The following is a 72,089-nucleotide window of genomic DNA, read 5'->3' on the forward strand; positions in this document are numbered from 1 at the left end:
ATGCTCTATCATTCCTTTAAGATATTTTTTAGAGCATTCTACATTTTTTGCATATTTTTTATATTTTACTTGCCTTAGTAATATTTATATTATTCATGTATCTAGTTTGATTATGTATGAAATCTTAATTTTGTAAATTCTAAATATTATTTTTTAGCTTCGATGCGAAGCTGAGAAGGTATTGGTTTTACTAAGATGTGTTTTTTTTTGTGTCTGTTACCACTTTTTCTCAGCTCTCACCGAACCGATTTCTTTCAATGATACGTCAAAAGATCACAAATCGTATCTAGTCGAAGACATTACCCTCAAAAATTGAAAAAAATTCCCTCGTTCCCCGTAAATGGGGGAAACCTCCGAAAAAATTACAAATTTAAAAATGGCTAATTTTCGAAATTTTTGAAATTTTTTTTACTAAAAACTGCCGTAACTTTTTTAAAAATAAACATATCAATATAATTCTTTTTTTTATAGATGCATGATGTCATTACCTATCATTTGGTATATTTTTTTTATAAATCTGACTTTTTACCTGCCTACAGGGGGGGATTCAAAATGACAACTTTTTCACAAAAAATTGACTTTTTCAACTTAAATTTTGAAAGTGTTCCGGAAAGTCTGACACTTTTATATATATCTTAAATTAAAGCTAATGTAATGTTCTTTATTATGCAAAAAAAAAATTTCGTACTTTATTTTGTCTTCAGGGTGAAATTGGCTACCAAATGCTATTATTGTGTGAAAATTCTCAATTTTATTTTTTACATTTTTAACTTTATAATGCTATAACATATTGAAAAGTGTATGGATCAACATAATTTTTTTAATAATCCCTCTTTCATTCGATATACTTTATCTGAATCAGGATATTAATAACGAACTAGCAGATCATGTTGCTTTTGGAATAATCCACCTATTTTTTAAAATTAAACACTATCTAAAGATTTGCATCGAAGCGTTTTTTATGATAGTGATTTTAATCACTGTCAGTTATCGTTATACTTGATCCATCTATGCCACGTCACCACTGTGCCGCGACCCCCCTGTGCTGGGTTTTTTTTTTATTTTTATTTGAATATTACCAGTGATGGAGACTATTAAGTATATCGCACTAACTTAAGTTTATCGTTTACAATAGGGACATATTTTCAAAAATTTGACATTTTGGAAGAGTTGAATATAGTGTATTATTCTTTACCTAATAATGAAACAGCTATTAAAAGTGTTCATAAATATTATTTTAAGTAAAAAAATAATAATACAATATAATTTTTAAGAGGTATATCGTGAGTTCATTAACCATTATTTAGTTCTTCTTCTTCTTCCTCGCCTTAATCTCAACTACTTGGGATCGGCCACCCTTATCCTAAATTTCCACGTGACACGATCTCCCACATCCTCTACACTCACATCAGCTGTCTTCATATCGCATTAAATAGCATCTCTCCATCTCTTTTTTGGTCTTCCTCTACCTCTTCTTCCTCCAACATTCATTGCTACAATTGTTCTTACGGCTTCCGATTCTTCTCTCCTCATAACATGACCAAACCATCTAAGTCTAATTAACCATTATTTAGTTACTTTTAAAAATGTACTAAACATTTTATTTTTATACAGGTTATATACTTAATACCTTCAAAAACGAAATCATTTTAAAAATGTTTTTCTGATGGTTCGAATTAAAAACTAGTTAAATTATTCTAATTTGATTTTTTTTCTTAATTACGAGGTGGGTTTTTAAATAACTGGACTAACGTTTCTATCACCATACTATAGTATGCCACGACATATTTAAACATCAGTATGTCTGGTGATGTTTTCCTCACCATGTCTTCGTAGAAAAATTCAATGAGTTGCTTAATTTATTTTTTTAAATCTTTCAAATTAGTCTATGGTCCAGTGGAGACTTGAAATAATGCTAATGAATGTGTAGTAACGGGTTTACCTCAAAGTTAATATTAAACTGGATAAAATCGCCATAGAATTCCATGTAATGTTAAAATAAGTATACAGGAATGAATACTTACCCACACACTAGCTTATAAGTAGTTTAAACAGTTTAAAAAGGGAATTAAAACGATCCCAGGATGATTATTAACATAAATAACAGAAAAAACATTTAAAAAATTATAAAATAATTCACGAAGATCATCGTTTAATTTCCGAAGACTTACTTAAATAACAAAAATCAACAAAAAGAGTTTGGAAAATGTTACATGAATAATTAAAATTCTGCAGAAAAGGTGCCAAGAATTCTAATTCCTGGTTCAATGCACTAGATCTGCTTTGTCTGTATGTGCGTTCCTAACAAAACATGGTATTGCTGTATTAAATCATATTCTATACATACCCGACCAGTGACATTTTTTCATTACCGAAGGTCAAATTAAAACTAAAGGGGACAAGATTTAAAAGGTTGGAAGCAGTTAAGGCAAAAGTGATGAAGGTTGTAAATCTACTGATGGAAACGGTCTTCCAGTATTAATTTCAACATAGAAAGTTGTATAGAGTGGTATAAGGAAAACTTAAGGTTGTATGGTAAAGACGATAAAGTTTCTGGTGCGATTAATTACTGGTTATATGACATTATATGACGATTAATAGCCTCATCTCATTTACTGACTCTATTATTAGTATTTAATTTAAAAAACGAATATAATTATTTGTAAATTTAGTTAATATTCGAATTGAAATAGTTTAAGTTTACGTATAGCTTAAAGTATATACACTTAAAAATAATTTTTTTTTAAAATACATATGCAACATCACTAATCATGACAGGTTAGTAAAATTTTGGGCGTTCATCGTTTCCGCCAAATATGATTAAAATAGATTTTTCGTTTCCGCCAAACCGATAGTTTAAATCTGTCTATAAATAGAAGCTTGAGAATCACTGGTTAAAATATTTGCCAAAATAACCCGATAATAATTATGTACTATTCGTTTAATCGAACTTTTTACTTTTTTTTTATTGTTATTAGATAGCAGTGCATTGATAATTGTGAATGATTTTATTAACACTTTAATTAACAATTTTTTAAGGCGCATCCTTTTACTATTAGAATTTTTAAAAATTTTAATATAAAATATTTAGTCTTATAATTACATTAAAATATACAGTTTTGATAATGCAGTCTCAAAAAGCGTACGGAATAAAATTGATATCCGTTTCAGAAAAACAGAAGAGACAATTGATAAATTTAATAACAATGAAATTAGCCGATTTGAATTTGTGAAATTAGTTTTTAACAACTATCGAAAAATTTATAGATCATAGGTCTATTTTTTATTATATTATCACGCGTATTAGATATTTTTTAAGCTTATTATTAATATTTGAATTTTATTCCAATGTTTTGATGACTTTTTATTTTTTTATAAACTATATTTTTATTATTTATTATAAATATATATACATACTTAAGATAGTTATCTATTATAATTTATTTAGCTTAGGTAATACGTTATATTTTCTTTATATAGTTATGTCTATGTGATAAAATAAGTAATTATTCAAAACGACGTGACCATATATAGGGGTGGTAGGGGTGGGGGAGGCAAAAATTCTTGGGAGCGAATGTCATTTGATAGTGATGGGGCAAAAAATTACTTTATTTTGCTCAATTATATTAATACCCCACGCAAAAATCTTAAATACAGGCATGAACGTAACATTCAATAAAAGCCAAACAATTTGTTACTGGCAGCTACCTTAAACCGATACTGGTTCGTTGTGGTAACCCATGGATAAAACTAAATGGTTTTCAAACTTTTTAGTAAATATACAGGTAGAGGATTAGTTTGGCGGAAACGAAAAACCGACCTTATTCAGGTTTGGCGGAAACGATAACCTCCCAAAATTTTTATGGATCTTTTAAACTCATCGTTGTGTCATCGCCTCCCTTCTTAATCCTAATATAAGAGCATAGATTCACTATCAATTTATAGCGTTCACGCCTTGTATAAATAAATGTTTATTTTTTTATCTTCCTTAAACTTAAAAAAATTGTAACTTACAATGATTTGAATAAAATAAAATAATAATAATATTCCTACGAAACAAATTTTTTTTATTCCATAAACCGGATATTAAAAAAATATAGTTATCATTTGGAAAACAATAGTGGATGACTGTTTAAGGAATAAGAATAATAAAATAAAAAAATTTTAAAGTATTTCATGAGACGTAGTTAAGGGAAACATCTTCTATTATTTAATTTAACAAAGCAATAGTAGGCAAGGTAGTTCTAAAACTACAAAAACAATAAAATGGGTAAAAAATAACTCTGATCACTAAATATTTTCTAAAAATCGTGTGATTATTATTTTAGATTATGTTTTAGAAGAAAACTTAAACATCAATAAATTATCGACTAAAACTGTAATATATTGATATTATAAGAGTTGACGGGTGATGATAATCGTTCCCTCAAAGAATGGATTTTTGCAAGTCAACTTTAATATTGCAACTCTACTGTAACTAAAAACTTAACTATAATTTTATTTAAAAATTGTGTAGTAATCTTAATTTTGAACCTAATATTATATAATGTATAAATGAATGTTTTTATTAAAAATATTAAATAGAGTTATTAAGTAAAATAAATAAATAAGTTTCAGTTTTGAAAAATATTATGATTTTTTTTTTTATAGTGGAATCAAGAATATAAAAATTAAAATATGAAATATTATAATAACAGTTCTATAAAATCAGACAAGGATGTTACAGAATATTACACAATTTATATTATTTCTCAGGTAATAAGCAACTATATTTGAATAAATATTTCATAGATATATTACTAATGTTATTGTGTCTATGGAACATCATGTGCTTGATTAGGTATATTAAAATTAATGAATTTTAGTTAAACATAGTTTGTAAACATTTTTTTATGTCATCATAGGTTTTTGGATTAGTATTTTTATTAGCACTAATCAGCTGGGTTTTATTATATCAAGGAGGATATGGATTTAGTTTAGACACAACATTTAGTTGGCATTTTACATGTATGAGTATTGGGTTCATTTATTTATTTTCAAATTGTAAGTATATTATTGAAAAAATCAAATATCTTATTACTAATAAGATTTTTTACAGTCTTTAAGTGCATATTTTAGTCCTTATTATTGTGTTTTTAAGTGCTGTAAGTCCCGAATCCTGCTTATTAGTATTATTTTAATAGTATTTTATAATTATAAAAAAAAACTGTGTTTGTATCACCAGTGGCAAATCCAGAGATCATACTCGTCATGGACGTATAGGTACTAAATAAGTATACTTTTACCTTTTCATAGGTTAAAAGAACACTTAATGTAACATCAAAAAGAGCACTGCTGTGTCCTTTTGATAAATGGTGTAAAAGAGTACTATTTATCAATTAAAATTTCTAAACTGAAAAATAATTGGAGTTTACCAATCCTTACAAATTGCAAATTGTTAAAATATTTTATTTAAGTGTATTTTTACATAAAAAAAAATTATAGTAGTTTTATGACGAGACGTGCAGTCTTGTTTCAAAATTGTATAATAATTATTATAATAATGTTATTAATAACATTAGTATAATAATTATTATAATAATGTTATTAATAACATTATTTAATATGTAAGTTTTAAAATATCTACACAGAAGAGAGTAGGGTAAGTTGATGCTTGGGGCAAAATGATCTTCTAGGATTTAAAAAAAAAATGGTTTGTGAACTTTTTATGAAAATATTTTAAAATATTACCAATCAATTTTAAAGTAATAAATATTAAGTGATATTTTTACTAATTTTCAAACTGTTATGGTGAATACTTTCTATAAGAGACTCAATTTAAGCTTAAGTATGACAATTACCACTTACCATTTCCTATTAGATATTAGTAAATAAAATAAATTTGATTAATTTTTGTGTTTTAGCTATTCTCTATTTTCGAACATTTCGCAATAAAAAAAAATCTACACTAAAATATTGCCATTCAATATTTAACGTAATAGTTTTATTGGTTGTATTAATTGGAACATACAGTGTATTAACTCCACATTTTTATTCCGCTCAACCTTCACCATATTTTACCAGTTTGCATAGTTGGGTAGGAATTTCTACTATTTTGTTGTTCTTAATTCAGGTAAGTTTTACTCCAAAAGAAATGTTTTTACACAACAATACATTAATAGCCAGAAAACATAATTTTTATTTTAAAATCTTTTTTTTTTTTTTACTGCATATATATTACTAATAGATATTTTCATTAAATACCATCACTATTTTTTTAAATGTAATTTCAATATTATTAAAATTTATCAAATTAATAAGTGACTCAAAAATAAGTATTTAAAAAATAATATTTTAGATTTTTTTGAAAATTTAAATGTTGAAGGTTATTATTTTATAAATTGTAAATATTAAAAATTTTACTGCCAATAAACTCACATCTGCAATATATTTTAAATCTTGACCGTTATATATTTAATTATATTTATTTTAGTATTTGTACACCTATCGAATAACTACTCAATTAAATAAATAAATTAAATAAATTCGGTTTATCTGATAAATTTAAGTATTCGTGTTATTATTTACTAGTAACTCTTCACACTCGTATATATAATCAGCTAATTGTGGAGTGTAAAATGTAAAAATTATGGTTTATAAAAGATTATGATAAGAGATTGTTAACGAATGATGAGGATGTGAAAAAAGATAAAGAGAGTGTTTTGAAATTTAGTGAATGAGAAGTATCAAAAAGATGCTTTATAAAATATTTCGTGTAATGAAGGAATGATAGATTTAACTAACAAGAAGGAGTCATTGGAGACTACGAGTTCGACGAAAAAGAAAAAAGCCGTAGGACTTAATAAAGAATCAGTGAAAGTGTGAAAAATTTTAGGGAAATTAAGCATAATATGGTTAATAGATCTTCTTAATAAAGTATTGTTAAAGGAGAAGATACCAAAAGAGTGAAATAGTTCTATGGTACCTGTTTTTAAGGCAAATGAGAGATACAGGAATGAGTAAAATATAGAGGCATAAAGCTTATAAGTCATAGTATAAAGATTTGGGTAAAAATAATAAAAAATAATATATCGCAAAATAAAAATAAATTTGGTTTTTAGCTTAGAAAAGCAGTGAGATGGACCCGTTATTTTGAGTGAGACAGCTAATAGAAAAGTATAATAAGAATAAGAAAGAGTTTTGTATGATATTCATTGATTTGAAGAATTGGGTATAACAAAGTGCTGAGTGAGGTTTTAAAATGAAAAAAGGATCCCCAAAAACATATAAAGGATATGCATGAAGATACTTTTACTAAAGTAAAATGTATGTATCAGGAAACAGAGAATTTCAGATTAAGAGTAAATTAAGTTAAGTTCTTATCTATTTTCTATAATAATGGATAAAATTACTAAGGAAATACAAGGAGATGTACCGTGGTGCATGTTGTATGTTGATGATATAATGTTGATATAAAAAAATAGTGAGGAAGTTAACCAAATTCTTGAAATGTGAAGATGAGCCTCATAAGAAAAGTGATTAAGGATTAATAGATGACGGAATGTATAGAGTATAAATTTGACGAAAGAGGTCATGGCAATTAAAAAGAAAATAGAGCAGAGATGAGAATGTTTAGATGGATGAGTGACGAGAGAAGATAAGATAAGGTATGAATAGCATAGGAGTAGCGTCTATCGTGATAAGATGGGAGAAAATAGTCTTAGATTGTTCGGTCACATTATGAAGAGAGAGAAACCGGAAGCTGTTAGAACAGTTATGGAAATGAATGTTGAAGGAATAAGAGAAAGAAGAAGACCAAAAAAGAGGTGGTTAGATGTAATTAGGGGGAATTAAGGATTACTAGTGTGTCAAGTGAAGGTTTAGGATACGGGTGGCCGATCAAAAGTAGTTGGGATAAAGGCGAGAAAGAAAAAGAAGAAGACATGTTTAATCTATAAATAAAATAATCTTCCAATTAAAATAGTTTTAAATTAATGAGCTAAATGAACAAACGTGACGAAAAATTATTATTTACAATTAATTATTTCTTGCATAAGTAAAACTAGATCAGACCAAAAAAAAAAAAAATTGGGTAGCATTTAATTTAATTTTTAATTAATGTACTAATATTTCTATGAGATCACCAAAAGCCAAAGTAATAATAATTTACATAGTAAAAGTGTAGAAGACATTAGTTATTCCGTTTCATATTAGTCGAATATTTACAAACTATATATTTTTGTTTAGAATTTTTCCCTTATATGTATTTCTATTCTCAAGCTTGCTCTTGTAAAATTCTTACTTAATAGTTTCTTAATAGTTATTTAAATTTAATAATTTTGTAAATAAATTCCTGTTTAACGCCGCCTATCAAGTTCTATGTGTTATCATCTTGAAGTGGTCTAATATATTAGGGCAGACCGCAGCAATTATAGGTAGGCCATATAAATTCGTCTATGGTCTTTTGACGTATTTACATAAAAAACGATCATTAAATAGCATTTAAATAGATTGACTCTTACACGCAAAAAAAATAAAATCCTATGATTATTAAATAATATCTTTAAAAATATTTTTCAGCTCATATGTGGCATTATCTCATTTTTGTATCCAGGGGTATCAGAAATGTACAAAACATCTATACTACCTTATCACATGTTTTTTGGATTATTGACCTTTGGATTAGCAGTTGTGACAGTTACCATAGGAATTAGTGAACAAGAATCGTCGGCTTCGTACGTATTATAATAAATAAATTATTTGTTCTGATCTTATAACTTCAATGACTTATTATCAGGCAATAACATATTTAGAATTTGTGTGAGGCGTGATTTGTTCTAATTTTTATTAATTTGTACTTTGTGAATTTTATAATACTTTTATATCTTCATATTTAAATATTTGTGGCTACTCTCATTTGCAATATTATTTAAATTAAAATCGTAGAATATTTTTTCTTTTAGATAAATTTTAATATTATTATTAAATTTAACATAATGATGCAAATAAATTATAATAATATTATTATTTCATTAATGTTTTAACTTTTAAACAAACATAAATTCAGGGAGACAGTTGAGTTAGCTATATCATAATATTTGATTATTTTGGTATAGTATGTATTGCATAATTTTTTATGGTAGAGTACTCTTAACACAACTTCTAAATATTCCATTGCCATAAGGGTCCCTAATTTTATATTAATGGACAATTTAGACCACTAAAAATTGATAGGGTTCTATATAATACCACCAATATTTTAATGTTATCTATTTAAGTTGTCTAATAAAAGTTATTATTATTTTGATTTTAGAAGTACGAATAATTTTATTCCAGAAGGCGTACTATTGAAAATTATTGGACTTTTGGTATTAATTTATGCGTCAATGGTTGCTTATTTAGCAACAAAACCAGAATATAAAAGAATAGCTAGTTCAGAACAAATAACTTTACTAACAGGCACTTCAAATTAATAATATTTGGAAAAAAATAGAAGTTCTTGCATAGTCTTTGTGCGTATTGTAAACTGTATGGAAAAATAAAATTTTTGTTAAAATTTAAAAAATGCGTTTTATATTTCTGAATTAATCACTTGATGTTTAAGTTAGATTATAAAGTTGTATAAATCATTTATAAATTCCATAAATGAGATAGATTAATGTATGAATTTATTATTTTATCTAAATATAAATATTTTTATAACAATTTATAAATGGTAAGAAAAAATTTACATTAATCATCATCCTCTGTATGCTATTACTCGAATACATAATTACTTATGAGTTTTTGGTTTTATTCGGATGATTACATTTACATTGTAGCCTAAAATATATTGAGGTAATAAAAAAGTAGAGCCAGAAGAGATAGCTAAGAGATTAATGTTAACTGAAGAAGCGTTGAAAATTCAAGAGCTGCTTAAGAAGAATGTAGGAATTTCCATGCCATCCTAGAAAATAAAAGCACAATCATTGAAAACTAATTGGGATTTGTGTCAAAAAGGGTTCACCAAAAAAAAGTCACGGACTATGATACATTTGTCAATTAAACTCATAAAAATCGATTTAAAATATAAATAATATTAAAATGTTGTAAATTTCAGGTAGTTTCAGAAAAACGTTAAATAATAATTGTAATTTGCTACTGAAAATGCTAAATTTTTTTCACAAGTATTTCCATAATCTCAACTCGTACGATGCTCACATTTTAATATGTCTTTTTCTTTTTCCTCGTCTTAATCCCAACTACTTGGGGTCGGGGTATCCTAAACTTCCACGTGACACGATCTCTCACATCATCTACGCTTACATCTGCACTCTTCATATCACATTCAATAACATTCCTCCATCTCTTTTTTAACTCGGAAATGAGAGTGAATGAAAATCGACGATATTGTTAATTATCATCGATTACATGAATTATGAATCTTATAGCTATCTCTCCCAGTTCTGTACTTTTATAGTTTTGAAACATTTTAGGCTCGGTTCGAATATTATGCTTCTCCAACAATTCTTCGGATACAATACTTCCGCCACTTTCACCAAGTAACCGTAACTCATAGCAGTTTGTCACGTCCTTGTACTACACCTTATTTTTATTGGATTTGATCAATTATCTTTCAAAATTGGTGTCATTGCTTTTGTGTTTTGGTCCGATACTCAAACTTTAATTTTGCTACCTTTTCGAGAACTATGAATAACAATTATTTCGTCACAAATTTTTTTTTGTTTTTGAGTGTCCGATCTCCATATATTTTATGCTTCTCCAATATAAAATTATACCCAGTAAAGCAATTNACGGACTATGATACATTTGTCAATTAAACTCATAAAAATCGATTTAAAATATAAATAATATTAAAATGTTGTAAATTTCAGGTAGTTTCAGAAAAACGTTAAATAATAATTGTAATTTGCTACTGAAAATGCTAAATTTTTTTCGTTTGAGACAATTAATAAATCAATATGGTCGTTTCGTTCTTCAGCACATACTCTTAAAGGATAAATCAGATGCTTTGGTTTTATATTATTATGCTTGTCTTCCAATGGTATGCCGAAAACACTGACTGACGTACGTGAATTATTGCGATCGAATATTTTTTTATTTCAGAAATAGTCGTCGGAAATTTTAACTGTTTTCCAAAGACTTGTGTTCTGACCTACAAAGTGCTTATTACCTCGTGTCACCTTTTTTGCTAATGTAGCCCATTTAAAACATTGCTCGTCTTCTGTGGGCTAATTGCTACTTTTCTCATTTTAATATCATGTACCAAATATATAATATATAATATTTATATTAAATTATATAATACATAATCTATACATGATGCTCTCTACAGAAGCTGATATTTGTAAATTCCTAATAATAAGCACTATATACACGTAAACGAGTAACTACTGACTTTACCCGACTAGTTTTACTGTTGTTTTAGTAACCTGTTGTACGAAATATCTACGACACTATTAATTACATCGATTGCCTTAACGAAGACGTTTTAAATGTCCAATTTTTAAACTTGGTTTCATTATTTAGTACGCAATAAATCTCTAAAGTTTTAAAGAGGTTGAATTCTAACGACTCCCCTTTTTTCAAGACACTCTCATGTAATTACTGTCATTCGTAATCATTGTGCCTTTATCAGTTTACATCTAATGGCATTGCCATTTAGTACCAATAGTGTTTGGAAACCACTTACATTTTTCGTTCAACTCTTTTTCAATTTTCTATTATGTATCAAGCCTGAATGTTATCCATCAGTTAATATTGTAATTATTTTTTGACTGTAGTCGATGATTTTAGCTTTGATGCGAAGCTGAGAAAGTATTTATTATACTATGATGTGTTTTTTAGCTTCGATGCGAAGCTGAGAAGGTATTGATTTTACTAAGATGTGTTTATTTTTGTGTCTGTTACCACTTTTTCTCAGCTCTCACCGAACCAATTTCTTTCAATGATACGTCAAAAGATCATAAATTGTATCTAGTTGAAGACATTACCCTCAAAAATTGAAAAAAATTCCCTCGTTCCCCGTAAATGGGGGAAACCTCCAAAAAAATTACAAATTTAAAAATCGCTAATTTTCGAAATTTTTTCAATTTTTTTTACTTAAAAGTGCCATAACTTTTTCAAAATTGAACATATCAATATAATTCTTTTTTATATAGATGTGTAATATCATTATCTTTCGTTTGGTATATTTTTTTTTTATATCTGACCCTTTACCTGCCCAAAGGGGGGGATTCAAAATGACAACTTTTTCAGAAAAAATTTACTTTTTCAACTTAAATTTTGAAAGTGTTCCGGAAAGTCTGACACTTTTATATATATTTTAAATTAAAGCTAATGTAATTTACTTTATTATGCGAAAAAAAAATTTCGGACTTTATTTTATCTTCACGGTGAAAATGGCTACCGAATGCTATTATTGTGTGAAAATTCTCGATTTTATTTTTTACATTTTTAACTTTATAATGCTATGACATATTGAAAAGTGTATGGATCAACATTATTTTTTTATGAGAAATAATATTTTTTAATAATCCCTTTTTCATTCTACATACTTTATCTTAATTAGGATATTAATAATGAACTAGAAGATCATGTAGCTTTTGGAATAGTCCACCAATTTTTTAAAATTAAACACTATCAAAAGATTTGCATCGAAGCGTTTTTTTTTTATAGTGATTTTAATCACTGTCAGATATCATTATACTTGATCCAACTATGCTACGTCACCACTGTGCCGCGACCCCCCTGTGCTGGGTTTTTTATGTCTGTTGCCACTTTTTCTCAGCTCTCGCCGAATCGATTTCTTTCAACAATACGTCAAAAGATCACAAACCGTATATCATTAAAGATATTGCCCTTAAAAATTGAAAAAATTTCCCTCGTTCCCTGTAAATGTAAGTAATGTCCAAATAAATCTCGAAAGACTTTTATTTTCGATTTTATGTTTTTAACTTTAAATTGCTATAACTTTTTAAATATTTTATGTGTATCTCTTTTATCCGACATACTTTTTTTTTAAATCGTCGAAGTTGAACAAATGTATTAAATACTTAATAAATAAATTTTAATTTATTTAATATTTATTCATACATTACACTTATGTATCATTAAACTTATAACCGGACATAAATAAGGAAATAGGAGTTCATTTTGCTTAAGGAATAGTCCACCAATGTCTTAAAATTAAACATTAACCACAGATTTGCATCGAAGCGTTTCTTATGATAGTGATTTTATCACTGTCAGATATAATTTATACTTGTCCCAATTACACTACGTTCCCATTTTACCACAACCCCATTGTGCTACCGTTTAATGATTAAAACTGCCATGACATTTTTTTTCTTATATTATATTTAGCCAATTTTCATTGCGACTAATTTAAACGATTGAATTAAGCAACATATTGATTATTATATCTCTACCTACATGTAGGTAACAATATTTAAAAACATTTGTTTGGAAGTACTACATATTCAAACAAAAAATATATACCATTTGTTGTATAATTTTTTTGTTACTATGCATAAATAATTAATTTTAAATTTAAACTATTAATAAAACTAATCAATTTATTAAAAAAAATAACAAACATAGAAAGTAAGAAAGGAAATACTAGTTTTATGTAATTAATAATAAAAAATGTACAATTATATCTTAATACATGTACTAATGAGATCATTTAAAATTAACACATTAAAGATAAAAATAAACACAAATAAGAAAATTAAATGTCGAAACCCTTTGAAATATTTTTGCACTATGTCTTACACCACTTCATAACTTACTATAGTTCTTAATAACAAGTTACTTATATCTAATAACGAAAAAATTGTTTTTTTTTTTTAATAAAAAAAAAAGTATAGAAAATATCAATTAATAGCTAATAGATTTTATGGCAAATGTTTTCTTTAAAATCGACACATACAGGTATTTCAAATATGACTGACAACGCTTATAACTTTTGATACAATTATCATTTTGTTGAATTTTTTTTTTTTAATAATTATTGCGATATGGAACTCGGGCAAAGTATATGTACACCAGTACAAGTTGCATCCAACCTCACTACATACGTACTCTATGTGTTATAATAATTATAACTCAATGAGTACTTGTCTTAAAATTGTACTAACCCGTCAAAATGTTCATCAATCCATTAAAAACTGCAATTATTTATTCATCTTTTTATAGATGAACAAATGATTGTTACCTTTTTAAAATATACATATTAATTAATATCTCTACATTAAGTTGTCTTATTTTTCCAACAATTTTCAATTATACTGGTGGAATCAGCGAGTAGGGAACATACGGGATATCGTGTTGTGGTAACGCCGAATAACTTGCTGGTGACTGGACAGTGTCGTTGGACGCCGGCGTAGATTGCAAAAGTTCGGACATGAAGCTGATGTATGTGATGGCTAATCGCAAAGTTTCTATTCGTGACAAGCGTTTTTCATACGCAAACGTTGGTACTTTGCGCCTGAGCTTGTCGAACGCCTCGTTCAAATTGTACATGCGCCTGCGTTCACGTATATTGGCAGCGCGACGTTGTGCTAATGTAGCAACCCGACGTCTTATTTTCTTTGAAGTCGCCATTGAGGACTTCTGCAAGCTGCTTCTAAGAAAATATTGTATCATAAATTAAAGACACGTCCAAATAAAATTGAAAATAAGTTTATATAAATTGAAGTGCTTCAATCAGATAAGTCATTTTATACAGTGTCACTCTGTTACCCGGCGGCAATTGTGGAGGGCCCTCGGATATTTGTCAACTTTGACCACATGTATTATGTGGTATATAATTATATTAATTATTAATACCACAGGTCATTGGTACCTAATCCATAATATAAATCATGCTGAGCGGGAATATATAAAACATTATCGAAAACAATTAATTTATCAAATTTCATTTATTAAAAAATAATGCATTTTTTAATTCAAACTCATAAAAAAGTTTATTAAATAGATGCATCGATTTAATTAATTATTTAGAAGTTAAAAATAATATCCCTATATTATTATAATTGTATGCAACATAAAAATATTAAGTTTTACATACATGTTGAATAACTTTTCAAACGTTAATTACGAAAATTCTATATGGAAATATCCTATTGACAAGGATATGCTTAATTAATTGAAAGGCTTGGAATTTAAGGGATATGAGATTTTAGTTTTAAAAAAATTGAGTTTATAGTTTCTGTTTTTCATATAGAACTCTATAATGCTAACTTATACTTTGTTTAATTTATAATTATAGTGTGTACCTATAACTTAAATAAATATGAATAGTTAGGTGACGGTTTGGATATTTTTAAATCTTTAAATAAAAATAAACTTTTCTAAAAAAGTAGCTTATTTACAGACAGTGCAAAAAGTTTGAAACTCCCCATTGACATGACGATACCTTAAAACAGGGTTGACAAAAACAATGTACCCAAAAAAATCGACAGTCTATATTGACTAAATTCGAATAATTTTTTCAAAAACCCATATAAACTATTATGTTTTCATTAAACATAAAATTTTTTCATGTCTTATGGAAGCGTGAAGCTCTTTACCATTCTTTCTGAAAATTATCTAGTATCCTTCCATAACAAAATTAGAAAAAAACCCTGAAGCTAAAATGTTCCACTAAAAATAATACTTTATTGGAAAAGTTAGTATGGACATTTTTGTATCCTAAAAAATGTTAAATAATAAAAGAAATAAATTTCACTAAGTAATTTTATAAAAAAAAAATTTCCAGTACATTTAGTATAATAATTAAATAATAATAATAAGGGCAGTTTTGTCTATTTGCTTATTCCCAAATTTGAGCTATAAAATGTGTTTATCAATGTGAAAATATTCTCATAATTGAAAATTGTTTCATGAATGTCACTCGACTTTAAACACTTAATAATGTCTAATGCCTCTCTAAAAATTGTTTAACATTCAGCAAACTTTTAGTAATAACAGTAGTGGTACGCAATCATAAATTTAGTTGATAATTATTATTTTTATTTATAAATTCCTTTTATTGCTTAAATAATGCGCATTAATTTTCTTGCATTTTAACAAATGTTCGTACGAAATTTTAAACATTGAAATAATTAAAATTTTTATTGAGATTTCAATGTTACAATTTTATATTTTAATTTGTAAAAAAATGAGATGTCCGACTGTTAATTATTTATTTATCAATAAAATGTTTTGTAATATACAGTCAAAAATATGTGTGTATATTAATAACGAAAAATTTTTATAGTCTTGAATATGAATAAGATGTAAAAATTAAAAATTCATTGACACAAAAAGTTTATATTGACCAATATTATAATATTGACATATTACGGCTAGTAACTTGTGTCAGAAACTTTTAAATTTCGATTTTATATTATTATGAAAACATTTATAGTCTGATTAGTTGAATTGTACTATTATAGCAAATGTATGTATTATTTTCAATACCTTGGGATAGAATTTTGAGCAATGCCAGACTGTTGGGAATGATTATGCGCCATAGGCCACATTTGAGGTACTGCAGGTGAGTGTTGATGAATATGGTGATGGTGTAAATGATGGTGATGATGGTATAAATGATTGTCAGGCCAACAATCATCGTAACTTTGGCTGTCCTTTTATAAAAGTAAAGAGAAAAACGATATATTCAATCAACAATAATTTATAAAATATATTTATCATAGATTTCTGTGTATAAATCTAAGTTTTAATCATTGGCGGATGTTTTATCCAGGCGGATGGCGTAGGGAACTTGTATTTGCCTTAAACTATCGTCGTTTACTAAAATAAATGGAAAATGGTCTTAGGATGATAATAATGGCGACAAAAAATTGATACAGTAACTAAAAGTTTTTTTGCGCCCTCGCCCTCATGAAAAAATTCTGGATCCACGCCTGGTTTTAATATTGAATCACTTTTAATTCTATAAAGTAAGAATGTAATAAATGATTTCAATTAAGCCAAAAACTTTAATCACTAATCAAAATCACTATGATTTACTTATACAGACTCTATTAATACATTAATTATAAGACTATCGAAACAAACAATCAAATTACCTGATTTGAAATTTCTTTTCGTACATTAAGTATTTAGATAGAATTATTTACTTACGGTATTCACTATACTTGCATCCCAAGCAGTTCCATGGCCCGAAGGCATAAATCCGTTGCTCATCATACTGATGAAGAATCAAATATAAGAGAAAATGTATAGTGATTTTTGAGGAACTGCCTTGTTCCATTTTAACCAGATCATCGGATTGGCGCAGTCGTTAACCAATGAGAAAGGACGCAGGTGGTGAACAATTTACCGCCCTTCGGGATTTAATAAAACGAAAGCAACTAAATGTAGCTGATTATGTACATCAAATCTTATACACAATTTTATTATATATTTGTCTTAAAAAGAAATTTTGGATTAAAATGTAAAGTAGAAATCTTTTGAAAATATTCTGAAATTATATTATTTTGTAAATACTTGATTTTTATTTCTTTTAAACTTTTTAAACGAATAGTGAATACCACAAACATATAATTTATTTTAATTGTTATCATTATTGATTTCACTAATTATCAATGCCATAAAAATGAAAAGTTACAATGAAATAATCAATACTAATTTTTGTATATTTTACTTTTTGACTTCCGATCATTTTTTGAAATTCAAACATTGAAAATAAATAAATAATTATAATTTTTGTTAGTACTATCATAGTAAAATATAAAAACAATGCAATAAAGTAATTGTTTATTGTTAATTACTAGAATTATTCTAAAAAATTAATAATATTGAATTTTTCTTTTGTTTAGTATTTTTTATTTTTCGATTTATCAATTATTAAGTAATTTTTTGGTTAACCTATTATAAGGGTGTTAACTTTATTTATTTAAGAAATCATATACATGTTTTAATAAATTATTAAATGACAGAAAATGATCCAACTACAAAAATTACTTGGCAATAATAATTTTTTAACCAGAATTTCAAAAATTATCAATATTTTTAAATGTTATTTGGTCATGTCATTTTTATCATTAAACATTTTTCAGCTGTAATTCCTCCTCCTGCTTAAGTAAAGTATTCATAACTTTAAATACTAGTCCAAAAGTTACTATCAACTAACTATTATCTATTTTATAAGCTGGTTAAGAATGTATGTTTTTTATTAACAAATATAAAGTCGACACCTTTGTAAGATTAAGAGGTGAACCATAAAAGTACTAAATAATTGATACATCGATAAATATATATATAATAAATAAAAAATATTTCTAGAGTTGGTACCCATATAGACCTAAAAAATATTTAACTGCTTATAAATCAAGAAATAAATACTACTTAAATAAGCGAAAAAATAAATTTCAAAATTATTATTATTTTAGAAAAAATCTAAAGATCAACAAATTATATAAGTTATTTATAAATTATAATAAACAATTTTTTTATGGATAACTTGAGCTATAATCGAACCAGACCACGACCTAGATTGAAATTCAAATATTTTTAAGTTATAAAATTATGAGTAAACAAATTATTACATTTGTAGTAATTTTTGAAAATATTTATTTATTTTAATCCGTCGTTGTAAGTTTGAATATCATATGGCCATATGTACAAACAATAATTAAACTTTACAACACTGTTAACGCAGTTATAATGAAAAAAAATGAACACTAAAAATTTGTCCGAACACAATAGTACATATTGCTATTTATAATTTGCATTCTGAACACAGTCATATGCGCTGTATAAATAAAATTGTACAATTGTAATACTTAAGTATTAAAATAGTATAATCATATATGCTGGCGATTTTGTATTCCTCACTTTTATTTAAATAAATTAAAATGTAAATAAAAGACCTATCCTATTTTGAAAATAGTACGTAAAATGTGGGCAAGTATTAAATGAAATTAATGTATTTCATATTAATAAATTATTTAAGAAAAATTTAAACTCTTTGGTCAAATTTTGAATATTTTATTTAATAGCATTATTTGGGGTGCGGCTAGTGCCTTTATTTTTGGCTTATCAAATACTCTTACTAGTGCCAAATTCATATAATGTTAATTGTAATAAATACCCAGGGAGCTATTTATAGCTCTTGTATAACCCCCTTTTGCTATATCAGTGTTTCTGATTGTGCTATATTTTTTTCTAAGTGTGCTGGACATCAAATATCTATCAAAATGTATATACAAATTTTTATATCTGATTTTATTCCTAAAGAAATTATAGTTCCTTTAGAAATAAAATTAGAAATCAAATCAATTTCACATAATCTATATGTAAACTGGGACACAATTTATTCAAGATTCCTTTTTGGGAGCCAATATGAACGTGGTCTAGACATCAACTTTGAGGGTAATACTGGAGAAAATACTAACATTTACACGAGAATTAGAACATGTACTTTAAGGCTTGACAAGTGCAAATGAAGCTCTGGATATATTAACAAGAATTGTCGGCATTAGGCCTTTCAACTCCCATGCAATCATTATTTTGGCATCCTATAAAAAAATATATGACCTATTTTTTTTTTGAACTGACGAATAAAAAAAGTTTTCAGTTCTTGAAAATGATATCGAAGTAGGAATTTTCTTGCTGGAATACTGATCCTTTATATTTTGCTACTCTATGTCGATGATCACACTAAAAGCCTACTTTGTTAACAAGACCTAAGTTATTACAAAAATTCTATTAGCAGTAGGATGCATTTTTTTTTTTTTTTGTAAAATAATTACACATTTTTTATTGATAATTTTACTTTGATATTTCTGATACTAGTAAGATTTTAAATCCCTTACTAAAAATACATTAACATATGACAAAAAGATCATTAATGCCATCAATGCGCGTAGTTCTTCTGTTAAAATTTCCAAAATTTTACGGAGATCTTATGGGTCATTTTAAACTATTTTCTTATGTTTTAAGCATGTTTTTTTTACAATCGTTGTAATACGTGAGGCTTAATATATATGTTATTATGCAATCTAAGTTTTAGAGTAGATATTTCAATATTATTTCAAAATTGGATTCCACGTTTAAATTCGTGCAAGAATTGTCTATTTTAAAACAATAATTAGGATATATCTGTTCATTGTCTCATTTTAAATTTAGATAAATAATAAATACTATTTAATTGTTAATAAAAATTGTATATCATATGATAAATTCTACGGCATAATTGATATTTTATCGATAATAACCTCTAATTTTATTATATTTATTATTGTTTCATTGACGAAGAAGCCATTTTATGAGTAAATAAAAATGATTTAAGATAAAAATTTGAAATAATATATTATAATTCAGTTATTTTAAATGTATAATATATTATTTATCTAAAACACTTATGTCCATCACTACTGTGAATTACTTTTTTTTTTATTAACAGTGCATTGATATCAATATTCTTTTTACGTGTTTAGCAACCGAAGTCATGTTTGTTTTATACTTAATATCATGAAACAACAACGTGATTATTAAGCGAATGTCTCTTAAATCTTGAACTCTTATATCATAAGATTTTATTATTGTTATTAATCCCTCAATTTAATCATAATATTTATTTATAACGCGTTGTTTTTAGTAATGTTAAAATTATTATAAGTTATCACAAATTGTAGCCGTGTGTGTTAATTGGTGACAAAATAAATCTTTTACTATTAAAATGGTTTATTAATAATGGCAGTTTTTTATTTTAATTTAAATTTACATATGAACTCATAAAAATGTTATAAATATTAAATTAAATTGTTCACAATTTTTTCCCCGTTAGCTAAACTATACTTAAAAAGTAAATTATAATATAACACATTTCAACAAAATATTTTATTGTTATGCTTTTGATCTTTTCATATACTCTATTTATACTCAAACAGCTAAGAACATAATTTCATTAGTTATGCCATCATCATACGCGTGTCGAAACGCACGTCAAATTTAATAAATATTTTAGGTCTTTGCCCAACATTTATGATTGTTAGCCCCAATACATTTATTTTGATTTGTTCGCAATGACACACTGCAGCAGCCCCTCCGTTTAACCGCGTGTTATGATACGATTAGCATTGCACCCCTAGTTGACTTTCGAATAGCATCTGCTGCTCGCCGCATCCTCTCCACTTTGCTCTCTAGTCAAGTGTATTATACGAATATCCCTCCTATTGTTATTAGTATTTTTACGCAATATTAACTAATTTGCATCGATATCAAAACACGAACCATACAAAAAGTATTATGAATGTGTTCCACTTAGCTTTTAGCTGTCGGAATTTACTGCGATATAATCATGACATTATCAGATATTTTGCCCTAATAGTGTGTTTTAAATAACAAATATTGTTTAATAGATAACAAATACGCAATACAAATATTAACCCGTCGTTTTTATTTCTTAAAAGTCGTACATACATATCACGTAATGAAAATTTGATGCATATCATTTGCAATCTTCGGACAGCTGTAAACTCTTTAATCGCATATACATTAAGGTTATGATTATTTTATTTTATTAGAAAATCGAGTAAAAAAGTGTCGTCAACAAAAATGACACATTATACACAGCTAATATCTATGCGGCTTGCACACAATGTGGACACATGAATTCCCCTCTAACTTGCCTTTGTTGCTTTTGTGTAGCTTTTATTAATTTTATTAAACAGTACAATGAACCATGATTTACAAATGGACATTTAGTTAAGCGTAACATAATTGTTATATATCCGTGAAAACAATAAATATTTATAATGGTTATAAAACTTTTTTTATTAAATATGATTATCACAAAATTGTCAATCTTATTTCGATTAATAAAACTAAATATAGCTCTATAGAATACGTAAATTTTGAATTGTTTCATTTGAATTTGAACGTATAACATTCATATAAATATCGAATTGAAATCTTACACAAAAAATTCCGGAGTTTTCAAATGTATTTGTACCTCATAACTTTGAAATTTTTACTACTATTATCGTGTATTAAAATTAAATAAGAGATTAATTGTAATGATGATATTTTCACTAAATTCTTATTTAAATTTTTTAATCAACAGCAGTAGTGTAACCAGAATTCTTTTTCGGCGGGGTTATAACTATGTTTTATAAGAAAAGATATTTAAAATGAACAGAATAAGAAAACGAAAAATTAAAACAATTGTAATTTAAGAATTTCTTCNACAGAATAAGAAAACGAAAAATTAAAACAATTGTAATTCAAGAATTTATTTCATTTCGAGTGGGAACATACACTATAATAGTACAGCTGGTTTTGCCACTGATCAACAAAATTAGATGTATATGAAAATTTTGTTAACTCTATCAATCTTATTTTATAGAGTAAATATTTTTATTTAAGTCAGATAGTATTCACAAAAAAAAACGGTTAATCTATTCTAATGATTAGTAACAGCAATTTTTGTGAATAATATTACCGGGATATTAATTATACATTTATCAATAGCAGTACAAAATTTGTAAGTAGTTTAAACAAAGAAAAATAAGGATAAAATAATCTTGGAATTTATATTTAATAATTAAAAATAATAATATAAATTGTTAATGTATCAACTTGCACAATTACCAACTTTGTACTTTGTTAATAATAAGCCTTTTGTAAATTAGATAAAACAATTGAAACGCCTGCAACCAATACCAACCAATGAAACAAAGCTATAGTTGTATAGTGTTATGTAACTATCTAATAGTTGATTAATATGTTTAAAGTATTTAAGGCACGCCAGGTATTCAAAAAGTAATTTTTTTTCAAATAGAGTTGTACCTATAAATTTTCTATTATTTTTATGAAAATACTTGTTCAGAAATTTAATCGAAAGCAATTGACTATTTTTTGTAAAATAACTGTCTTTTAACTGTCCACTTAAAATAAAACATTTATCTACGTATTGGATGTGATAAAAAATTTGCAAATAATTACATATTTAATAGTGTATATTAGTTGAAGATATATTTTCAAAGAATATGCATTATCAAAAAAGTATTTATAAATATTTCAATAGCGTCTTCAGGGTTTTGTTTTAAGGGATTACGCATAAATATTTTTTTACTACGCTTTCCAAAAAATCTAATCAACAAATATTCCTAGACACCACTATAGTAATACTAAAGCTCTTAAAATATTAAATTCAAGATAATTTAAAAATATTTAGATTAAAATAGTATAAAAACATAAAATATTAATTAAATATTTTTTTAATACTCTAATTATGTTAAAATTACAATATTATAAATTGAATTAATAAATAATATGTTAAAAATGTTATAGGAATAATTTAATAAAATATTATGACTTAAAAATTATTTTACTATTTTAATTTGATTAGAAAAGAAAATATTTAAAACTTAATTCTAGTAAAATTTGTTAAAAATAATACTTAATATTTATTAATAAACCCGCAACTTGTTTCATAACTCAAAAGACCTTTTTTTATTCATATTACTTCATTTTTTGAGATAAAAATTGTGGTAGATGGAATGGGAGCGGTGATGCCATGGCCCTTGTGATCTCCTTAGTTACGCTTTGATAACCCCTATAAATTATAAAATGTTTTGTTTTATAAAAAAATAAAAAAAAATGAAATTAGTAAAAATCGCTCTTAGCTTTATCTATTTTCTGGTAACAGATTTACTTCTTCTGAAAAATAAATAAAATCCTAACACAGTAGGGGCGCAACATTGTCGGGATAAGTCTAGATGATATCTGACAATGATTTAAATCACTATCATAAAAAACTATTCTATGTAAATTTATAGGTAGTGTTTAATTTTTAGAAGGATTTGTTGATTATTATAAAAGCAACATCAACTTTTATTTCCTGATTACAAATTGTATTATTTATAAATACAATATATGTATAAAATACCTATTATAGTAATTAAATTTAGTATGTAATAGATATTTAATAATTTAGTATTCTAGTTTTTACGGAGAAATTATAAATTATTATATAGTTGTTGTATATTTCGTATGGGAAACGTGTATCAAAATTGTATTTATTAAAGAAAAGAAAGTTAACTTTCTAAATTCGATTATTCTAACCTTCGTTAGTTAATTATTATTTCAGTTATGAAATTAACTTTGTAATTCATCATAAGTCATTGGTAACTAGAACATTTTTTTTTTGGAAAGACAGCCCTCTTTCTTTTAATATGCTTATTAGATTAAAATTACCAACCCTTTATATATGACTATACTGTTTGACATAAATAATTGAAAAAATTGAAGTAAAAAATTATAATAACATCAAAAACCATATTTTTTTACTCATAAATAACATGTTTTGTTTAACTTCGGGAACCGTTTATATATAGACGATAAGTCGTCAGATTTTCAAAAAATTTATGAAAAACAAAAAGGGAAATATCTAAGGGTATTATATAATATTTTTTTTATAATAACCTTAGATATTTCCCTTTTTTTTGAGAGTAATGTCTTCAACTGGATGCAATTTGTGATCTTTTGAGGTATCGTTGAAAAAAATCGGCGAGAGCTGAGAAAAAGTGGCGATAGACTTATAAAAAAAAAAAAACAATAATAATAAACACATCATAGTAAAATTAACCATAATTAAATTTTAGCTTTTCAACTTCTCGTCGAAACTAAAATGTTATGTATGTCACCCAGTGGCGTGTTTACGGGAGTTTATAGAGTCCGTACCCCCCCCAATGGATATAAAATCATAGTAGAGGGCATAGTGGAAGGTTCAATCACCTCACTCTAAGTTTTAAAAGCTATCTGGATCCCCAATACAAAATTGCTATATACGCCACTGAATGTCACAATTATTGTGCTCTTATTCTTATGAATGTATCAATTATAATGTTTACATTATTATATGTATAATTTCTTTCGACTTTTTTTATAATAAAATAAATATATTAACAGAAGTTAATAACACGTTATCTTATTTGCCAAATAATTTCGAGAACGAAATTGATAAAGTAAATATATAGGTAGTGATTCCTTATGAAGTGTTTTGTTTAAGCTCATAAGTTCACAAAAATCACGTGTTATTATTTTGATGTGTAATTGAAAATGAATGTAAGCAATTGATACTGCATCACACCATGCACGTCAATAGAAACCGTGATAATTGAGTAATATTTATGTGTATTACAAATACAATTGTGTGGGTCATAAACACCTTTTTCATGACTAATGCATATCATTTTTTATAATCTAACGAACCGCCAATGTTTACCGAACACAAATATTTAAATCAAAAGAATTGTTTACATTTTACAAGGCTAAGTTATATTATTTTACACACAGCATAATATATTTTATTAGAAATTATGGTACACTATAGTTTGTCTACGAAAGAAAATGGGTAATCATTATATACAGAATCTGCTATAGAAGATAGTATACTTCTATTAATGTACAAATTATCATTTCCTTTCACATGAGCACCTTACCTTGTTTAAATTGCATTTTATACATAAAACGGTACTTTTTTACGTGGGCATTAAGTAGTATTGTTTATTATAATAGCAAATTTATAATATGCATATCAATGTATCAAGATTAATGTTGTTTTGAATATAATCAAAACAAAATAATAATTTATTATTAAGACATAAATGGTTAAACTAAAATTATTTAGGTACAAAAAATTGTTATTATGAGAGCCGTCCCGAAGAATTTTTAGCGTTCTTATTAGCTAATATTTTATAATTTTAGTCAATTTTTAAACATTACAAAAATGTATCATGATTAAAAAAATTCTTCTAATTAACTAATTACTTTTTTAGTAAATAAAGGTATTCAGAATTCCTCCAAACACTTCTGATTCATAATTTAAACTAGGATTCTAAAGTGAATTATAACACATGTTAAATTATAGTTTTTAGGAGCTTTATATTATATATATATAAGTAAATTTTCAACCGCGTGAAGTTGTGTAATTAAACTTAAACGTATTAATTTTAAGATAATTTTTTTTTAATTTTAGTGCGAAAATGTCAATATATACATTAATAGTTGTAGCTAATTTAAAAACAGTAACAAATTTTTTATTATTTTTTCTAAGTTCTTTCTAGAAATTAATATTAAATTTAATAAAGCTGAATTAATAAAATAAAACCTTGAATCAATTAGTAAAGCATATTTCACATTAAATTAAAGTTAAAATGTTTAGAAAATGCATTCTTAAGACAATGTGGTCAAAGTTTATATCCACAAGAATATTATGTAAACAAACTTAAGTAAATTTTATATCATGGCAAGTGAGCAATGACAACAATAAAAATAATTAAACCGTAAAGTTTGAACGAAGGTCATTTTTAATTATAACTGTAGAACTAATTCAAAATGCTTGCTCTTTATTAATTACCAACAATTGTTATTCGCATAAAATGCTAAATTGTCGAGTTAATTGTTCAGATAAACATACTTATAAAATGTCAATTAAGTAATCATTTTATTTTTTTTTTTTTTATGTGTTTAGTTTTGTCATATTCTTGTCAAGTTTAGAAAAATTTTATTTAAAAAAAAATAAAAATTAATTTTTAAGAAATGGGGCGAACCCAAAGCTTAGGACATTTATCTAAAAGTTTGTAGACGATGTGTATACGATTAATTTAGTTGGTAGTATAAGGTTCTCTATCTTAGAGTAGTTGTGTAGCAAAACAATTTTTTTGAAGGGTTGACAAAATATATTTAATTATTTCATAAGCCATTAGTGGCCTGTAATATTATTGTGGACTGTTCTACTAGTTAAAGTAATTTAGTCGGCAAATTTATCAAAAACAGTAGGCAAAATTTACTCTCCATATTTTTTAAAAATTATATCTTGGTAATTTTATAGCTAAAATAGATAAAACTCAGATCGATTATAAAAGTAATACACACAAAAACATGATTTGGCCAAGTTTTTATAAAAACTCAGTATCGAAAGAAACGATTTTTTTAAATTATATTGTAGCGTTTTTGCAATAACAAATTCATATATATGAATTTGTAAGAGATATATAAAAATATTTTTAATTTATAAAGTATTTAATAATTATTAAAACAAATTAAATTATCAATTAGCAGTGAATAACTTCTTTTCTTTATTTAAATATTTTTAAGAGAGGGTCAAAACTAAAACCACTTTACGTATTCTATTCCATGTAGGATTCTTACACGATAGGGCTTAACCATCATAGGGATCAAATGTCCGTCGATCGGTCAAATAAGAAAAATAAATGGTGTGATAAGTATTATATACAATGTTATTAGTGCTATAACTCTTCGAATATTCTTGATCCATAATTTATTTTTTAATATTCGTAAGCAGATTAAAAAAAAAATCCCCTAAACAAAAAATTAAAAATTGTGTTGGAATTAAACTGTATTTATGTCCACAAAGGATTAACAAAAACGTTATATTTAATACAGTCGTCTTAAACCAATGGAACGCAGTAAAAAATAAGTGTATTTTTTTTTAATTCTATATAATTAATTTTGTTGACTATAGTTTTTGAACTATGTAAATTTAAAAGTACTTTCACTAATGTAATAGATTGTTATTCTAAAAGTTCTATCGTAGTAATCGGTTCTACAAAAAACTAGATAAAACCGTCAAAAAAATATATAACATTTTTTTTGTCGATATGTTTTTGTGATCCTACACCATTGATATATACTAAATAAAACTATAAATTTGTTAGATTGAAATTTTAATAGTATATATAAAATAAATAACTTTTGTGGAATATCGATGGCTACACTGTCGCGTTTTCATACCTACATATATATCTGTGCTTATTCTATGTAATTTAATTTTATTTGCCCAGCTGTTATCAACAAAATTCGCTAAACTTAATCGACTTATTGTAATGAGTCATCATTTTCTTAGGTTGTCCTATTTATAAATATACTGTACGATATTTATAATATTTTTGTGTAAAATGGAGAACTTACAGTTTTTCCATATATTTCTCCATAATTTTTATATTTAATGTATTATTTTCAAGACCTATTTAATTTATTAAACTAAATAGTCAGATTGTGTTGTCCAATAATTTTTTTGACGTGTGTTTATTTGTGCGTGTGTGTCTAGTGCGGACGCAATAGTGTAATTTGTCGTTGCCACGTGAATAACGGTACGGTACTATGTTATCCCTCCAAGAACGTGTTGCTGCCGTTGTTATATTACAATATAATTGTTACTGTTGGACTTCAAGTATTATGTTATCGTCATTGTCGTCTCGCGTTTGTTGTTAATAGCTATTCAAGTGTTTTTGATAAACCTTTACGCGACTACAGTGCGCAATATTTATTTTTTTTTACTCGTTTGATTTTTAAGTGGGAATTCCAAACCAGTCCCCCCTATAAAGCCCAAACGGTGTAAAGTATATAAATATTTTCCGTCCGCTGTTACTTGCATAGTGTAAATTTATTTAAAAGTGTAATCAGCCTAAAGAGTAGAAGATATTTTTCAAGTCTTGGGTTTTCATTGTATGGGTAAGATAGCATTTTTAATATATGATATAATTTAAGTTGAATTAAAAAAAATTTTTTTCTTTCTTTCATATTTTAATTTTCTAATTGTTTTGATTCTTAAATTTATTTAATTTAATCTGTAATGTACTAATTTTATATATTAATCATTATTAGTACTAGTACTTTCACTTATTATTACAAATAATAAGGTAATACGTTAATAGATAATATAAATAATAAGGTAATATGTGCAGTTATTTTAGCTTTTTTATCAATAAAAAATTGTTTTGATTTTTAAAATAATTTTTTGTTTTTAATAATTAGCCAAATTATTCACTTTATATATTTACCAAATATTAAATTTTTATTTAACTGTAAAAGGTACTAAATCAATTTTAAAAAGGGTGCCAATCAAAAAATGGCTTATAACTGGCTAATTTAAATAACATTAGTTCTTCTAGGAAAGTAAAAGTGTCAATAACTATATTTTTTTTATCATTTTGTAAAAAACCAATAATTAAAAAAGTAGTATCAATCCTATATAAATTATGATAGCAAAATTTAAAATACAGCAATATTTTTATTGATAGGAATTACTGAAACATTTTCAACCATAACAACAGATTTAATACACTGATCTAAGATTGTATTTTTTCTTAAGGTACCAATAACTACCCTTTACTCTATAATTATCAGAAAGTTAATTAAGTTTTTGTTGCTTTTGATGTAATATATTTACAATATTTTATTTATTACCTTAAAAATTTCAATTTATCAGATTTCATTTTATAAAAATATCTATAATTTTAAAGGGATGTCATTTACTTCTAAAATACGCTCCTTAAAATGTGCTGCTTGGAACTTTTGACCCTTTATATATATCATTGACAATTGTATTGTAACATGATTCAGTGAGTTATTGTCTAAATAATTATTTTAATCTGTTCTTAATTTATTATCTGGCTAAATTATTTTGATATTTAATTGATACTAATTTCTATGAAATAGTTTTAATAAACTTAAAGCCATTTAAATTATTTTTTTCTCAAATTTTATTTAAATGTATAAACTAAGGTTAATAACTTCTAGAATTTGTTTTTTTTTTTTTTTTTTTTTTTTTTTAAGGTCTTTGAGATAACTATAAATTATAATGTTGTTTCAGAAAACCAATAAGCTAATTATTAAATTTTATGTTTCAAATTTTAAAAATTTAAATACTATTTTAATTATTTTATGTTTAAGTGCTATTTTAATACCATAATAGAAGAAAAGTTTTTGGAATTAAAGTATATACAATTTTTTTTTTGTTACTATTGTTACAAGAAAAAATTTCTAAAATAAATCATGTATCCCTAGTACCTTCACAAATATAGCACATAGTAATCTGAAATCAATTGGCTTGCCTCAACTTATATATTCAAGACAAAATAAATCTTGAAGTTTTATAATCCATTTTATTTTAATATCAGTTTTTAAATTTCTTTTAATTTTGGGATATGAATAAGAGTAAAATTTTAAAATTATAACATTTTTATGTAGCATATAGAAATGTATGAGTTTTAAGATTAAAGACTATTTTTTCTCCACTATATGTTTGGATTATCTCAGTAAAAATTTTATAAATAAATGGTTTGCGAAGAGATGCAAAAAAAAATGTTGGATATCAAAGACTAATATATGACTTAGTATGTATATTATGATTAAGACTTGATCATTGCCCTTAATCTTAATACAATTTTTGTCTTTCTATAAAATAATACATTTAATTGTATTAATAGTGTAGTTTTTGGTTAATTTTTAAAATAAAATTGCTAACTTTTTACAAATTAAAAGTCGACATATTTTTTACATATATTAGTCTTTTTAATGCATATTTAAGCAAAAAAGATAATATTTTTAAATAATTATTGCTTGAAATAACACTTTTTAGTACTTCTAGTTATTATACCTAGTAATAATTATTTGATAAGGATTATTTAATCCCAAATTAGTCTTGAATGTTTGTACTCATATTATTACTAAACTATTTCTTTTGACCTAAAATTACATATTTCATATTTATTGATATGTATATTCTTAGTTTTTGAAAATTCAATATTTGAAGTGTATTTGATCTCAGAATATTATATGTTTTAATTATTTTTATAATGTTGAAATTGAAAAAAAATTGATTATTTTATATTTTTTAAACTTAATGTTGTACCTAAAAATTAAGAAAAAAAAATATGGTTAAATATAAATGTATTTTTCAGAGCGTGAGAAAAAAGTACTAGAAGTAGAAGGGCCTGTTGGAGCTGCTGCAGACAGCTGCTACAGGGATGAATCCAGCTATATACCAACCGTGGGCAGATGGGGTAATGAGTGGCCAAGTTGACTCGAATATCAGCAAACTCATACCAAATACAATGATGAAGCTTATGCGTTTTGGCTGAGCTATTGCCAAGAGGCAGACTGGCCAATTAGCCAGCCTGTTCCTTTACCAGAATGGGGTAGCTCAAGACCACCTCATGTAATCAACTCTATCGAGGAATACGAAGAGTTGATTCAAAAATTTGAAAATGAATTACAAACTTTGTTAAAAACTAACAATTATGATTCAGTAACCAATTTCATCAAGTAAAGATTTTTATATAAATTAAATATATTTGAATGAATAACTGCTATATATATTGATCAATTTTTTAGATTTTACAATCTTTATGAAAATGAAAAGCAGTCATTGGAAGATTTTTTTAGAGAATATAAACCACCTTTAACTAAAGATGCAAATACTTGTGTTGGACTTGCTCTATTATTAATTGGAAAATTAGCATTACTTGATGAATTTTTTCCTGGTGTAAAAGAATGTTTGTACTTAGTGTCTTGTGAAGAATCTATACAAGTATGAAAAATTATGTAAACTGATAATATAAAATATTAAAAATTCCCAAAAAAATGCCTACCTCTGATCCATTTAATAATTTCAATTTTTTTTTTTTTTTTTTTAATAGCAACTTACATTTTTAGTGCATCTATATTTCAATTATCTTATATATTGAAAATAGTCTGATTAAGAAGTTAAATAGTTGTAAACAATTTCTAAGAATTTTTCAATATTTTTATATCTACACCATAAAAGAAATTGAACTGAAATATATGTAATATTCAAAATAACATTGAGCATATTATTCATGCAGTTAGTATTTAAAAGTGTTAACGACTTCATATTTAGTAGTTCAAAAGTTTATGTTGACTAATCAATTTATATTGTATTATTTGCTGAAATATGTGTATTTTTGACCTTTAAAAAATTTAATTATTAAGTCATAATGGATGGATCTAAAAAATACTTAAAATTAGGAAATCATTTAGTAAATTATTGATTTTGAATTTTTTCAATTGCTCTTTTAAATAAACAAGTTAACAAAATACTTATAATAATTTGAATTAATATTTTATTTACATTATTAAAAATGTATAAATATTTAGAGTCATGAAGGTTACATAAGTAATGATTATCCAGATCCTTGGGTGAGTGATAAAGAACATGTTATGGTTGCTTTACAAATTGAATTAGCTGGACGAGGTGGAATTATACTCTTGGATCCAGGTTATCAAATTGGTAGAGTTATAACAGTTATGAATGACCAAAAGTATCCACATACAGGTAAACATTTTTCTTATTTATAAAATTGCATTTATGATTTGATTTTCTATGAACACTTTAGGTCGATTTGTCCCACCATCATGTCCAAGAAAAGAATATTGTTATAAAACAGTGGTGGGTGGTAAATATGTACAATGGTCAGTTTGGAATGGATCTCCTGAACCAGATACTAATTTAGTTTATGTTGGGGCCTCTTATCATTCTCCAATTAGTGTTACCGAACGTCGAAACTTGGTTTACAATTTTAGAAGTTTGCTAGCAACAAATGAAACAGGACAATTGTTGGCTGGTGTTTATTTCAAAGTAGCATACCAATCAACATTCACCATATTTTGTGATGATGAAGGAAATCCAAGTATTAAGCATCGGATTAAATTACCATCAACAACATTTCTGTCACTAAGTGTAAATAAATATTCAATTTCGTATGTATTAAATGTGAATTAAAATAAAATTGTATTTAATTTTTTTAGAATATTGAACCAGACATTGAAAAAATAATTAATCAATGTAGCAAGTATCTAAAAATATCTAAAACGAAATTTTGGAACATACTAACAATTCTGGCACACATTTTAGAAGATCAAGAATTTGTTGAAAATACATGTAAAATCAATAAAGATATTTGGCAACTTGTTGGTTATGAAGTTGATGAAAATAACAATACTGAAGGCATTTGCAACTATAATTTATCCGGATAATTCTTCTTAAATTTAAATCTATATATATATATTTTTTTTTTTATTATGATTTCTTTATTATAAATTATATTTTTAATTATACATTCTTAGAAATATTTGATTTATATTCATTTTAAATAATGCAATAGATTTTAGTTTTTTTTTTTTTATTGTATAAGTTATTAACTATGAAATTAACTGAACTAAATATTACATATCCGTGAAATATCTTGGACTTTTAATATTTCCTAAGCACTCAAATCTTCTTTTTATTATAATAAATATTAAATCTAAAAATAATCTGATTTTAACTACAAAACTAACTTATACTTTATATAATCAATACAATCAAAACTTAAATTAATCTTACTTTCAAAGCTTATTATAACAAAATTATAATTTATGTATATGATGAATAATTATTATAATACAAGTATTTATAAATTACTATAATGAAGAAAAATCGCGAAATATCTTTAAAAACGTACATAAAATGTGTGTCATTACATAAGTTGAACAATTCATTGGTCATTTGTTGGTTTATAAGATTTTTTTGAAGAACGTTGTTTAGATGATCTTTTCTTTACATGTTCTGAAGGCCCTTCAATAGCTAACACATCTCCACTAGAAAAAAAAAGTTTATTAAGTAAATATATATTTAAATTAAAAATTTGAAAATATAAGTTAAGTTAAAATTATAAATTTGAGGAACATTTGAAAGTGAGTCACATTTATTTTACAATTTCGATCAAACCATCATAAACCTATTTTACTGTTCTTGTACCAAAGCAAAATAATAAACAGATTTTATTAGACTTTTGCTGAATATGACTTTCAAAAGGAACAAATTTAAGTCAACTGAATTTTTATACTTTTTGACTAAAAGCCTAATAATAATTGCTAAAATAAAATAAAATTTAGGGTTGAATGATGTAACAATTCTTATCCACATGATCATTTCTACTTCAACTCTATTAAGTTTTTCAACACATTCTTTATTCTGGACCATGTGTCATTAATGTGATACCATCTGTTCTATACTTAATTCACAGCGTTTCTGACAGTGTTTTGACATACAATTATAAGATGGAAAAAAATAGAAAAACTACCTTTACAGTCTAATTTTTTCAACTCTCTTTTGCAAAATCTGTTAACATACGTCTCTAAATTTTACCCAAAACTTGTACAACTTATTTTTTTTACATAATAGAACAATTCTATAGGACATATTGAATGAATTTCAAAGTTCATTTTTAAAAATCTCCCTTATTTGTATATAAATAACTTAATATTTAATAACACATTCATCAGTTAATAATATGTTGAAAGCTAATTAAAGAACAAATTTATTAATCAAAATTATGTATTAATAACTGTTTAAGATACATACAAAATTTAAAATTCTATAAAATAGGTACATAACTACATAAAAATACAGTTGAGTTTAAGAAAGAAACGTCTTCTAATTAAAGACTAGATATCAACAGTAAGATAAATACCAAGAAGTTGATTCTGAATAATTCATTGTATACTTTACATATTATTAGTTTTAGTACTAAGAATATTTTTCAGAAATCAACTCAATTCTTCATTTTTTGATACATAGTATGATATTGATATTTAGTCTTTAATTATAGTTTTAATATGAAAATTTGGGACACAGTAATAATTGTATATTTACATACTTAAAGAGGTGAATAGTTTAATAGTAATTTATATGTCATAACTAATAAATATATATATATATATACAATATACACACACATTTAAATATAACTAATAAAAAATAACTACATATTTTTTTTATATTGACTTATTCACCAACCATCTTTAATAAGTTTTGGTAAAATTATTTCACTTATACTATTTAATTAGCACCACTGATATTTTATAACAATACTTAGTATTAAAACTAATATGTTAGAATTTGTAATAAACTCAAACTTATTAATTATTTATGAATAGTATAGATTAATTAATGTAAAATCAATAGGCGATATCTACATGGATCAGTATAAACAAAAATAAATTTTTAAGAATAAACCATGAAAATAGAATTAAAAAGATCTTGTAATACTCAATATTCAAATTTTTTCAGATTTCAAAATGATATCATTTAAAAATTGCAGCAAATTTTAACTAAAAAGTTAATAAATCAGTTATATAAAACAATTATCTTGCATTTTCGTTTTAAGTCAAATATTTCTGTTTTTTTCGCTATTATCATTTAGGTACAATTACACTGTTAAATTTCAAATAAAATGTCTAAATTTATAAATTACAATATTATTATGTATTCTTATTTATAAATATTCATATTTTATAATTTTTTGTTAAATAACTATGCCAATTTATTATTTTGTTAATTAATAACACTAAAATTATTTTACTTGACTATGTTAATTTTTTTAAGTATTATAAACAGGACTTTTAGAGTATTAGGCAATCTGCTTTTTAATTACACTTACCTACTGCGTGGGGCTATAGATGGTAATACTTTGTGGTGCTTTTTAAGGGAATGTGAAGAATTCTGATTTCTAAGAAAAAAAAAATTAACACAAACTATAAAAGCAATAAAAAATTAAAAAATATGTATAAGAAAATAAAATTTATCTGCTATTTTAAGTAAAGAAAAAAAAATGAATTGAGTTCTTTTTACTATATCTACAAACTATGAGTTTGAAAAACATGCTCTACATTAATATATAAGTGACATAAACTAAATCAATACTTAATGAAAAAAATTCAATAATAACACATGCAAAGATAATTTTAAGGATTTTTAACATTAACTTATATGATCACTACCACAATTTGATGAAATCAAAAACCTATTTTACAATAAAAATAAAACTTAATTTTAAGATATAAGTAAGTTATTTTAAAAGTCTAAATTGTTGATTTTTTTTTTTTATTTTTAAATTGACAACTTGGAGAACTTAAAACATTTGTACAACACATTATTATTATGAATATTAATCACTTTAAATGTTGGATTTAAAATTTATTTTTCTTACTTGGAAGTATAAGGTAAATAACGATTACGGTGTGTATTCAAGTTTTGTGCTTTCTTGCGCCACTCATTGTTGAACTCCTCCGCTTCATCTGAAATATAAATTTACTATAATGTGAAAAAAATCCTTCTATGAATTACATTAGCAAATTAATCTCATATGTAGAAACTATATGTCTGTTATATTTTATATACCAATACACCATAATTGACATATGAGATGTGACAAAGATAAGTGATATAAGTACCAAAAATTAAAAAACAATTTTTATTACATCAAATTTATCTGTATATCCAAGCCTAAACAGTAAAAAAGTTAACATTAATAACTCTAAATTGTAGAAATGAGTATTCAAAGATTGAAATTTCAATAGCTCTTAAAGGCAAAATAGAATGGTTTTTATAGATTTCCTGAAAGTAACTTATTAGTATTTAGATCACTTGGCCCTGCCATACTTTATATATGTAATAAAATATTGTTAAATTGTTAAATACTAACTGTCATCTAAGTTAATCAATTCTTGGTTTTCCTCTCTTTCACCAGAATATACATTTTGTTGGCGTTCAATAATATGTCCACGATCACCAATATGATGTCCAATTGCCATTTTTTTAACACCAGATCTTGAATCACTAACTGATTTTTTTGTTTCTCTTATACCACCTGGACCTGTTCTTGTAGACGTGGATTCTTTGTAAACCTGTATTACAAGTGTATCAAAAATAGTTAAATATTAGTAAGATAAACTATTATAATTAAATATTTGTACCTGTGGTTGTCCATTAGGGCCGTTTGATGAATATGACATAAATGTTGTACTACTAAAGGATTGACTATGACCATTGTTCATCATATTCATTTGATTATTCATCATAGGCATCATTGATCCAAAATGATCAAACATACCACCACCAAATGGCATCATCATTCCACCCATTGGACCAGGCATTCCTCCACCAAAAACAGAGTTCATCATTTGATCCATTTGTCTCATAGATTGTCTAAAATAGAAAATCATGTAAAATAAATAGTAGAACAAAACTTTTTTTTATAACTAAAAAAAAATGCAAAAGCTAAAAGACGCATTTCAATTATATTTTATATTTTAAAAACTTCAATTTTAGTAAAATATTATGATATTTTATGTCATAACAACAATCTACTAAATTAATAAAACATTCTACCTCTTAGTTCTTACAACCCATACCTCATTATTTTAAATATTATTTGATTACTAGAAAAAAAATTGCATAATGTAAGGTTTGAAACCAAGATTCATTTAAAATAAAATATAAGATTTTAAATAAAATTAATACGATCACCAGGAATTGATGGCCGATTATAAAAAGTGTACCAGAAAATTGTATGAAAAAAGAGACATGGTATGAGATTAGAAACTGCAACCCAAGGTGTTGTTTAGACAAACCTTACCATTAGACTACTGTGCACGTACGGTTCAGATCCCAATACACTTTCATATAGGTTAATAATGTAATGTGCAGCTGAGAAGAACATGTTACTGTGTCAAAATTACGACAAGAGATAAAAAGTAGTTTTTTTGATATTAAATGCTTTCAAATGCCAGAATAGTGATCACAGGTTAAATAAGTGTTAAATAAAACCAATATTCTATATTATTACATTGGTTAAATTTATAAAGAATTTAAAATCTCATGAACAATAATTATTAACCACATAAATTAAAATTTCTCTTACCAATTTTAAGGTCATACAAAAATATATTTCATTTTCAAATTTTAAATGCCAAAAAAAATTGTGAGTCATCTTAGAGAAGTTTATAAAAATAATACAGTAAGTCATTGCTTTAATTACTTTAATTGTTAGTAGATATAATTAAAGTGATTGCTATATTAAAGAAGTCACATAAACTTGAATTGTACAAAAGGATAGTATTACCTGAATGGATCGTCATTACCAAACATGTCGGACATCAACGCAGGAAACATTTGGATTACTGACTTGATTATTTCAACAATTTATAAAAAAAACTTTAATAATATCAAAATTCTATAAATTTTTTAAGATAATAAAATTGTAGACAATAAGTGTTAATAAGATTTTTTATTTACAGAATCGAAAAATCATAGATAACCATATATATAAGTGCTTGTCTAAAACTAATATTTCACTGTAAAATACACAAAACAATGAATATAGATTGCAAGACTTCGGTGAATTTAAAAAATTTAATTTTGATTGTAATACTTCGACGACTTTGTCAACCAAAAAATAACTTTACTAGAGACAGCAGTCAATCTGTGATTCGCGAAAATTCTAGAAAGTTCATTGTATGTTCAGTGTTACCATATATATAACTATACATTTTCATGATTCCATTATTTTGTACCATAAATGGAAATGAATATAAAAATGTTTTACTAAAATTTGATAACAAAATTGTATCACTCTTTTCATATTTTTTCAATAAGCAAGCATTCGTTATAAGTCATTACGCCTGTTATTGTGTTAGTTTTCAATGACCTAGTAAACTTCAAGAGGATTAAAGAATTATTTAGTATAGATTCTAGAGCTTATGGACTATCAATTATGTTAAAGATATATTCATAGTATTAATAAAATTGTGATACTATAGTTACCAATAATTAATTTAATAATTTTGTTACATAATATTTAACTGTTATTGAAAGTATAAAAATGTAATTTAATTTTTATCTATTTGTTAAGTAGTATTATTTAATGTGAAATTCAACTATAAAAATCTTTATGTATTAAAATGATATTGTTAGAAATTTTCTGTCATCAGTATTTTTAACTTGAAATTCAGTACTTAAAATGATCATTATATAATTTATTAAAAATTTTAAGAATTAATTATTATAAGTGTTATTATTAAGGATTATTATCTTTCATTGCAAATCTTTTAAAACTTTTAATAATGCATAAAATACTAAGAAAAAAAATTCCAATATATTCCAGATTTTTTTCAGTGTCTAGTGTTTCTAAATGTTTAAATTTGGATTCTAAAATTTTCATATCTAAAGAACAATCTGTAGATTATGTTAAATCTTTTGTCTCCATGTGTCCAGAAGGGAAAATTGAAAATAAACGTCAAGCGGCTGTTCTTATACCTTTATGTTATGTGAATAATGAGTTATCTTTACTATATACATTAAGAACAAATAATTTGAAGAGAAATAGTGGACAAGTATCATTCCCTGGTGGAATGAAAGAAGATAATGAAGATCTTCGATTAACTGCCTTAAGAGAAACATGTGAAGAGCTTGGAATTAATGATAACAATGTAGAAATATGGGGTCATGGCAAATTTCTTTTATCACGAGATATAGCAATAATGCCATTCTTAGGAAATCTAGGTAATATAAATCCTAAAAAGCTAAATGTTAGTCATAAAGAAGTTCAATATGCTTTTTCTCTACCCTTAAAACACTTTTGTGAACCTTCAAATTGTAAATATACTTGTTTTAAACAAAAATACAATAGATTAATAGTTCTACCAGTTTACCTCAATGAATATAAACGAATTTGGGGTATGACTGGATACATGACTTGGTTAGCGTTGTGTTCAATCTTACCAAACAAATTTAAGCATAGACTATTAACACCAATAACTGTTAATTAATATTTTTGTAATTTTATTAAATATCTATGAATATATTGATTAAATATTTGCAACTTTTAATTGTATTCTATCTTCCCTCAAACTAATTAGTAGAGAAGTTTTTTTATGCTATTACAAGTTACATTTTTCCATAAGGCAAATGGTATTGGTACAAATCCACTATACCTGACCAATAAGCAAGGTAAATAACTTTATCTAATGGCATATTTATAAAGGTTCAAGTCTGACCACTTATCAGAAACAGATCTCGATCCAATCAATCACAAAAATAACAATGATCATTAATTTAATGGAATGTGAAATTATCAGCAATTATTGTGTTAAATAATAATCAGTTAATTTTTTATCAAAAGACAAAGTATGAAGAAAGTAAAGGTAAAAATGTGTTTGGTTTTATGTTTTAGAAAGTATATTATCAAGTACACATATTCACATAAGGAATCGGACTAACTGAAATTAATTGACGTTTTAATTGGCTTGCAAACTCGGCGTTAGGGTTGTGTCCTGCGCTTTTCAAGAACTGTGATTTAAAGTTGGTAATCATAAAAAAAATATTAAGAGCGTCGCATAAATTGTTTTACACAAGGAACTGTGAATTTTAGCATTGTCCCTATTGCCGTGTAATTATAATTTTAACATTATTAAAATAAATATAATATTAATACATTATCATACTTTTTAAACACATGTTTTTCTTCTATTTTAATGACTCATTTAAATGTTCTAGCTTTATCATCTACATTTTCTCAAAAAAATCATTTGAACATTTGAATGCGATCTAAGTAGTCAGATATCTAATACGTCAAAATGTGTGCTGCTAAATCATGTAAGAACATTTATTACTATGTTCTTACTCAGGGACGTTATTTCAGTTTTTTTTTGGGTGTGCAAAACTTCTAGTAGGCCATTTTGAAATTTCATCAGGCCATATAAAAATAGATATACCTACTTAAGTAAACAAAAAAAATCCAACCCAGCACAGGGGGATCGTGGGACAGTTGGGACGTGGCATAATTGGGACAAGTATATATAATATCTGACAGTGATTTGAAATTACTATCATATGAAACGTTTCGATGCAAATCTATAGATAGTATTTAATTCTAAGAAATTGGTGGATTATTTCAAAAGCAAAATAAACTCCTATTTTTTGTTCTACATTGACTACCATTTGTACATAAAAAATAGGTCGTTCCAAATTTTTTTTTTTTGAACTTCTAGTACATAAATCAAGCTTTATTTTAACATATATTTTAAAAACGCAGTATTCCCGAAACATTTTCAAGTTTTCGAAAATTCAAAGTCATTTTTCTTAACTTTGAGGAGGTAAAATAATCAGAATAAGTTTATATTTATATTTAATGTGGAATGAGAAATGAGGAACTAGAAGATTTAATTAGTGAGAAAGAGATAAGGGAGGCTGTGGCATCAATGAAAAAGAATAAAGCAGTAGGACAAGATGAAGTGCCAGTAGAAGTATGGAAAATATTAGGCGGTGTTGGCATAACGTGGTTGAAGGATCTTTTTAATAAAATCTTATTAGAAGGAAAAATTCCAAATTAATGGAGGAATAGTATTGTGGTGCTGATATTTAAAGGTAAAAGAGACATACAGGAGTGTGGAAATTGAATGTGATATTGGGACGGCTGATGTAAGTATAGATGATGAGGAAGATCATGTCAAGTGGAAGTTTTGGATAAGAGTGGCCGACCCTAAGTAGTTGGAATAAAGGCGAGGAAAAAGAAGAAGAATATTTATATTAAATGTTAGTTGGATTTATGTAACTTTGTTTTTATGTAAACATATCATAGTAAAATTAATACCTTTTCACATTCGCATCGAAGCTAAAACTGTTACGAATATCAATAGTTTAGTATGATATATGTATTGTTTACTCAATTAATTGTTACTAGAATATTTGTTTATTGAACCATGATAATACAATATTTTTGAAATTTGAATTGATAGATAAAAAATTGGTGCATTATTAATGCAGGCCAATTAGGACTGTTTTTAAAGTAAGGGGTACGGTTGCACACCCTGACTCCCCAAATGACACCCCTACAACATCAACTAACAAGTCTTAATAATAAGATATAGAACACAGACAATTTCGAAATTTAAGACATCGGTAATAGATTTGAGAAACCTTTAATAAAGAACATCTATAAATCTAAGTTAAAATATTACGCAAGAATTACTAACATACGTTATTAACTTAAAAAAGTTTACGTATGAACTTAAAAAAATACAAGTTGTTATTTTAAAATGTTTATTTATAGTTATATTTAATTAACATTTTAAGGTGACCCATGTACAGAAATACGAATATTTCTTAATTTAATTCACAAAAAATTACGTTAAAATTAAAACTTGCTGATGTATATTTTATCTAAATTATAACGTAGTGCCGTAATCAGCATTGATTGTCATAGCTATAGACGTAATATTTCCACACTTAAAGTTACAAAATAAATAATTAAAAATTACAAAAATAAAGTTACTTTAATATGACGTGACATTTTTTTAATCGGGGAAATTGTTTCTTTAATGGTAATATTTTTATAATATTGATTCCAACAACATTGTAAAAATTAGTTTTGTAGTTTTATTTTAAGATATTCTTTGAAAGAAATAGAAAAGTGAAGATAAATAAATTTCTATTTTTTTCTTTAAATACAATCCATTCAAAGTATTTAGTTTTTCGGTAGTTGTCATAATGATAAGAATATCAATGTTATCCCTTATCAATTTACCATTATTTCAAACGTGAACACGCACGTGGAGACTTGTTTTTGTAAACAAGCAATACTCGAAAGTTTTAAATAGCTAATAAAAAATAATATAAATAGTTTTTAAACAATTTAGGTCAGTTAATAAATTAATTAAAAAAACATGCGCCAGCCCACTTTGAAAAATTTAACGTGTCCCAATTATGGAAAACCTCCAGATTTTCATAATAAAGTCAGTAATTTATTGCAAAAAAAAAAAAAAATAACCATATGATGTGTATTTTATTTTCATATTGATTTATTACTTAGATATTACAAAGCTTGGGTTCTCCACATATTGATTCTTTTAACTATATGATAGAAGAAGGATTAAATCTAGCTGTTTCAGATTTATTACCTGTAGAATTTGATACAAAAGGAAATTATCGAGTTAAGCTAACATTATTGGTGAGTAAAATATTTTTGATCTTATAATTTTAAATAAATATTTATTTATTTATTTATATTATATATATTTATGTGTTAATAAATTTAGGAAGCAATTATACACGAACCTCGTGTACCAACAGGATCACTTGGTGTTACTTCTCATAATATATACCCTTTAGAATGTCGCCAACGTCACAGTACTTATTCTGGAAGATTAGAAGTAAAATTGAGTTGGTCTGTAAATGGAGAAGAGCAAAAGATTATAGATCGTGATATTGGTCAAGTACCAATAATGTTGAAAGTAATTACTGTAGTACTACAAATTCACTACATTATAACAAGTTATTTATATTTTGACCAATATGGAAAAATATATAGAGTGATCAGTTTATCATAATAACTACTCAATTATCTACAAAATAAAGATATCTTTGGGATTATTTTTTTTTGCTTTATTTAACTCCATATATTTCTGAATTTATCAATTATTAAGTACCTTTTTGATTATCCCTTATACATTACAAGAATTTCGACTTTATTTTTTTAAGGAAAACATACATATTAAAGTAATTTATAAAATGTAAAATTATCTAATTAAAAAAATGACTGGTTGATATGTGGCTTTTTGATTCTTATATAGAGTATTTTAAACTAGAAAATAGACTAATTTATTTAACTGAAGTTCAAATAATAGGTATTTCTATTCTTCCAGTACTTTTTTGTTAGAGTAAAAGTTTTTCAAATATTCTCTAAAAAGTCATATAATTAGTAACTTTTTTAATTAATTTTGACTTTTTTATTTAGTCAAAACTTTGTCATTTGTCAAAAATGAATCCTGAACAACTAGTTAGCAAAGGAGAACATCAAGATGAATGGGGAGGTTATTTTGTAGTGAAAGGCAAAGAACGTTTAGTACGTTTATTATTAGGAACTAGAAGAAATTTTCCTACTGCAGTTAAAAGGAACACGTGGAAAAATCGTGATCAAGGTTTCTCAGATATTGGTATCATGATCAGATGTGTAAAAGATGACTTAACTACTGTAGTAAGTTTTTTTTACAAAACTTAATAAAAAAATTTATGACATTTCATTAATTTTGAAGAAAATTCACTTAAGTAATTTTAAATACATTATATTTTAGACTAATACACTACATTATTTAACTGATGGTACAGCTAAATTAATGATACCAATAAAAAAAAAAATATTTTACGCACCTGTATTTTTGATTTTGAAATGTTTAACAAATAGTTCTGATGAAAATATTTTTCGACATATCATTAAAGGTTATGAAGATGATTTATATTTTAAAGGGTAAATTATCTATAAAAATCTATGATACTAAGTTTTATGGATATGAATGTTAATCAAAATTTGATTTGTGTAGGTCTATTATGGAAATGATGAGATCATTACATGAGAATAATGTACATAGTCAAGAAGATGCAATTGAATATATTGGAACCATGTTTAGACCAAAGTTTCCTGAATTACCTGAATGGAAAACCAATAAAGAAGTGTGTGATTATATGATGAGGTCAGACATTTTATAATCAAGGTTTGTTTATTTGATAGTTACATGTTGAATCTAATAATATTTAATTTTTAGGAGCTATGTTTTAATACATTTGCATAAAGATTATGATAAATTTAAACTACTATCATTTATGTTACAAAAGTTATTTTCAGTAGCTCAAAATAAATATTTATTAGAGGGAGCTGATGGAGTAATGATGCAAGAACTAATGCTTGGTGGTCATCTTTATTTAAAAGTAAAGTAAAAAAAAATTATAAATTTGTTATTATATTATATAATTTATTTAAATTTAATTATTTTACTAGATTTTCAAAGAAAAATTACAAATGTGGTTAGGCTTAATAAAAATTAATTTATTGAAGTTTGATCAAGGGGGTCTGCCATCTATTGGTGATATGATGACTGCATTAAAAAGATGTGATTTTATAGAACATACAATGAATAGTTTTTTTGCTACTGGTAACCTACTAAGCTCATCTGGTTTAGGAATGCAACAAGATAAAGGTAATAGCTAATCTTATTCAATTCTAGAATTAACCCTTACAAAGTTTCAGAAGAACTATTTACAAATTATTTTTAAAAATGTTTAGGGAGGGAGAAATCAGATATAAGATCCTCCAAGAATTTTTTTGAAATTGTGCTTATGGTAGCTAATTAATTGAATAATACTTTTAGTTATTATTTTTCTTTACTAAAATGTATATTATGGGCAAAAAAATGTTAAATATAAATTATTGGAAATCTAAATAAATTCTATTATTTATAATAATTTTGGAATAAATATATAATTTTAAATGTATCCTTCATATGATTTTTAGTACGAAGGAAATTACTTTTTTTTAACTTTAATTCACTGATTAAACCAAAATTTATTAAAGTCACATTTTGATAATTAAATTAACTATGTAAAGAAGATAAGAAAAAAGTGTTTTATAGAAAGCAAAGACTCGATTTAGGTTACTGAACATAAAATTTAGTAAAATTAATTTTAAAATAGTTTTTAAAGGAAACATATTTAAAAAATATAGTTATTTTCTGTTATAATAACAACATTTTTCATTTTACTAAAACAAAATTATATGATTTGAATTTTTTTTTTTGTTGATGGTTATCAAATTATGATTTGTATTCTTATAAATATTTTAGTGAAGGTTGTATTTATTGATAAAAATATGAAAAACTAGCATAATACTTCTCTTAGAAAATCTCAGTTTGTCTATTTAATTAGGAACTGTCCTAAATATTTGAATCTACATATTCACAATCTACATAATCGATATTTTATTGCCTTTTTAATTGGTAACAACTTAGAAAAACATAGACTAATGGAGAATTTCACTCTCAACTACTATGATTTTATATCAAGAAAGCTTCTTTTGGACCCTTTCCATAAATTTATTATATATGATTAACTTATGGCAGTGGTATGGTTAAAATAAAAAATAAAAAATGGTTTTTATATAACTATAGGCTATCATAATAGTAATTGTTTTTAATATACATCTTATTATTTATTTTAAATCTGATTTTTTAATTTTATATCATTTATATAAAAAAATAATTTATTAATAAAAATAAATGAATAATATTATTTTAAAATCCCATTTTTCTGTTATAATTGTAAAATCTTTATTCAAATTCCAGGATTAACAATATTAGTGGAAAATATCAGTAGAATGCGTTATATGGCTCATTTCCGTGCTGTACATAGAGGTGCTATATTTGAGTCTATGAGAACAACTGAACCTAGAAAACTGTTACCTGATGCCTGGGGCTTTATATGTCCTGTTCATACACCTGATGGAACACCTTGTGGGCTTTTAAATCATTTAACTAAATCTTGTGTTGTAAGTATTATTTAAAAAATTGTAAATAATTTAAAATAAATTTACTGAAATAATTTTGAAATTTAAGGTATAAATATAAATTATTAAAACAAAATATTTAAACCTTAATTATTAATTAGGAATTAAATCTATTTTTCTACATATATTCCCTTACATTTATCTCCTCAACTACTTGAGATCGAAAAACAATTGAAAATAAAAATATAATGTAAAAATTGTAAGCTTAACTCAAGTATTGTTATTTTCTAACCATTTTAATTTAAAATTTGTTGTTCACTTTGATATATTATTTAATAGCCATTTCAATTTGAACAACCAATTTTCAGTTTTATTTTATTTATAAAAAAAATAACTACAAGTTTAAATGATAAGTATTAGTAATATTTTTGCTATTAAGTAGTATATTTAATTAAAAAGTTTTATTATTTTGTAATATTTATTTTTATTCCATATATACATTGGATTTTTTAAGAATACTACCCTGATTTTTTCATTAATATATACTTTTTTTAATTTTAAAAAATATGTTGCTGGAAGTTTTTAATTTGATTATCTCTAAACTAACAAGATTAAGTTTTTATAAGTAGTTTTTGTAAATTTTTGAAATTCAATACTAATATTGATGATGCAATTTTTTATTAGTTTTAAATAATTTATTTTATTTTACTAATTTTTTTTCATTTAATTTAGATTCAAAAAAATTATTTCTGTACATACTATTGGTTAAGGCTTAGTTGATATTTGAATTATAAATTAGTTAAATACATTGCTTGAAATGTTTGAGGATATATCCATGTTTGCAGTTGAATTCTGACATTTCGGACTCATTGCAGAGTCCGAAACGTTAGAATTCAACTGCAAACATGGATGTATCCTCAAGCACTTCAAGTAACAAGACAATCCACAAAAGCTTTAACACATTCATAGTTAAATACATACTTGCTAATAATATATATATTTTTTTAAACAAGGTAACAAAATCTATTAATAAAAAAATATTAAGAGATATACCCAAAGTATTAAAATCTCTTGGTATGTGTGATATTTCTTATAAACCTCAAGATGTTAGTATTGGATATGAATATACTGTTATTCTTGATGGTCGATTAGTTGGCTATGTCCCTGAAACAATTATGGGTTTATTTATTAAAAAGCTGAGAATGCTTAAAGTTCAAGGAAAACTGGTAACTTATAAGCTTTATAGATATCGGAAAGTTAAATTAAATTATTTTGTTTGATATAAAATTTAGATTCCAGATACTACTGAAATAGTATGGTTACAAAAAAATAATGACAATGTTTTAAGTCAATTTCCTGGTTTATTTTTATTCACTGGAAGTGCTAGAATGATGAGACCTGTGTTAAATTTAGAATTAAAACGTGTAGAGCTTGTTGGTACATTTGAACAAGTTTATCTTGATATCAGTATTTCAGACGAGGAGATTAGACCTAAAGTAATATTCAATTTATATTCTCATTAAATATGTTTTATTTATTTGTTTGTATTGTATATTATTTTAGATAACAACTCATAGAGAAATTACCAAAACAGATTTTCTTAGTCATTTAGCATGTCTTATACCTCTACCAGATTACAATCAAAGTCCTCGTAATATGTATCAGTGTCAAGTAAAGTGTAACATTACTTTTTATTCTATATGTTTTGTACATTTTATTAACTATTAAAATCCTATGAGTCAATTTTTACTAATATTTGTTATGTGTAATATGTATTATTATTATTATTATTTATTTAAATTGGCTAATGTCCAATAACATGTAATGCATGGGTTGTGATTTATATAGGATTTTATCCTGGGAGAAAGGTTTTATATAAGATAAACTTGTCTTACCTCCTTCAAATAATATCTAAGTCATGAAGTTTATATAAGTCTTAAGGTGTGGTTGAATTTGAAAACTACTTAAAAAATATCCAGGGGAGTAGGTATTTAAAATTACACAACAATATATTCTTGTGAAATATAATTTTTGGAAATATATACATTTACTTTTACAATATACAGAATATTTGTTATAACAAATTGCTATAGTTATCCATGTTAAAGTAGCAGGCATATTTTTTAATACAGGTTGCTAACTGTTGTGTTTAAAATGTGTACATTAACAGCTATATTTTGATTATAGTCAAATACAGTATAAATGGCTGATAAACAATGAAAATAAATGATATTTAAATAGGGCAATTTATTAAACAGAATATAATAAAAGTTTTTTATATACAGTATAGTCTATAATATTTTGACAAATCTAATAATTTTTGATCCAGCAAATATTTTGTTATGTTTTTTTACAGTATTGAATTACATTAAAAATGTATTTTTTATTATTTGTTTGCAATAAAAAAAATTTGTTTTCAACATTTCAAAATCATCATTTTTTAGTTCGATAATAACTTTAGGATATATACTTATTGAGTTACAAACATTTTAGTACAAAGAGTGGGTATGTAGTGAAAATAGAGTGCACAAAAACGAATAAAATTTATACCTACCAGTGTTGCATACTTATTATGTGCATTGCAATACTTGTAACTCAATAAGTACTTATCCTACAGTTGTTATCAATACATCATAATTTTTTGTAAGAAAAGTCTTAAAATTGGCTTTTTTAAATTTTCAAAATAATAAAAAAAAAATGGAAAAATATTTATATATTTTTTTTAATTGAAGATAAAAAATTCTATTTTAACAAAAATTGTAAAACTGTATAAATAAGTAACGCATAATATTTTCTGGATAAAAAATTATTTGATATGTCAAAACATGGTAGACTATTGTATAAATACAAATGGTGGACTTTTTTTTTGTCTTTGTTGTGTAGTATTTATCTCTTAATTTTTAAATGGTTAAATACTTTTTAGATCCATTATTTCCCTTATAACTATATCTGTAATGGCAACATTATAAACTAGTTTATAAAATAGAAAATGATCTAATTAAAAAAATGACTGGTTGATAACTTTTGTAAATATCAAATTATTTAAACTTAAAAATAAAGAATTGAAGTGAAGTGACTTGCCTGTTTATTTTTATCTGTGAGCATTACTGAACCACTCTTGTTCTCCCTTCACAATTACAAAATATTTTTATCTCTTAAAATAATGGTTTAAAAATTGTTATCAACGAGTCATTTTTATAGTTAGATCATTTTCTTATTAATTTCATATTTATATCTAGGTGAAAAGATGAATGCGACAAAGAAATGTCTAATAATAAAAATAATCATACTCACACTTTACCTTTAGTCTAAATTTTAAAATACTAATAACTTCCAAAGTAGTGGTCTAAAAGTTGTTATGGACCAGCCTTTATCTTGATTAGATCATTTTATATTTTATAAACTAAATTAATATGTATGTTATCCTAATAGGGAATAAGGGACACACCTAAAAAAATATTAAACCACTTATAAACCAAGTGATAAATACTACTAAACAGAGTCCAAACAAATATTTCCATGATTATTATTATTTTGGGAGAAACTTTTTGGTCAATGATAAATACAATTACTCTGTACATTTTTTGGGAATATTTTGATATTATAGTAGTTTATATAAATTATAGATGGGTAAACAAACAATGGGTACTGCTTGTCATAATTGGCATTTACAATCTGAAACTAAATTATACAGACTTCAAACTCCAGCATCACCATTATTTAGACCATTACATTATGATGAATTGTCAATGGATGATTTTGCAATGGGTACAAATGCTATAATAGCTGTGATATCTTATACGGTATAATATAATCTTTAGTAAGTAACTAGAATACTTAAATTTTCAGTGTCGTTTTTTTTTTAGGGATTTGATATGGAAGATGCCATGATAATTAACAAAATGGCTTTAGACCGTGGGTTTGCTCATGGTTCCATTTTCAAAACTGAAATGATTGAAACCCAAGTAAGATTTTAATAGACTTATTTGTTTATAAAATTAAGTTTAAAAAATGGTTTTTATTTAGCCAAATACATATTTTATGCTTGATCCAAATAAAGAAGGACTTAGTGAATTTTTAGGATCAGATGGGCTTCCCCATGTAGGTTTAGTATTAAAAAAAGGAACACCTTATTATAGGTATTTATATATTATGTACAAAATTGAATAATAATAATCTACAAAATTTTATTTTTCAACAGTTTTTTTAATGAGCAAACACAAGGGTTTATTGTTGCCAAATATTCAAGTAGTGAAGAAGTAATTGTAGATTCAGTTCGTCTATGTGGAGATTTTACTACTGGGCGGAAAATACCTAACAAAGCTACAATAACTATTAGAGTTCAAGTTAGTTTTTATGAATAATTTTGTAATTTTAATGTTTTTAAACTCAGGTAAATTTACTGATTGTAAAGTTCTCAATAAACTTAATTAATATTTGTAAATATTTAAATCCAGTACAACTAAATTAAAATAGTTAAGTCTTAAATTTAACTTTCTAAAGAATTATTAATATCCAGTAATTAATTATTAATAACTAATATTATTAATATTAGTTTAAATATAATTCGGTAGGAGAATTATTTAAATACAATAGACCTATAGAGCTGAGTACCTGGGTAGTTCTTATCTATCTCTATAACAATTAAACTAATTAATATTGGTATAGTTTTTAGAAAATACTTTTTATAATTTCATAATATTTTTAAATTTAGAGGAATCCAACTGTTGGTGATAAATTTGCTAGCAGAGCTGGGCAAAAAGGTATATTCAGTAAAGGTTGGCCAGCTGAAGATTTACCTTTTACAGAAAGTGGAATGGTACCCGATATTGTTTTTAACCCTCATGGATTTCCTTCAAGAATGACTATTGGTAAAAACATTAAATTTTATTTTTATAATTTTACATAAGAAGTCTTCTTAAAGAAATTAGAAAGAAATGATTTTATTCTAATTTACTAGAAGAGTGATCAATATTAGTTACATTATGATATATAATCAGTTTTACATCCTTTTATTTCCTGAATTTAACATGCTACAGAGGGTGGTGGTAGCCCTCTTTCACGTGTTAAATATCAAAGATTGTTCTTGGCTAAGCCAATGATGAACAAGGTGGATATTGTAGTCGGTTTGCATCAGAGACCAAACATCATCAATGAGAAAATCACAAAAAAAACTCATTGGCACCCTGGGGATCGAACCCGGGACCACGCGCTGAAATATACATTAGGCCAGGCCGAACCCTAGTTACTTAATGTAATAACTATTTAGAAACTGAAAGTTTTTTCATAAAATTTTATGATAACACTTTTTGTACACCTTAGTCAATGTTATGAAATTGACTTAAAATGTAATAGTTTAATTGAAAAAAGATTTTGTCATGAAAAGTACATTTTGAAAATTTGCTCTATCATTAAGTTTTATTGTTGAAAAATGATAAAATAGTCAAAATTGTAAATAAAATATACAAATTATGGCACATACGTATCTATAGAGCGGCTAAAGAGAGCGATTGCCCCGTTTTCCATTTTTTTAGGGACGGAATTAGATTTTTACATAGCATATCTTCTGTTAATGAACAATAATATGAATTTATAATACCATAATATAATATTAATGAATACTAACATTCTGAAATTATAATATCTAGCACTATTGTTAAAGACAAGATTTGTAAATAAGAAAGATATCTATTATCTATTATGGAACCGTGCTCTTACCTGTTACCATATAAAGGAGCATACTTTACAGGAAAATAATTGCTTCATGAAAGAAGTTCTTTTATGTTTAAAGTCTTATTTGTTATTGTAAAGGGTGATCATCAGAAGGTAAGGTGGGTAGGTAAGAGAGACTTATCTAGGTGGTAAGAGGTGGCTTTACTCCGCCAAAACGTGATTGGCAATATTTGAATTTTTTTAGTTAAGCATACATGTTTTTTTGGTAACAAAAAAAAATTTTGTGAGGGAGAGGAACACATTAGCACTTAAGCGCTAAATTTCTGATTAAATTTCTGGATTATAGTGAAGAAAAGTGATTTTAAAATGATAGCCTCATAGATAATATAGATGAGTACTGAGTAGAAAGCCTTTCACATCAAAAACGCCGGACAAAATAAACACAAACAAATTGACTCAATTGAATAGACTAATAAAATAAATTCATCTAATTATTAGCTTTAATGCAAAGCTGAGAAGGTATTTTACCATAAAGTGGTTTTTTTTTTGTGTGTGTCTGTTGCCACTTTTTCTCAGCTCTCACTGGACCGATTTTGATGAATAATATGTCAAAAGATCACAAATTGTACTTAATTGAAGACATTACCCTTGAAAATTGAAAATATTTCCCTCGTTCCCCGTAAATGGGGGAAATCTTCCATTTAAAAAAATAGAGCTTTTCTGATAAATTTACTGTAAATAATAATCATAAAATTTTCTAACTACATATTAATCTTAACAATTCCATTTTTTCTATTAAATGATGTCAATTTCAAACTTGCAAGTTGAGCTAAAAGTTATGGTAATAAATTAATTTTTTTTTATTATAAACTTTCACTTAAAAGGACAAAAATAAGTAGGTTAAAAATTATTACTTTTAACATATTAAAAATCAAAATCAATAATAATTTGAAAACAATTAATTAAAAAAAACCCAGCACGGGGGGTCGCGGCACAATGATGACGTGGCATAGTTGGATCAAGTATAATGATATCTGACAGTGATTAAAATCACTATCAAAAAATAAATGTAGTTTAAAAAAACACGCTTTTAAAGCACATCGAACTAAAAAGTTAAAAATAATTTTTAAAATAAGTTTCAAATAATTATGAAAAAAAAATCTAGTATTATTGTGATAAAAGCGTGGGTGCTTTGTGCCATATTTTTCGTATATTGAGCGCCTGATGCTTTTATCACAATAATACTAGATTTTTTGTTCATAATTATTTGAAACTTATTTTAAAAATTATTTTTAACTTTTTAGTTCGATGTGCTTTAAAAACGTGTTTATTTAGTTGTTTTAAACTATATTTATTTTCCACTTTTTAGTTTCATGTTATGATAGTAGTTACTATCAATATCATGGTTGTAACGGGTAACGGGAAATCAGGGTTCGATTCCGGGGAGGGTGTCTGAGAAACGGCTACCACATCCAAGGAAAGCAGCAGGAGCGTAAATTACCCACTCCCGTAACATGGAGGTAGTGACGAAAAATGACGATACTGGATTCATCCTTTGTAATCGGAATGAATGAGTTCTATGTCTCTAAATAAGAATAAAGTGTGTTAATATATATTTTTATTAGTAATTAGAATATATATATATATACATGTAAAGCGACATAAGTACGTAAACGTATCATGCATTAGGTACAGTCGTGTTTTGTGGGCGGGCGAGTCGGACTAACGTTATACTTGAGGTATTAACGGCGNTCACAATAATACTAGTATTTTTTGTTCATAATTATTTTAAACTTATTTTAAAAATTATTTTTAACTTTTTAGTTCGATGTGCTTTAAAAACGTGTTTATTTAGTTGTTTTAAACTATATTTATTTTCCACTTTTTAGTTTCATGTTATGATAGTAGTTACTATCAATATCATGGTTGTAACGGGTAACGGGAAATCAGGGTTCGATTCCGGGGAGGGTGTCTGAGAAACGGCTACCACATCCAAGGAAAGCAGCAGGAGCGTAAATTACCCACTCCCGTAACATGGAGGTAGTGACGAAAAATGACGATACTGGATTCATCCTTTGTAATCGGAATGAATGAGTTCTATATCTCTAAATAAGAATAAAGTGTGTTAATATATATTTTTATTAGTAATTAGAATATATATATATATACATGTAAAGCGACATAAGTACGTAAACGTATCATGCATTAGGTACAGTCGTGTTTTGTGGGCGGGCGAGTCGGACTAACGTTATACTTGAGGTATTAACGGCGGTAAGAATATATACGTAAGCCATATGCACGCGGATGATAATGGTCAGTCAAAATAAAAATTTGTTTATATATACATAATATTGATGACACGCACGTGTGTACGGGTACGATAACCAAAAATAAATTTAGATAGGAATAGTATTGCCGGCGTGTAATTAGTGTAGCTTGGCGTGGGGTGGGGTAGGATTAATGTGTTATGACAGTCTAGTCTAGACGACGGAATATGCGATAACGCGTGGCGTTTGGAGAGTTACAAACATACATACAGATGAAACTAATATATAAGCGTGTTAAAAAAGCTTCGATGCAAATCTTTAGATAGTGTTTAATTTTCAAAAATTGATGGATTATTCTACATGGATAAAAGCTACATGATCTGCTATTTCCTTATTAATATCCTGATTAAGATAAAGTATGGCGAATGAAATATGTATATAAATACTACTTCTCATGAAAAAATTGTATTGATCTATACATTTTTTAAAAAGTTATAGCATTATAAAGTAAAAAATGTAAAATATAAAATCGAGAATTTTCACACAAAAATAGCATTCAGTAGCCATTTTTACCGTGAACTCAAAATAAAGTCCGAAATTTTTTTTTCCATCATAAAGTATATTACATTAGCTTTAATTTAAGATATATATAAAAATGTGAAACTTTCCAGAACAATTTCAAAAGTTAGGTTGAAAAAGTAAATTTTTTGTAAAAAAGTTGTCATTTTAAATTCCTCCCTGGGCAGTAAAGGGTCAGAAGGGTCAGGTATAAAAAAAATATACCAAATGATAGGGAAAGACTTCAAGCATCTATATAAAAAAAAATTATATAGATTTATTCATTTTTGAAAAAGTTATGGCAGTATTAAGTAAAAAAATTTCGAAAATTTGCGATTTTTAAATTTGTAATTTTTTTGGAGGTTTCCCCCATTTACGGGGAACGAGGGAATTTTTTTCAATTTTTAAGGGTAATGTCTTCGACTAGATACAATTTGTGATCTTTTGACGTATCGTTGAAAGAAATCTGTTCGGTGAGAGCTGAGAAAAAGTGGTAACAGACACAAAAAAAAAAAAAAAAAAAAAAAAAAAAAAAACACTTCATAGTAAAACCAATACCTTCTCAGCTTCGCATCGAAGCTAAAATTATATATTATATTTTTGAATCTAAGAATTAATAATCTGGATATAATTAAGGAAGTATAAGTTGATGTTGCTTTTGTAATTATCCACCAATTTCTTAAAATTAAACACTACAGATTTGCATCGAAGCGTTTCTTATGATAGTGATTTTAATGACTGTCAGATTAAATCTATACTGAGCCCAACTACGGCCATGTATCCACTGTGCCAAAATTGAAATAATTGTTTTTTTTTTTATTAATAAACATTTTTTTTCATAAAAGAAATTACTTTTGCAAAATAAAACAATGACAAATTTAATCAATTTCTTCTTTGTATTATTTTTATACAAAATATTCTTTTTACATGAAGTATTTTCAAATATGTAAAAAAAATACTATTTAATTAAACAGTATTTAATGAAACACTTTTAATCATGCAACTCTTTGAGATTTTGAACTATCGTTTTTTTGTGAGTACCCCAAAAATTTATGCAAAAGAATAAAATTCCGACATCTAATTATGATAAACACAAATTTCACTTATAAATAACGTTTTTTCGTAGCTATGATGATAGAATGTATGGCAGGAAAATCAGCTGCAGTGCATGGTGTCGTTCATGATGCTACACCCTTTAAGTATAGTGAAGATGATACAGCAATTGATTACTTTGGACAATTATTACAAGCTGGTAAGAGTATTGTATTTTTCAATTTCCTTAATTTTATTTCGATAAATTGAATAAAGTGTTCAAAAAACTAATTGTTCTTTAAAATAATTTTAATAAAAATATTGACTATATTTTAATCAGTTTTTCATTTTAAGTAAAATTAAAACTATATTAAAAATATTATTAATTTAAAAAACTAAAAAATATTAAAAATATTTTCATTTTATTTTATCTATTTATTTAAATTTCTCATTGTTTATAATTTAAAATGTCATTTTTAGATTCGATGCAAATCTGACAAGGTATTAATTTTACTATGATCTGTTTTTTTTTATGTCTATCGCAACTTTTTCGCAGCTCTCACCGAAATGATTTCTTTCAACAACACTTCAAAAGATCACAAACCGTATCTCGTTAAAGACATTACCTTTAAAAATTGAAAAAAATTTCACTCGTTCCTCGTAAGTGATCCTCCAAAAATGTCAATTTTTATAATGGGTAAATTTGACTTTTCTTTCATAAAACTGCCATAACAAAGGAAATAGGAGTTCATTTTGCTTTTGAAATAATCCATCAATTTCTTAAAATTAAATACTACATATTTGCATCGAAGTATTTCTTATGATAGTGATTTTAATCACTGTCAGATAACATTTATACTCTTACCATTTATGTCACGTTTACACTGTGCCGCCATTATACTGTGCTCCCGTTTTTTATTTTAGCCTCGCTGCGAAGCTGAGAAGGTATTAATTTTACCATGATGTGTTTATTTTTATTTTTGTGTCTGTCACTACTTTTTCTCGGCTCTCACTGGACCGGTTTTTCTTAACGATACATCAAAAGATAATAAATCATATCTAGTTGAAGACATTACAATCAAAAATTGAAAATGTTACCCTCGTTCCCCGTAACTAGTGAAAATCCTCCAAAAAATTACAATTTTTAAAATCGGTAAATTTCTACATTTCTTAAACTTTTTTTTCTAAAAACTGCTATAACTTATTGAAAAATTAACAAATCCAAATAATTTTTTTTTATTGAAACCATAGATATTTCTCTTTCATTTGATATACATTTTTTGAAAGTCTAGCCCTTTATCTGCCTACAGGGGGGGATTCAAAATATCAACTTCTGCATCAAAATTTTAATTTTTCAACTTAACTGTTGAAAATATTCCGGAAATACTCCATTCAAACATATGCTAAAATAAAGCTAAGTTTATGTACTATAAGTTAAAAAAATAATTGCCCCGACGACTTGTCTTATATGGTTGTCGTAGTTAAAAAAACATGCAATTTTGGTGTTAAAATTTACGATTTCATATTTTATTTTTTCAACTTTAAATTGCTATAACTTTTCGATGTGTGGATCAATACAATTATTTTTTCATAAATACTTTATCTCTATTTCTTTCATTTGATATGCATTTTTTGAAAATCTGACTTTTGACCTGACTACAGGGGGGATTCAAAATAAACAATTTTGCACACAAGTTAAACTTTTTCAACTCAATACTACACTACTAAAAAAAAAAATCGAGATATAGTGAACATGGTTATTATATTCAAAAATATGCTATTATTGTGTTAAAATTCTTGGTATTGTATTTTAATTTATTTTAATATACCTTATAATTAGGTACACTGATTTTCATGAATTATATATAGAACTAATTAACATTGAATATAAAGTTACACTTATTTCAATTTGTTTTCAATTCTGTGGCAATGATTTTTTTGCAATTTTTTCTTAATTTTCTTTAGTTAGAAGTTTGCTTTTGAATAATCCACCAATTACTTAAAATTAAACACTACCTACAGATTTGTATCGAATCGTTTCTTATGATAGTGATTTTAATCATTGTCAGATATCATCTATACTAGTCCTAACTATGCCGCGACCCCACTGTGCTACCGTTTTTATAATCATAGTGTATAAAATGTATGTAAATTTTGACAGTAAAAGATTTATGAATATGAATAAATATTTAGGTGGATATGACTATTTTGGTACAGAACAAATGTATAGTGGAGTAGATGGTAGAGAAATGAAAGCAGCAATATTTTTTGGTGTAGTACATTATCAAAGATTAAGGCACATGGTATCAGACAAATGGCAGGTAAATTTTAGCAACTAATAATTTTAAAAAAATGTTCAAACTCGAAACGGATTTTTCCATTAGGTACGTAGTACAGGCCCCGTAGATGCAGTAACTAAACAACCAGTTAAAGGTAGAAAAAGAGGGGGAGGTGGTAGAGTTGGTGAGATGGAAAGAGATGCATTAATTTCTCATGGTACTCCCTTTTTAATGCAAGATCGTTTTATGGATTGTTCTGACAAATCAACTGTAAGTATTAGCAGTGCTTACATAAATATAATGTCAGTATAACCGTTTTTTCTTCATATTAGGCTCTTATTTGTATGAAATGTTTTTCAATTCTAACACCCATGATACATTTTAAAGAAGATAGCTATGCAAGTAAAATAGCATTATGCAGGATTTGTAATTCCAAAAGTATACAAGAAATTGGGATTCCGAATGTTTTTAGATATTTATGTTCTGAACTTGCTGCCATAAATATTAAACTAAAATTCAATATTGAAGTGTAATTTTAAATATTTGAATAAATGATTTTTTACTCGATAGTTATTATCGTGATACTTAATAGTCAAATGTTAAGAATCAAGTAATTTTTTTAGTTTATTTTTCTAGTGTTTTTACGAACCCCTATGAGATCGAAGTCGATCAGAACTGAACAATCCAGATATTTAATCGAATCAAATATTAATTTTGATAGTTTATAGGTAAAACATTTTTTACGTCATTCTTCAACAAATTCTGCACAATTTTTGGTTATGCTAGTTCGATTTTCAATCCGATTTATAAGGAAAAAGTTTGTTTCGATTTTTTTCAATTTTTGAATCGAGCCGTATACGGAGAATTCGGCGTTCATAATATTAATTATAAAAAATAAAAAAAAATTATCTTTTAATTTAATAAATTGTTTTGTAAGATTTTATAACTCGCAACAATTATAAAAATTGACCAATAAAAAATCACAGTGTCATCTGTCTTACTGCGGATGCCCATGATAACAATATTTGAATCAGTATTTCAGAAGTTAAAAAGATTTTTTTTAAATGTGAATTTGAAGAACGGTGTGGATACGATTATTTGCATCATTAAACATTTCTCGCACGTACTCCTGACCAAGCCTTTAATATTTAATAACGATCAATATTTATTTAAAGAGCAATTCTTATATCATTTTAGCTAGTCAATGAATCGAGATAATAAAAATAATGAGAATTTTACATTTAATTTCCTTATTTCCATTTTATTCTTAAATCGTGAAGTATTTATCGTGTTCACCCCATATACATTATAAGGGTGTCAATTTTGACAAATGGAAATATACATATTTAACTAAAAATTGATATAATTAAGAATATTACTGGTCGATAACAACTTTTGAACCAGTATTTCGGAAGTTAATAACAATTTAAAGTAGGTAATGGCTGGTGGTAAAACGCGGATTTGGTTATATTTATCATAAGATATTTCCACTCTTCCAACGGTTTTATAAACAAATTTTCGATTATGTGGTCAATGATAAAAGAATCACCTTGCATAGAATATACAAGGGTATTTGAGACATATTAAGTTACTACATTAATTTGAAGAAACTTGTTTTCTTATCACTAGATGTTGGAACTATGTTAATTTACATAATTGGATAGATTTGATTCAGTTAACGGGAAAACGATCAACTAAATGAACTCTGGATGATAATAATTGTGTGTTTAAAGAAAAAATTAATACGTATCCTAAAAATTAAATTAAATTTTTTTAACCGTATTTTACAATAAAATTATGATAAAATCAATGCTGAACTCTTTAAATTTAAATTAATATTACTATATTATCGATAAACGTATTATTCTTAACTATTATGTAGGTTTGACAAATTAGAAATTACATTTATTACTCCAACTAATCGCCTTTTTTAAAAAAAGTAAAACATCTAAAATAGGTAAGTATCTTTTCAGTGATACAAAGATGTGAAGTAGTATTAAAATATTTATAAATACGTGTAGAATGATTACGTGTACATATAACACGTGGAGTCACTTTGAAATATCTACATTTCTTTTAACGATTGTTGACCTTATTATTACATTGTTTTACTATAAAATTTCGCGAAAAATAAGGTTTTTTATACTTCATAAAATGTAAAGTTTAAGCATTTAATATTAACTATTATTACACTCAATATTATTTGTTGATGTACCTTTTTGTTTTATTATTTATATACATGTGTAGTGGCATTTTTATAATTTGATAAACAAGTTCTTTTGGTTTATTGATTTTAAATTAGTTATTCTATGAAATACTTACTATCACAGTAACCAATTGTGATTTAACCAAAATTTTAATGAACTATTTAATATGAAGGACAATATAGTAGATCACTCATATTTACCTTTACTGTATCAATAATCAGGTTTTTTTTATGTTCAAATATTAGCAAAAATATTTATTTTAAAGTCATTATGATCACTAGCAGATTTAGAGGGGTTCCGTGCATCTAGATTCCCAGACATAGATTTCTACAATATATAATATTTAGGGTACGACACATTTAGAATAAATTTAATATTTTTAGGACTTCCTTTAGAACAATGTTGAAAATTCAACACTGATTATAATGATTTTAAACTAAATAATAAGTAAATCTTCTGTTCATCACTATATTTTGTGATCAGATTCATTTTTCAGTATTCAATTAAAAACTGTCCCTGAACTGATTGTTAAAGTTTTGATTACATATTGCAAGCAAGAACAAATCATTGGGAAATATGACTAGTTTTCCCATATTTATTTATTTAATTAATTTGAATTAGATTATTATTGATTTCAATTATACTTTGACCCCTAACGATTACACTATTTAGATAAATCAAAAATTAATTATATAATATAATTTTAGATGAGTTTCATTGTTATTAATCTCATTATTAAAAATTACAAAATATTAACGGTATCATACAATTTAAAAATGTTAACACAATGATAAGTCAATATAATTGCCAAAAGTTTGACCTAGTTTCTATTTTAGGAGTAAAGCATTGACATAATTATGTAGTTGCCAAATTATCAATAATTATTTTAATACATTAATACAACATATTCTATTGTTTCTGATATTTTTAAAATTTCAAGTGTGCTATTGAAAATTATTTCAATGTCTCTTTATCTAAAACAACATTTGAAATACTATAAAATAATCAGATATTCTATAACTAACTCAGTGTTTAAGTTAACCTTGATTTTATATTATAATTTCACAAATTAAAAACTAAAACAATAAGCCACTACATCAATGTACATAATAAATTAACTAAACAGGTAATGTCTTAATTTAGATATTGTACAAGTACAATAAAGATAGGCATATCACTTAGGACAGTAACAACAATAAAATAACAAGTTTTCTTTAACTTAAAGATTTATCTATTACATATCATTTAGTCTGCAGATTTTTATTAATACTGATATTACGCAGTGGCTTTTTTCAAGTAAGCTATGACATTTTTTCTTTCTGCTTCTTTTTTAATGCCAGCAAACACCATTTTGGTTCCAGGAATATATTTCTTTGGGTTTTCTAAATACTCGAATAAGGTTTGCTCACTCCAAGTGATTCCTAAGTTATAAAATAAGTATATACAGTTATAAATATAAAATCCTTCATCAAAGCTATCTATTAAGTTAAATTTTATTTTTTATAGTTATTTCAATGGTTCATAGATAAAAATCTCAATTTTAGTAAAATAAACAAGGATGTAAAATTTGCATGCTACAAAATTTAAATACTACAATTTTTAGAATATTACAATTACAAGAAATTAATTTCATTTCAAAATATATTGAATATTGACTTGTTAAAATTTAATTAATATTTGAATAAATTAAAAATTAGCAAATTTTCATTGAGTTTAAAGAAATATTGACTAGAATAATAACTAACAATTATTTGAAAAATAAAAAAAAACTTTCAAGAATAAATGGGTATTTATTAAAAATTAACAGAAAATTGTCAAAAAAATTAATTATGTGTATTTAATATAGAATATTTTGTTTTAGTATAAAATAACACTTCGAACCTTTTTGTCGATTTGCATCAGTATATGTAAAACCAACTGCTTGGCCTGTCTTACGACCAAATAGCCCATGTAGGTTAGGTCCTACTTTGTGTTTACCACCTACTTCAACCGTGTGGCATTGAGAGCACTTGGTTTTGAAAACCTAAAGTTTAACAAGACCTAAAGTTAAATAAGGATTAAAGTTTTTTCCAAATATTCTTAAAATATACTTACAGCTTCTCCTTTATCTGCGTCACCCATTTTAAAATTTGGCTTTAAATAAAAATGCCTTGAGCTAAAAAAAAATAAAGTTGTACTACCTACAAAATGAATTGCACAATATGACTTAATAAATTTGTATTATAAAAAAATATAACGGAATTTTCAAGTTGAAGTTTATTTAACATTCAAAAAACTAAAAACGGATATTATGCTATAAATTTTGTTAAAAATTATAACATTAAAAGATTTTACTTACCAATTATTCGATAAAACACGAATATAGGTGTATGACCGCCGGAGCTTGATATGAAAAGAAATCTTGATACTGCAAAATTTTTATTGGGCGACTGCAAATCATACAAATTGTTCTAATTATATGGTAGGGATGAGAAGGTCAGGTCAAATATTTTTATTCCATGCCTGATCAATAGAGGTTATCTATTTTATTTATCCAAAGAGGCTACCTAGGTAGCAGTTACCTGATTGGTAAACAAGCTCTTTGGAACCAACCAAAGTTCTGGTCACAATTTTTAAGCACAGGCCCTATTTGACTATATAATGTTGTTTTTCAGCTGATTATAAAATTAAATAAACTATTATTGCCGACAATAGAGTTCAAGAAAAATTACATTTTAATTAGATTTCAAAGAAAATTTTTTAAAAAATGGCTGCCATATTAAAAGTTGTTAATCCGATTACACGAAGTACTTATTTAAAGTTTGTAAGTATTTTTAGTTAAAAATTCTTGTGTTATGTATTTATTATATCAATTTAAAAGTTGTATGAAAAATTGTGTAACATTATGCAATAGTCTAAATTAAAAAATTGAAATATAAAGTTATTTTAATTATTAATTTTATACAAAATTCTGTTAAGTTAATTTATTACATTTGACTTGTTTTTTTAATTAGCTTCCAAAATTAATAAAATAAATTACTATTTAAAATCATAATCATTTTGGAAATATTATATGTATTCAAACTTTTATTGAATTAATTATATATACTGACCTAAATATCAGTCTTATTCATTATTCTTCCATGTACAGTTACCAGAATAACAATCATATTTTTATATTTTAGGAGTCTAATTATGGTACTTATTTATGTTAGTATTATAATTTAATCTTGTAGTTCTTCTAGTTGATTATTAGGTGATATTTCACTTTAAAGTGAGAGACATATTCTAGAGAATGTATTGGTATTTTGGCATGATAACACATTTAGAGAGTTAAATCTGAACAACTCAATTTTCAGGACTTAAATAAAATTTTGAAAATTACCCCCAATTTATTATGTGAAACACTGTAAATCTCTTTATACTAATAAATATTTTTATGAGAAATAAAAAAAAAGTTAAGAAACATTTTTTTTTGTTATAAAAACCTACAATTATTTCAATTAAATGTACATCATTGTATCATATAATATTTTAAAGATATTGAATTGAATATATTATAAGTAGATTGAACATTTTTCTTTTATTTTAGAATAATTGGAGCCGTCCTTTTGTTTGTTGTAAGAAACTTAATCAAACCATGGAGTATTCCTCTAAGTCAGTAAGTACAATTTTAATATGATCTTTTTAATAAATAGTGTAATAATTATTGTACAATTTGAATATAGTTGAATTAAGTACTTTATAATATAATTTATTGAGTGTAGTTTTTCATTTTATAATACTTAAAAGCTTTTTAAATATATTATATTGTTAAAGCTAAAATACATTGATAATTTGAGTAATATTATCTAATTATAATTATTTTTCAATTTTTAGTAAAATAAAATAATATAATATTTACATAGAACTGAGATTTGTATTTTATTTTAAATCCATGGTAAAATGAACTTTGGATAAAACTATATTTTTAATTTTTTAATTTAATTTTGATTTCATTAGTTTAATGATTATGATTTTTGTAGGGATCATCTAATGCATATTCAGTAATCGATCATGAATATGATGCTGTTGTTGTTGGTGCTGGTGGAGCTGGTCTTCGTGCTGCATTTGGTTTAGTGCAAGAAGGTTTTAAAACAGCAGTTATAACAAAACTTTTTCCTACAAGATCTCACACAGTTGCTGCACAGGGAGGAATAAACGCAGCTTTGGGTAATATGGAAGATGATGATTGGAGATGGCATATGTAATACTATATTTTTATCATTATTTATAAAAAATATTTTACTTTGTAATTCATATTATTTCTCATTCTACCTCATATAATCATTATCATTTACTTCAAAAAAATATTTTGCCTTCTATTTTGAAAGTTATTATCATTTTAAAATATAGACTAGAGGTGTGGTGCGGATATGATTTTTTTTATTATTAGATATTTCTCTACCACACTCTTTCTGCCTAGTTTGATATGTAATTTAATAACTATTAAAGTATTGGTCCAAAAATTACTACCAATCAGTTATATTCTTAATAGATCATTATTAATTGTATAAAAAATTAATTTTATGTTAACATAAAAAAAAAAAGTTGGACGTCCTTATAAATTATCAGGAATAAACTTAAAAAATACTTAATGATTGGTAAATTTAAAATAATATTCTTAATATTATTTGAATTATTTCGATTAATTAAGTAATTCATGATAAAATAATCAATCTATATATTAAGAGTGGAAAGATCAAATAATACAATCTATCAATTAAGAAACAAATATTTTATTAAATAACCAGAGTTACATAATAAAGCATATTATTATAAAGTATAATCAGTGAAAACTTTGATTTTAATAGAAATTATTGTTTCATCATTTTTCATCAGTATATCTATTTGTATATAATCTATTTATTAAATAGAAACTTATGTCCTTGTGGCAACATAATACATATACAGCAATGTGCTTTTTTAAAATATAGGTTTGTTCCTTAATGGTTATGTTATTTATATATGAATAACTTTGTATAAATTATTATTTTTGCAACTAATAATAAAAAAATATATTATTTCAAAAAAATCAATAATGAATTAAACAAATATTATGTTATAAATTTCTGAAAAGATAATTTTCTTCATTTATCTACATTTATCTACATTTGGTTAAATAAAAATTATTCCAATTTCTTTCCTGTTTTTTAATTATTAATTTTATTTCTAAAAGTATAATTATATAGTAGTAATGAAATTCAAATTTCTAATAAGGAATGATGTATGCAGAGGATGACTGATGATAATAGGGTCAGTGGGCTATAAAAAATTTAGCCTACATCTTTTATGTTTCAACCCCAACCAAGTAATGTCTTAGTTTTATTTCTCATTAATTAAGTTTTTTTGAAAACAATTTAAGCGCTTTGGCAAAAATTAGGAGGTCCCAATGTAATGTCTCCTTAATTTTTTTTAATTTATTATATGTAAGTCCTGATTGTCAATTAATTTTAATTATTCTAAAACAACTGCAATAGGCCAGTCTTTCCTTGAATGTGTAAGAAGCTAAGTCAGGTTTACCTAGCTCTTATTAAATCATCATAAAATAAAAATCTTTCCTAAAAAGAAAAAAAATGTAGTAATAACTAAGGAAAAGATTTTTATGCTTTTATAAATTTAGCAACTAGCTGAATATGTGTTTGGAATAGCTTAAACGTTACATCATAAAAAAAAGTATCTATCAAATTTTAAGTTATTGGATATAGCAAATTAGTCTAAATGAATTTATTAATTTACTTCAATCTTGGTTTACCAATATAAATTAATAGAAGTTTAAATTATGGGTTATCAATATAATTAAATAATTAAATTGTATTGTGTTTACATTTAATAAGATCAATGATTAAAATATTACATTACTAGTTTATTATTGTAGGTTTGATACAGTAAAAGGTTCAGATTGGTTAGGTGATCAAGATGCTATACATTATCTTACTAGAGAAGCTCCCGCTGCTGTGATAGAATTGGAAAATTATGGTATGACTTATTAGTTGAAATTTTATTAACTAAATTTTTTTACCAAAACTTAAGATTATGTTTTTTATTTTAGGTATGCCTTTTAGTAGAACTGATGAAGGAAAAATATATCAACGAGCATTTGGAGGTCAAAGTTTAAAATATGGTAAAGGTGGTCAAGCACATAGAACTTGTTGTGTAGCTGATAGAACTGGCCATTCATTATTACATACATTATATGGTTATTCGCTAAAATTTAATTGTAATTATTTTGTTGAATACTTTGCTTTGGATTTAATTATGGAAAATGGAGAATGTGTTGGAGTTATTGCTCTATGTTTGGAAGATGGTACTATTCACCGTTTTAGAGCTAAAAATACTGTAAGTTAAATCATTTATATTTTGTAATTAATATACAGAGTGTAAATCTTTCGAACCATAGTAATGTATGGGCGAGTATCCTGGTAAAGTGTAAAATAGGACCTCGTTTTTTTTTTTTTTTCCAAAATTGGAGAAATTTTAGAATAACCCCCCCGAATTTCTCTAAAATTAAAAATAAATCATACCACAATATTTCCCGCAAAATTCTCATACAAATTGAATGGTCATTCGATTTTTTGTAATTTTTGCGCCCTCCCCTGAACTTTGGGTTCAAAATTGGAAAAAAATTTCACATTAGTGTGACCCATCAATTTGTATTGAAATTTCAATGGGAGTCCTGTGATGTAGTTTATTTTTAGTTTAATCGATTAAATAATAAGAAATACCGAAAAACCCACAAATAATGTGATATTTTTTTAATTTCATGAGTCTATTTCGTCTTTTATTATTTATTCAAACCGATTATAATTTTTATCATTGAAACTGTTATAAAATTATAAAAATTTTTCTTTTTAGGTCCCGAAAATAAAACAATTATACTATTGAAATGAATATTTTTAACTTTATTACAATAGGATAATTAGAAATAATTATTTTAATGTAATCGGCACACTACTCTTTTCCGAAATTAATCAATAATGAGAATATGGTACATCACTGAGCTTGTTAATGTTTATTTAAATGTTCGAAAAATACTGTTCACTATTGAATAGTCACTTATTAAGTTGCACATAATATTAGATAACCTTTAAAATATAGCTTCTTTTTTTGTGCAATAAAAATGCATAAATATTACATTATTTCTAGGTTTTTTCGGATTTTCTTGTTATTTAATCGTTTATACTAAAAATAAACTACATCACAAGACTCCCAGTGAAATTTCAATACAAATTGATGGGTCACACTATTGTGAAATTTTTTTCCAACTTTGAACCCAAAGTTCAGGGGAGGGCGCAAAAATTACAAAAAATCGAGTGACCACTCAATTTGTATGAGAATTTTGCGGGGAATATTGTGGTATGATTTATTTTTAATATTAGAGAAATTCGGGGGGGTTATTCTAAAATTTCTCCAATTTTAGAAAAAAAAAAAAAAAAAAAACGAGGTCCTATTTTACACTTTACCAGGATACTCGCCCATACATTACTATGGTTCGAAAGATTTACACCCTGAATATTAATTACAAAATATAAATTAGTTTGTAATTAAATATATTTATTAAAGAAAATTTTTAGGTTCTTGCTACTGGAGGTTATGCTAGGGCTTATTTTTCATGTACAGCAGCTCATACATGTACTGGTGATGGTCAAGCTTTAGCATCTAGAGCAGGAATCCCAATGCAAGATATGGAATTTGTACAATTTCATCCTACAGGAATTTATGGTGCTGGTTGTTTAATGACGGAAGGTTGTCGTGGTGAAGGAGGTTACTTAATTAATGGTTTAGGAGAACGATTTATGGAAAAATATGCTCCAAATGCTAAAGAATTAGCATCAAGAGATGTAGTATCTAGGTCAATGACTATTGAAATTATGGAAGGAAGGTATTAAAAAATAAAAAATGCCTTTTCATTTTAAATTGGTATTTAAAATAATTTTTGTAGGGGATGTGGGCCAGATAAAGATCATGTGTACCTTCAATTACATCATTTACCTGCTGAACAGTTGCAAGCTAGATTGCCTGGTATTTCAGAAACTGCTATGATCTTTGCTGGAGTAGATGTTACTAAAGAACCAATTCCAGTACTTCCAACTGTTCACTATAACATGGGAGGTATTCCAACTAATTATAGAGGACAGGTTTGTATTGTATTTTTATTTGTATAGTCTATAAAGGGCTATAGAGTCATAAAAAGTAAATTTTTTATGTTTAATATTATTTTTGTTATGCTTAAATTATTTAATAAATTAACATAAATTTTATTTAATTAAAGGTTATCAATCCTGAAAATGGCAAAGACAAAGTTGTTCCTGGATTATATGCTTGTGGTGAAGCTGCTTGTACATCTGTACATGGTGCTAATCGTCTGGGTGCTAACTCACTTCTGGAGTTAGTTGTATTTGGTCGCTCATGTGCTTTAGATATAGCTAAATATAATAAACCTGGTGACAAAATTCCTAAAATCAGTGAAGTAAGTCTAATTTAAATTTTAAGTTATTTTTCTTTTTCTCCCTCTTCTTTATCTCAACTACTTGAATCGGTTACCCTTATTTTATATGTATACACATAAATTTGAAGGGTGAGCCCAAAGAATTTCTAAAATTTTCAAAATAAGGGACACCCTAATACATATATATATATATATATACCCCAGCAGTCTTCATATTACTGCCAATTATATCAAACTACCACTTTTTCAATTTTCCCCTTCCTTTTCTTCCTTAAACGTTCATTTTCATAAGAGTCCTCTTTTTGTATTTTCTTAGTAATTTCATCCATCACTTTAAATAATAGATAAGGGCTTAAAGCAGAATCTTGGTGCACACTTGCTCTTACCCTAAAATCCTGTTTTTCTATATACACTTTTTATCCTAGTACATGTACCTTCTTACATATTCTCTATTACTTTGTATGTTTTTGGAACTCCTTTTCTCATTAACACCCACTTTAAAACCTCTCTCGGCAAACTATCGTACCTATTTTCCAAATCTATGAACACCATACAAAGTTTTTTTATCTCCCTATAATTTTCTATTAGCTGTCTCACACAAAATAACAACTCCATCGTTGACTTTCCAGGTAAAAAATCAAATTAGTTTTTAGTTACTGAAGTAAACTTTCATACTATGACTAATAAGTTTTTTATGCCTCTAATTTTCACCTTCATATTGTTTAGTTACATTCCCTTGATTTTAAATACAGGTACCAAAAACCTATTCCTTGACATAGTCTCCTCTAATAAGACTTTATTAAAAAGATCTTTCAATGATGCTTAGTTCCCCTAACATTTTCCTTGGACACTTAATCAGATCCTACTGTTTATTGTTTGAGATTTAATTTAAAATTTAGTAATGCAACCTGATTAATTATTTTTAAAGAATGCTGGAGAAAAATCTATAGCTAACATTGATAATTTACGCTTTAAAAATGGATCAACACCCACAGCAGATTTACGTTTAGACATGCAAAAAACAATGCAACTCTATGCTGCAGTTTTTAGAACAGGTAAAACATTAGAAGAAGGCTGTCTCAAAATGCAAGATATTTATTCAAAATTAAAAGATATTAAGGTGAATAAATATAATCAGTTTAGTAAAATATTAAATTTATTTAAAATTTATTTATAAAGATAAACGATAAAACATTGGTTTGGAACTCTGACCTAGTTGAATCATTAGAACTTCAAAATCTTATGATAACAGCACAACAAACTATAGTATCAGCTGCTGCACGCAAAGAATCACGAGGAGCTCATGCTAGGGATGATTTCAAGGTATCAATACTAATTTAAGCTAAAAAAAAAAAAAAAATTTCATATTTTAATTTTTTTTAAAGGAACGTATTGATGAATATGATTACAAAAAACCCTTAGAAGGACAAACAAAGTTAAAATTAGTAGATCATTGGAGAAAACATTCACTTGCTCATATCAATCCTGATTCTGGAGAAGTTAGTCTATAATGCTACCTTTTATTAAATTATACTTTAAATGTATTTATTTATTTTTTTTAGATAAAACTTACTTATAGACCAGTAATTGATCATACACTAGATGAAAATGAAGTAAAATCGGTACCACCAATGATTCGATCATATTAGAATTTTTGACTAAATTATTAAGTCTAGTCTGTTATAAGAAATTACATAAAAAATCATTGCATTAGTATTTAAAACAAAAAAGAAGTGAGAGAGAAGGAAAAGAATGTGATATTCTTAAAGGTGTTAAATATTAACAAGTTACTATATAAAATCTTATTTCAATGAATATCTTTTTTCATTTTAATAATGCGAATCACAAGTATTAGTAGTTTATAATGAAATGATTTACCTAATTAAATTTATTGTTTTATTGCTATTGGCATGTGAATAATTATTTGTTTTGTATAATTCAAAAAAATTTACAAAAAAAAAAGTGTAAAAATATAATTTAACTTATTTACCAATAAATTTTTAAAATATTTTCTTAAGTTCATTTTTGTATTACTTTTTCTTTCAGAATAAAACTATTAAGAATTCGTTGCAATTTTGCATTTAATTGATTTATTAAAAATATTTTTGCATTGGCAAATTAAGATGTTTTTTTAAAAATTTTGATATAAATAATTTTTTTGTATGCAATTTTTTCATACTTTACTAAGCGATTTAATATAAAACTACTTAAAATAGGTTTTTCTTTTTTCCTTAATTACCTAAAATTTTAAACAATAATTTCACTATATTACCATATATTAAACTTTTTTTGTAAAAAAATATTTATTAGAATTGATTTCAAATATGGCTTAGCATGACAAAGAAAAAATTGGCATTTAATAGAAATAATTCATTAATTTTGGAATATAAGTAGTTTGCTCTTGGTATTACTATCCTAGGGTCAAAAAGAGCTATGCCAAGCCTTAAACCATTCAAAACCAACAATTTAGATAGTAAATCACCTAAAAATGATCATTCAAATTTTATTTTAGTATTAAACTAACCTAGTGAATAATATTGGGTCGCAACTAAATAGTATTAAGTGAACCTTGTGTATTGTTATATTCTTAAATATAGGCGCTCTTACAACTTTCATATCATATACGAAACTATAAATTGTATACATGTAATAGATACTTTACAAATACTTGCTTTAAAAAGTCCATTGATATAAACGGACTAGCAGCTTAATAAATTTTTGCTTGAAAGAATTTATTGTAGGTACATAACTATTGTTGAATACAGGCGCAAACATATAGCTCATCATGCAACAATTCGTGTTCTGCAATTATAAAATATATTTATTAATTTAACATTATTTTTTTTTACGTTTAATCAATTATTTATATGTATGTGTTAATAAAAATATCAAAACGGAAAATTACGTTGTCAAAAATAGTATTCCACTACAACTCTGGTTCTTGTATAAAATGTTTTGCGTTATGCAACATTTATTCAAGCGATACTAAATCTTGTAAAAATTTCAATGCTATTTTGTCACTTAATGTATGGATATTCATATTTGTATTAATCTATAAAGAAGATTTGTGCATTCTATTTAATTCATTTTGAAATTTTATGTGGTAACACAAATATCTAATTCAGTGACGACTCGATGAGCTTGGAACTCAAACTCAAAGATTTTTAGTTCATTAAAAAATGTATGCATATAGTATGGCATGAAGGCAGCAAGATCTTAAAAACTTATTTTAATTTATTTACCGTAATTAGGTAATAAATTTGTATTGTATAATGTACACTTTATTAGTACACATTTTATTTTAGTGATATTAAACTTTGGTAATAATTTACTTAATTATTAATTAAATATTCGCTAAAATAAACATATTTCTGTAAAAATATTCAAGCTTATATCATATGATTTTAATGTTAAAGAGAAATTTATATATCACTGGAGCCTTACAGAACCTTGCGACAAAGCATTATTTATCCCCTCCGTTTTATTTGAATCGTCATATGATACATATGACTTATGGCAAAATACACACATATTTCTAAGCGGAATGAGTACGTTTCCGGTGAAAACTTTATTTTTTATAGTCTTATACTTAGTATTTTAATTTCTATTTTGTAAATCAGTAATATAGATACAAAAAACATATTAAAAAATAAGCCTATGAAAAATTCGTCTCAATTTCTAAATAA

At 25.5% G+C, this 72,089-nt stretch overlaps 8 protein-coding genes across 14 annotated transcripts in view; 5 read left to right on the top strand and 3 right to left on the bottom strand.

Annotated features, from left to right (window-relative positions):
- Positions 1-9,544, top strand: part of LOC126907125 (transmembrane ascorbate-dependent reductase CYB561-like) — a 13,566-nt gene extending 4,022 nt beyond the window's left edge. For 2 of the 4 annotated variants that reach the window (XM_050688212.1, XM_050688213.1), the window contains exons 2-7: positions 4,329-4,473; positions 4,651-4,755; positions 4,905-5,043; positions 5,904-6,112; positions 8,560-8,714; positions 9,293-9,544. In XM_050688212.1, coding sequence (XP_050544169.1) covers positions 4,678-4,755; positions 4,905-5,043; positions 5,904-6,112; positions 8,560-8,714; positions 9,293-9,452 — 741 coding nt within the window. In that variant the 5' untranslated portion in view covers positions 4,329-4,473; positions 4,651-4,677 and the 3' untranslated portion in view covers positions 9,453-9,544. The remainder of the gene's footprint in view (positions 1-4,328; positions 4,474-4,650; positions 4,756-4,904; positions 5,044-5,903; positions 6,113-8,559; positions 8,715-9,292) is intronic. The other 2 variants (XM_050688210.1, XM_050688211.1) reach the window with 1 other exon arrangement.
- Positions 9,545-13,532: 3,988 nt separating this feature from the next.
- LOC126907130 (protein Fer3-like) lies at positions 13,533-17,309 on the bottom strand. The gene is made up of 3 exons (XM_050688217.1): positions 17,113-17,309; positions 16,447-16,613; positions 13,533-14,608 (listed from the first exon to the last, which is right to left on the bottom strand). The coding sequence occupies exons 1-3, from the start codon at positions 17,176-17,178 to the stop codon at positions 14,266-14,268; spliced, it is 576 nt and encodes a 191-aa protein (XP_050544174.1). The 5' UTR covers positions 17,179-17,309; the 3' UTR covers positions 13,533-14,265.
- Positions 17,310-30,830: 13,521 nt separating this feature from the next.
- Positions 30,831-32,897, top strand: LOC126907129 (uncharacterized). Its single transcript, XM_050688216.1, has 5 exons — positions 30,831-31,071; positions 31,141-31,336; positions 31,924-32,101; positions 32,163-32,506; positions 32,575-32,897. The coding sequence occupies exons 3-5, from the start codon at positions 31,987-31,989 to the stop codon at positions 32,800-32,802; spliced, it is 687 nt and encodes a 228-aa protein (XP_050544173.1). The 5' UTR covers positions 30,831-31,071; positions 31,141-31,336; positions 31,924-31,986; the 3' UTR covers positions 32,803-32,897.
- Positions 32,898-32,931: 34 nt separating this feature from the next.
- LOC126907124 (myeloid leukemia factor 2-like) lies at positions 32,932-38,038 on the bottom strand. Of its 2 annotated transcripts, XM_050688208.1 has the most exons (6): positions 37,713-38,038; positions 36,565-36,796; positions 36,294-36,495; positions 35,799-35,886; positions 35,250-35,318; positions 32,932-33,405 (listed from the first exon to the last, which is right to left on the bottom strand). In XM_050688208.1, exons 1-6 carry the CDS (start codon positions 37,760-37,762, stop codon positions 33,303-33,305), a joined length of 744 nt encoding a protein of 247 aa, XP_050544165.1. In that variant the 5' UTR covers positions 37,763-38,038; the 3' UTR covers positions 32,932-33,302. The 2 variants fall into 2 exon arrangements, with proteins under 2 accessions (XP_050544165.1, XP_050544166.1); XM_050688209.1 differs by lacking the exon at positions 35,250-35,318.
- A 152-nt stretch (positions 38,039-38,190) lies between these two features.
- Positions 38,191-39,471, top strand: LOC126907126 (mitochondrial coenzyme A diphosphatase NUDT8). Its single transcript, XM_050688214.1, has one exon. The coding sequence runs from the start codon at positions 38,713-38,715 to the stop codon at positions 39,415-39,417; it is 705 nt and encodes a 234-aa protein (XP_050544171.1). The 5' UTR covers positions 38,191-38,712; the 3' UTR covers positions 39,418-39,471.
- Positions 39,472-39,503: 32 nt separating this feature from the next.
- Positions 39,504-58,300, top strand: LOC126907114 (DNA-directed RNA polymerase I subunit RPA2). Of its 2 annotated transcripts, XM_050688186.1 has the most exons (22): positions 39,504-40,037; positions 40,145-40,243; positions 42,459-42,596; positions 42,685-42,879; positions 43,383-43,622; positions 43,720-43,892; positions 43,966-44,115; positions 44,188-44,350; positions 44,421-44,619; positions 45,760-45,962; positions 46,934-47,146; positions 47,213-47,416; positions 47,484-47,591; positions 49,547-49,723; positions 49,787-49,885; positions 49,947-50,059; positions 50,122-50,266; positions 50,635-50,791; positions 55,545-55,670; positions 57,644-57,771; positions 57,835-57,999; positions 58,062-58,300. In XM_050688186.1, the coding sequence occupies exons 3-22, from the start codon at positions 42,504-42,506 to the stop codon at positions 58,260-58,262; spliced, it is 3,252 nt and encodes a 1,083-aa protein (XP_050544143.1). In that variant the 5' UTR covers positions 39,504-40,037; positions 40,145-40,243; positions 42,459-42,503; the 3' UTR covers positions 58,263-58,300. The 2 variants fall into 2 exon arrangements, with proteins under 2 accessions (XP_050544143.1, XP_050544142.1); XM_050688185.1 differs by lacking the exons at positions 39,504-40,037; positions 40,145-40,243 and adding an exon at positions 42,172-42,381.
- Positions 58,301-60,967: 2,667 nt separating this feature from the next.
- On the bottom strand, positions 60,968-62,404 carry LOC126907133 (cytochrome c-like). Of its 2 annotated transcripts, none has more exons than XM_050688223.1 (4): positions 62,275-62,404; positions 62,031-62,116; positions 61,818-61,959; positions 60,968-61,357 (listed from the first exon to the last, which is right to left on the bottom strand). In XM_050688223.1, the coding sequence occupies exons 2-4, from the start codon at positions 62,055-62,057 to the stop codon at positions 61,212-61,214; spliced, it is 315 nt and encodes a 104-aa protein (XP_050544180.1). In that variant the 5' UTR covers positions 62,058-62,116; positions 62,275-62,404; the 3' UTR covers positions 60,968-61,211. The 2 variants fall into 2 exon arrangements, with proteins under 2 accessions (XP_050544180.1, XP_050544179.1); XM_050688222.1 differs by having other exon boundaries at positions 62,031-62,091; positions 62,275-62,403.
- A 137-nt stretch (positions 62,405-62,541) lies between these two features.
- Positions 62,542-70,425, top strand: LOC126907118 (succinate dehydrogenase [ubiquinone] flavoprotein subunit, mitochondrial). The gene is made up of 12 exons (XM_050688195.1): positions 62,542-62,739; positions 63,508-63,576; positions 63,941-64,161; positions 65,833-65,933; positions 66,007-66,293; positions 67,529-67,836; positions 67,897-68,092; positions 68,227-68,424; positions 69,332-69,523; positions 69,583-69,726; positions 69,789-69,902; positions 69,966-70,425. The coding sequence occupies exons 1-12, from the start codon at positions 62,683-62,685 to the stop codon at positions 70,050-70,052; spliced, it is 1,974 nt and encodes a 657-aa protein (XP_050544152.1). The 5' UTR covers positions 62,542-62,682; the 3' UTR covers positions 70,053-70,425.
- The last annotated feature ends 1,664 nt before the right edge of the window (positions 70,426-72,089 follow it).

The sequence above is a fragment of the Daktulosphaira vitifoliae genome, unplaced genomic scaffold (genome assembly GCF_025091365.1).
Source record: "Daktulosphaira vitifoliae isolate Bord-2020 unplaced genomic scaffold, ASM2509136v1 Scaffold_5, whole genome shotgun sequence".
In the NCBI taxonomy this organism is placed as follows: domain Eukaryota; kingdom Metazoa; phylum Arthropoda; class Insecta; order Hemiptera; family Phylloxeridae; genus Daktulosphaira; species Daktulosphaira vitifoliae.

Excerpts from the sequence above, each read along its gene's own strand:
- LOC126907130 (XM_050688217.1), bottom strand. The coding sequence starts at position 17,178 with ATGATGAGCAACGGATTTATGCCTTCGGGCCATGGAACTGCTTGGGAT. Across the intron at positions 16,614-17,112 it reads ATGCAAGTATAGTGAATACC|GACAGCCAAAGTTACGATGA; the intron begins GTAAGTAAATAA and ends CTTTTATAAAAG. Across the intron at positions 14,609-16,446 it reads GCTCAAAATTCTATCCCAAG|AAGCAGCTTGCAGAAGTCCT; the intron begins GTATTGAAAATA and ends ATATTTTCTTAG.
- LOC126907129 (XM_050688216.1), top strand. The coding sequence starts at position 31,987 with ATGGTTGCTTTACAAATTGAATTAGCTGGACGAGGTGGAATTATACTC. Across the intron at positions 32,102-32,162 it reads CCAAAAGTATCCACATACAG|GTCGATTTGTCCCACCATCA; the intron begins GTAAACATTTTT and ends TGAACACTTTAG. Across the intron at positions 32,507-32,574 it reads CAACATTTCTGTCACTAAGT|AATATTGAACCAGACATTGA; the intron begins GTAAATAAATAT and ends TAATTTTTTTAG.
- LOC126907124 (XM_050688208.1), bottom strand. The coding sequence starts at position 37,762 with ATGTTTCCTGCGTTGATGTCCGACATGTTTGGTAATGACGATCCATTC. Across the intron at positions 36,797-37,712 it reads GGTAATGACGATCCATTCAG|ACAATCTATGAGACAAATGG; the intron begins GTAATACTATCC and ends TTTCTATTTTAG. Across the intron at positions 33,406-35,249 it reads TCTATAGCCCCACGCAGTAG|TGGAGATGTGTTAGCTATTG; the intron begins GTAAGTGTAATT and ends TTTTTTTTCTAG.
- LOC126907126 (XM_050688214.1), top strand. The coding sequence starts at position 38,713 with ATGCATAAAATACTAAGAAAAAAAATTCCAATATATTCCAGATTTTTT.
- LOC126907114 (XM_050688185.1), top strand. The coding sequence starts at position 42,313 with ATGCGCCAGCCCACTTTGAAAAATTTAACGTGTCCCAATTATGGAAAA. Across the intron at positions 42,880-43,382 it reads AAGTACCAATAATGTTGAAA|TCAAAACTTTGTCATTTGTC; the intron begins GTAATTACTGTA and ends TTTTTTATTTAG. Across the intron at positions 44,116-44,187 it reads GTGTGTGATTATATGATGAG|GAGCTATGTTTTAATACATT; the intron begins GTCAGACATTTT and ends TTTAATTTTTAG.
- LOC126907133 (XM_050688223.1), bottom strand. The coding sequence starts at position 62,057 with ATGGGTGACGCAGATAAAGGAGAAGCT. Across the intron at positions 61,960-62,030 it reads ACGCAGATAAAGGAGAAGCT|GTTTTCAAAACCAAGTGCTC; the intron begins GTAAGTATATTT and ends GTTAAACTTTAG. Across the intron at positions 61,358-61,817 it reads TGATGCAAATCGACAAAAAG|GAATCACTTGGAGTGAGCAA; the intron begins GTTCGAAGTGTT and ends TTTATAACTTAG.
- LOC126907118 (XM_050688195.1), top strand. The coding sequence starts at position 62,683 with ATGGCTGCCATATTAAAAGTTGTTAATCCGATTACACGAAGTACTTAT. Across the intron at positions 63,577-63,940 it reads TGGAGTATTCCTCTAAGTCA|GGATCATCTAATGCATATTC; the intron begins GTAAGTACAATT and ends TGATTTTTGTAG. Across the intron at positions 69,903-69,965 it reads TCAATCCTGATTCTGGAGAA|ATAAAACTTACTTATAGACC; the intron begins GTTAGTCTATAA and ends TATTTTTTTTAG.